The sequence below is a fragment of the Erigeron canadensis genome, chromosome 3 (genome assembly GCF_010389155.1).
Source record: "Erigeron canadensis isolate Cc75 chromosome 3, C_canadensis_v1, whole genome shotgun sequence".
Taxonomy (NCBI): Eukaryota; Viridiplantae; Streptophyta; class Magnoliopsida; order Asterales; family Asteraceae; genus Erigeron; species Erigeron canadensis.
The window spans coordinates 32,192,129-32,259,844 of record NC_057763.1 but is presented as its reverse complement, the minus strand read 5'-3'; the positions used below and the strand labels follow the sequence as shown (position 1 = coordinate 32,259,844).

Below are 67,716 nucleotides of genomic sequence, written 5' to 3'. Positions count from 1 at the left end.
GTCATTGTATGAGCAGAATTTTGTTGGTGCATTATATCTTGCAAAAGGCCTGGACAGCTGGACTACCATCTGTGACTCTATGAGAGACAAGTTCAAGATTTGGCATTTGGTGTTGCTCAGTTCATACAGAAGGGCAAATTGTACTTCACTTTTACATGAATTGTTTGTTCATGGTGGACAAATAACTTTTCCAGATACAAGTTAATGCTACAAAACATACAATTCAATTTTTTTTCAACTATTGATTGTGGTGTTCTCAATGATAAAGCTACTAATCATGGGTTGGAACGTCAATATACTTATTTGAACATGTACAATTCAATCTTTTTTCAACTATTCAATGTTTGAGTTTGTAATGTTTTGTGCTACGTCTTATTAATAATTGGGGATTTCTGCACTTTTGTTAGTTTATGACATCTTTATATATAAAGTTGAATATATTTCGTGTACTTTTTAAGTGTATATATATTGTTTTTAACCCGGTCAACGACCGGGTATAGATCTAGTAAGTAGAGGCTGTGAATTGCACGCAAAGAAATAAATATATTTGTAACATGATCTTAGCCATTGAAATTAATAAACAAATAAATCTCAACCATCTAAACTAAAAGTCAAATTTGCCTATTCTATATATGGTAACCTTTTAATGTCAAGACTTCTTGATAATTACTTCGTTTTATTTAACCAAACTTTCAAAACGCGTTTTAGATTTCAACCCATCACTCCAAAGTCCAAACTACGTTTACCACTACCAAGAACTATTGAACATTAATGTAATATTTCTTATGTGAGTTTCTATTAATTTTACATGTTAAAAGTATACTATCAAGCTTAAGCATCGAAGAGAAACATGGATACAATATACAAACCATGCTTTACATTAACTGATAATGATATATATATATATATATATATATATTGTTGTATTGTTGGTAGAACTAAGAGAAAAAAATAAATATAACTTTTAATCAAAACCATTGAAAATAAAACACAACTTAATCTTAACCATTGAAATAAAAAGTCAACTTTGACTATTTTAATATGGTAACATTTTTAATTTTATTAAATGTATTATTTTTGTAATCATGTTACACAATCTGTATTGGATATCCATGAATAAATATGCATAATACATACTCTATGGAAAAAAAAATTTTGTTCCAAGTGAGGTCCACGTTAATTGTGGGTAAAGTGGAAAAGACGCCTCTTTTTTTTCCCATCTAACTTGTATATTTAATTCAATTTTTAATTTAACTTCCTCAATTACTATTTGTGTTATGTTTAATTAGAAAAGCTTTTCACGGTTATATTCTTGTATATTTGTCTATTAAGTTTACAATTGAAAGTCTTTAATATGTATTTTGTATCAAGCTTATTGTTAATTGATAAATATATATATATATATAAATTTAAAGTGTATTTTAATCCATATAGATTTAAATTTTAAATTATAGCTATAATATAATTATATCAGATTTGGGTGAACAAGTTGACGGGTTAAAAATACTTAACCCGAAGTTAACCTAATATCAAAATAGACTTGAAAATCTCAACCAAAATTTATCAGCCTAAACTGAACCACCTATCTATAAAAAATCGGGTTGGTGGGTTAAATTGTTTGGTGGGTATTTCGAGTCATATGGTTGGTGCAAATGACAGATTGATTTCAAGTAAATTGGGTCATGGGTTGTAAGATCAAATGAGTTGGTGGGTTGACTAATTTAAAATATTTAAAATTTAAAATGTTTTTGGATTGGCCGGTGCCTTATTAACCCAAAAAGTCAACCCGACACCGACATTGCCATCGACACCTACCCCCACCCATCAATATAATATAATTATACCAAGTTCGGGTAAATGGGTTGACGGGTTAAAAATACTTAACCCGAACCCGACCTAATAGCAAAATCGGCTTGAAAATGTAAACCAAAACCTGCCATCTCAAACCGAACCACCAATCAAAAAAAAATAGGTTGATGGTTAAGTGGTTTGATGAGTTGATTTCAGGTCATATGGTTGGTGGGTTGACATATTAATTTCCAACAAAATGGGTTGTAGGCTGTCAGATCAAATGAGTTAGTAGGTCGACTTATTTAAAATATTTATATAAATTTAAAATATTTTTGGGTTGACGGGTTGACTTATTAACCCAAGAGGTCAACCCGACACTGACACCGACTTCTACCCCTACCCAAAAAAACTAAGTTGACAGATTATCGGGTCAAGATTTTATAACCCTAACCCATTTTTCCCGGGTGGGTTTCAAGTGGAATTTGGGTAAGGTCAACTATTAAAAACATTGATATATATCAAATCGTCTCTCTCTCTATATATATATATATATATATATATAAGTTAACTTGGTAACCCGGTCACCGACCGGGTATTAATCTAGTTAAAAGGGTGAGTAGAAGATAAAACCAAATATCAAGAAAAAATGAGTGTAAGAATTGTAAGGTTATAAAGTTTGAAAGTAAAAAAGAAAGCCGAACAAACGAATAAAGAGTTCTCAAGAATAAAACGGTAAATGAGTGAAATTTTTGTCCTAAAATATAGCTATCTATGTAGGTTATACGCCAAAAGCGCTTAATAATATCATAATCTGATAAATCGGCCCAAACCGCCTTACCAATAGGATGCCCCAATGCGTGCTAGGCTTCTTTTTTCAAAGGTGAAACATGCTTAACACTTTTGATATCTTTACGTTTTTATTTTTAGGAATTTACAAAGATCGTATCATTTCTATACTGTAGACTGTAGTTGTCCCTTTTAAATTACCTCTAAATTATTTTTATTAGAACTCTGGCTTTTGGATTTACGTGTTTTCATTTACGTTGGTTGGTGGTAATTAAGCTACTTATTATTGCATTAAAAACAAGGACACCACTTGTAGTAATCTATTATAATTTGAAAAAAGTATATATATATTTTGTGCATTTAAAGAGACCTAAAATTGATTTCCCTAGAAGCACGATCTTGATTACTCTATTATTTTATTTTCTCGATAAGATAGGCAGCAACTAGTACAATGGGATGACAAATAATTGACAACCCCTCAATCTTAATAACAAATCCAAACACAAAATTATAAGTGTGATATATATATATATATAGCTACAACGTAACCACTTGTAGCCGTGGGCAAAAGATCGGAACCGGTTCCAGTCAACGTGATGAAAAACCGAATCTTCAAGAGCTGAAACCGGTTCGGAACCGGTTCTTGGTCAAAGTTTGTCTGTTTTTTTTCCGGTTTTTTCTCAGTTTTTTTCTCAAGAACCGGTTTGGAACCGATATTTGGATCTGAAAGTGATACCAGTTTCTATCTACCAGTTCTTAAAAAACCGGTTTCAATCGGTTCCAGTTCATAGATAATCCAAATTGGTTTTTTCAAAGATATTTTGCCCACGTCTAACCACTCGTATCAATAGGATGATAAATCGACAATTCGACACTGTACATGTGAAAACAAACTTAATTTTCTTTTAAGCTGATATATCTATATGGCGTGTCAATTTCAATCACATGACACCATAGAAGTACATACATGTCTATACCACATACATACGTACATAATATTTGTCATATTCATTCAAGAACTTCTTTTAATATAGAAATTGTAAACTTTTTTATAAAAAAACTGTATCAAAAATCTTCTTTTTATACAAAAACTATTCCAATTTATAAATTATGAGTTAGAAAATATGTAATTAAGTATATTCACATGTAAAAAATCGTAAACCTCAAATGTCAACAACAACCAACGTTTTCAAACCATAAAACTATTTTATTATTCACATATAGATAATATCTTTAACATTTTTTTTTTCTTTTATAGCATATGAATCAACCACGTGAAATAACATTTAATTTAAAAGTACCTCCTAATAATTTTTTGAAAAATACATAGGGAGAGAATTCGCTCAAGTTACCTTGCTTAGTCATGTTAGGGTAATCTTGACCGTTGATTGAAAATCAAAGGCTAAGATTCAAATATTATTTTTGAATCTTTTCCTTTAATCAAATGTCAAGATTTTCTCAACTTGACTCGAGTTGGGAAAATAACTTGAGAAAATCCTCTCCCAAATATATATTGTCAACCAACCTTACACTGGGAAATGATTAATCCTCATAATTCATTAGCCTAAAAATCCTCTTAATTCATAGGATAGTGACATGTGAAAATTTAAAGGCAAAATTTGTCACCATCTTATAAATTAATAAATTAAGAGGATTTTTCGCTAATGAATAATATATATTATATTATATTATATTATATTATATTATATATATATATATATATAATTAAGTACGTTGGAGTTAGGTAGAAGAGATATTTGACTGCCCCACTCTTGACAGGATGCAATACATAGGCAAGTTGTCGTTCTCACCTATATTCATAGAGTAAATTAATTACAGCATGGAGAGGAAAATTCAGAGAGTGGGCATACTTGGGGAAAGCAGCAATGAACAAAAGGCATGTGAAAAGGAAATAATGTATTCTTTATGGGGAGTGGACTTTGTGGAGTATGAACAAGAAAAAGCACATTGGAAAATCTTTGATTAGGTTTTTGTACACCAATACTAGTGTTACATTTGTCATTGTCTTAATTATTTTCTATGAAAATCTTGATATTTTTTTGAATGTAAGCTTTTACTTAAAACAGAATGTCTTTTGTGAAAGTTACGTGTTCTATATTATAAAGTCACGACAATTATGAAACAGTTAAGAGTTAATTGTAAGATAATTTGGAAATTGACAATAACACCTAAAGGACTTAAAAGGCAAAGGTGCAATCGAAAAATTCTTTCGGTTCTTTTCATCGGTAAAAATTGACAAGTCGGTTCCATTGCACACCCTCCTCCAGCTTAAATCGGCAAGTAGCATCAATTATATATATCGACTTTCTTTGACCGATCCTTGTGAATGTCGGGAACGTGCTATGTGACCATTTTTTTCTTTGTTGTAGTGCCAATTATTATCATTCACTAAAACCTAATTTTATAATTTGGGGTTTTCGATTTTGAGACAAATATTATATTTTTCTTGGCTTGTATTGCTGCAACTGATGTCGAAACCGACAAGTCGATGCTTATAAGATACTAACATATTTTGGAGTTACATTTCATCGCTGGCCTTGGTTGTTGACTTTTTCGACGACTATTTCTTAGGGGTTTTCTGGTTTACTGCTGCTACTGTTTACTTTTTCAGTGGCTCCTTTTTGAGGTTTCTGGTTTACAGCTGTTGCGTGTTTTTCCACTGACCCTTCTTTGGGATTTCTAGTTTGATTGTTGTTGCTACTTATTCCGGTAGGGTTTCTGGTTTGACAGCTGCTCCTTATGCTTATGATTATGCTTAATGTTTATATATATTTAGTATTGCCCGTAATTGCATGATTTTGATTAGCTCGTAGTGTTAATTCAGCAGTAGCGTTGCCAAGTTTGTTGTTCCGTTGTAGTGTTGTTGTATTTGTTTCATTAAAGCAATATGCAACCGGAAAAGTAGTATTATGTCGGTGATGATATCATTGAACAATTAGGTTCCCGGCTTTACGCTAAATGAGTGATGATGATAAAAAATATTCGTAAAAATGAGACTCGGATGATCTGAGACATATCTTGGTCATGGGGTAAAAGTAGCAATGCGTCTTTAACTTCTGAATTCCCGACTCCCAGTTCCTGACCCCAAATTAGTTTACTTTAATATAAATCAATTTTACAAAATCCAACAACCATTTATTTTTCTAGTCATCGACAAATTGGCATGTTTTGGCTACTAAAACCTTACTTTTGGCAAGAAACACAAAAGGCCACATGATTAGTTCTTATTTGCTAGTCGATTTACCAAAACTTGTTAATTTTATCAATTTTTGAAAATGAACCCTTGCCCTTATGGTTTGTACCTACACTTTTTTATACTACACTCGCTACTACTCTTAAAGGATTCTTTGGAGTTTGGAGTTACTGTGAGAAACACCTAAAAATAAATAAATAAATAAGAAACCAAGATTTCACTAAAGGATCAAACATTACCTCCACTCCTCCACCATCCTATTTGAAAACATGGGACAATTATGAAACAATTTTGGCAATGTACGCCCCAAAACAACACATAAAACATTACTTCCTAAATGAGCATTGTAATATCCCGAATTTTTTAGTTTATTTTGCTGACTTGAACATTAGTCAAAGTTAACCTGCCGTTAATTAAGTAGTTTTATAATTGGTGGAGATAATAATTGTGATAATAATTATTGTGTTTTATGTATGTAAGTTTGATTGTGATTTGTGCGTAGTAATTAAGTAAAATAATGTGTGTCATTTTGTGGATAAATTCTAGTATGTAAAGTGATATATTCACAAGAAAAACTTGTCATCTACAACAAGTACAAGCATTTACTGCACAATGTACAACTTTCTGAAGCAGACAATTGTTGTAGATGGTAAATTTGAGTTGTGAATATATCACTTTCCATTTTCATTTAGTGTCATGTCGATAAATGCTTAATGTTAATATGCTTGTTAAAATGATATGCATTCCTCATAGTCAGGGGCGGAGGGAGAGGGGGGGGCTAGGGAGTGCTTGGTCCCCGTCAACCAGTTATATTTTTGTTTACATGGTTCGTTTATAGTTGAATCAAAGCTATGTATATTTGTGTTGGAGATTGGTTTTTGGATCTGAAATTCTGAATAATGAGTTGCAGGTTCTTGTTTCAAGAAGAAGAGTAGATCCTAAACATTTTTATTTAAATCCTTCATCTATGTTAAAGGTTTCAACTTCACCCCCTAAACTTTTAGTATTATTGTTTATTTTATTGGGAATATAAAGTAGATGAAAGAAAATTACATCCTTCTGAACTTTAAATTTTTATATCTTTGCTTTTCTTTTCTATGTATGTAGTTTAACACAATATATAATTTACAGTTTAGGATATATAAATTTAGAACAAGTCGATTGCATCTTCAGTTACTTATAAATTTAAATCCCAATTATGATTACTAGCACGGTACCCGCGCTATGCGGCGGTATTCTGGCGGCGACGGTGTTAGTAGGCAACGACTGTGGAGGTAGAGGCGACGTCGAGTGATATAGATAATTGATGTAAACGTCTTTAATGTGAAGAGTTAATTGAGATATTTTAAAAGATTAAGGACTAATGGTATAATATATCATTAAGAGTATTTTAGATATTTTCCCCCATGTAACTTTCAACATGGGGCTATTCTTTTTATAATATAGTATAGATAAATTAATGAAATCAATATATTTTTATTAGTTACATTATATAGAAAGAAAATCTACATTTTGTAACCACAAGCCACCAATTTTGTTAAAAACGTCATGACAACGCATTTTATCGTTCGCCCCCCCAAAACCGGATATCCTGGCTCCGCCTTTGCTCATAGTGTTCCTCTAATATTAGATATTCTAAATTATTTGAAGTCCCTATTTGGTTAATAAAGTTAGAAGGGTGGTAAAGGTCAATTTGACGAAACTCAATCGGTTATGATTAGAGATTAACAAATCTTAAGTATATATTAAGAAAAACCTAATTCTAAAATAGTTTCTAGTAGCCGTCGATCAGAAGTATATTGAACTTTAACATGTTCATCATCATAGTCATTGCGTTTGGTTTTCGGTTACGCCATAAGGTATATTGAACTTTAACATGTTCCTAGTTTTAACTTACTAGCGTAAGCTAGTTTATGTATGATTGTATATCGTTGCATATTACTTGAAGCCGAGATGTCGGAGTAGTGTTAAGACGTTTTGTTTACTGATTTCACATCGTTGAATATAGAGTCGATTTTTGATCTCTCATGGCAAGTTCATAGATATCAGGTTGAATCGATTTTCCTTGAATAAAAACCTCAGTTGTAATTTTTTAGTAAATAAACTTGTGATCATCTTGGTTTAAATATACGTTCAAAAGCACGAAACTAAAGTTCCTGTCAAACCTCCTTAAGGCAAGTGAAGAACATTGGTGATGAAGTGTTATATTATTGTAATATGACTATTTAATAATAAAAAAAAACCCTCCAAGATTTTATACTATTTAGTAATAGCGAAATCATTGGCTGCCATTTTATTCGATGTCTTGTTTAAGAGTTTGTGGTTATGCATACTGGTAGGAATTATATAACATTTGGCTAAGTTGTTTCATGCATGTATACATCATGGTGAATTTTTATGGATCATTTTGACAGTAGGGGTTCTAGATACTTTACTCGGTGGATAGTAGGAGTTCTAGATACTTTACTCGGTGGATATTGCTCGTCAGATGATTGCATAAGATTTGAGGTAAGATAATTACCTTTTGACACAAGGAACACAACAAAAACTTAATTTTCATAATTAACGATGGTTAAAGCTCTTTTCATACGCTTGTTAAGTTATGGAAACTTCGGGAGGGCTTATGGTTGATTTTATACATGCTATGCTAACTTTAGTTATTATTGCAATGCATGATTTAGCTTGTGATGATTGATATGTTTAACTTGGTTGCTCACGGTTGATATATTGTTATGGTCGACATGGTTGATTTAGATTGTGATTGTATGCTTGATGTTAGATTGTCCTATACATGTAGTACACTAAACTCATGTAGGATTGCCATGATTCACGATTGCACGATAGGGGCCCTAAAATAATGAGATTGAAATGATTGATAAAACATACGATTGAAACGGTTGATAAACTCGAGTATAAACTTACGGTTGAAAAGTGTTAAGCTTAACACGTGCTAGTCCCGGGAGGGGCTAGTGTGCTACGGTTGGTCGGACGGGGTAGTCATGATGCCCCTTATGACATGGTCACGATTGCTTGAGTTTGCCGGGTGGTTAGGAACGATCACCATGCTTTGCTAAACGGCTTTCTCCTGGATTTGGTTATGCCTATCTGTAATGACGCCGATGGACCCCGAAAGGATTACCTATCATGTTGGGTTCAAGGTTCATTGAAAGGTCGAATGACCGTCTATGCACAACCCGCGATTGATTTACTAATTATGTGACGTTAGTCACAACTTAACGATTGAAAATGACATAACCTATGATTGATGATTGTGATTGAAATTAAGGTTGATAATGATGATTGATGAGATGATTGAGGTTGCTAGGCACATGTGGGAATATATTCATCCTATTGTGTTATTCGATTGATATATGATGATGATTGATATATGCTTGACATGTGATGATTGCTATATGCTTGACATGAGTATGATATTTATAAAATTGATTTAATTGACAAACTTTTTATACAACCTGTGGTTATCTTACTCGGCTTTTTAAGCTGATACTTGTTTTATTGAAAATGTTGTGTGTCCTCAAGTTGATCATTGAAGCTTGCTTAGAGTGAGACATGGGTAGATGGTTGCTATGACGGAGACTTATTGTTGCCATAGTTTTGACTCATTTACTTAGACATTTACTTTTTATATCGATTGAAACTTTATTGTCATTTGGTTGTTTATAGATTTCTTGAATTGTCGTTGTGATGCAATAAGTAACACCAAAACTATGTTTGACATTTCCATTAGGAAATGATTATGTTTTAAAAGTGACCTTTCCGCATTCAATGATAGTTTTATTTAAAATTTTTTGAAATCCATATTTTATAAAGTTAGGTGTTACAGCCATTAAACACTAATAGGTCTTAGACTATGTAGAGTGACCGACACGGCTCTTTTCCGCCTAACATCTGCTCAGAACATTGCCCGAAGGGGCGGAAAAGGCGAAAAAAAAAAAAAATTCACCCTGAATATACTTCCGCCTTCATTTGTGTGATTTCCAACCGAGCACCGAGTCGGACGAGAAAATAAACATTGACTTGAATGTTACAATTGAAGAAGAAGAAGCTCTCCGGTATATCCATTCGACCAGTCGAGATAAGGCTAAAAAGCTGAACATGTGACATCGTTTTCATCCGAATCGGTTCCGTATTCGGATGACTTTGAAAAAGTTGGTGATCGAATCGATGGATTCTTAAACATCGAGAAGCAACATGTGGAGCTGGATAAAGAGAAGTTGCAGTTGAAGAAAGAAAAGGAGCAACGGGAAAATGAAAGTAATAAACGAGAAAAAGACAAGGAAATGTGGGATGATTTGTAAATTCTACAAATTGACTACAGTCATCTAGATTAGATCCAACAACAATAAGCCGAGCAACTCAAACAACGATTCTCGGACAAATATGATTTTATTAGTTAGTTTTATTTCGTTTAATAATTAGTATTGTTAGTTGTATTTTAGTATATTTGTAATGGATTATCGTAATTTTGATTTTTTAGCTTTATTTTAATGAACTAATGTAATTTTATTTTTTTTAGCTTTATTACAATAGATTAATGTATTTTTCTTATATATTAGGTATATATATTTTTATAAAATTTGTAATAATCACAAAAAAGAAAATGGTAAACAAAATTATCAAAGTTGTTTCAAGGGAGCCCCAAAGAAATGTCTCATTCTAATAAAAAAAGAAGCATTCCGTTAGAGGAGGCAACCCCACATGGCGGAAGACACCCCATGTGGGATGCCTCAAAGCTCCCTCACTCATAGTTTTAAAAAAGCCTAAGTATGATGCAAAATATACGTGATTGGCAAATGCTAAACACACATGTTGAAAAAACACTTTATGAGACTAATATATATCCTAAAATAGCAAACGTTGAAAAACTCAATATTTAAACAGTAATAATAATAATAATATTCGACTAAAATATGAAAATATTGTACTATTATAGTAATAAAATGATAAATTATCTTAAAAAATAACTTAAAAATCATTTTAAAACTATAAGAAGGTGACATGTTTTATCCACTCATTCTCTTTTCTAACTTTAACCCCTGATTTTTCATATGCCATCATTTCATAATTAGGAGAATCTTTAGGCCATTTAGTAAAAAAGATTAATGATTTCCCAATTCCTATTGTAATAATATCATAGTTATGAAAAAAATGAAAAAAAAAATAAATAAATAAAGGAAAATGCTAAATGCAGCCCTAAGGGGTGTATTTAACGTGCATAAAAAACTTGCATCTTGCATATTAAAAGCACACCCTGAATTTTATAGTAAATGTACAAATAATTTATGCACCTTAAATATTTAGCGGACCCCATAAATAAAACCTCCCAAAAGTATGTCACGTATTAGCATATTTAAGAGTATTTGACATTGCATTTATAAAATAGATTAGTGTTAAAAAACTGCATTTTGAAGAGCATGTTTCAATCTATTTTTTCAAAACTGGATTTTTTCACTGCGAAGATGTAGATAATCACCTATTATACCAACACATTACTTCATTATTTACGTAGATAAACACAATCATTTTATAATCAGCTATCTGAAAATTCGTGTTGATATATTGATTTTTTAAGTAGTCCGATGCCCACATGGCCACATGTTTTTTTTTTTTTTTTAACATTCGTGTCACGAGACGGCTAACCGTTACTTCTAATTGGGCAGACAGTCACTAGCGATCAATTCACGAGTCAGGAAACCACATGGGAAGGAAAATCACACTGATTTAACCGTTACAGAAAGTACGACGCTAAATTAGAGGAAAACCTTTGATTGCTCGGATTCGAATCCTGGTCTCCAGGCCCAAACCTTCATTGCAACACAGAGATGCCACTGAGCTATTAAGGCAGTTACACATGGCCACATGCTACTTGGCAAATCCTTCCCTTTCCATAAATCCAGTTGGCTTCATTACTAGATCTGCGTATACAAAATTGTTTAAACGCACATGCGATAGATAAACCCGTGATGCTTGCTGATAATGGCCGACATAGTTTGTAATTCGATAGTCATATAAACAATTAAGGTTACAAGTTACAACTTTAATACTTTTAATTAGGCCTCATGTTGGAAATCATATAATTTTATATTATTTTTAATGGATTATAAATGCATTTCGACTATTTTCGTTAAATTGTAAAAAGTTTTGGAGAACTTTTATAAAAAAAATTAAAAAAAGTTTAACAAATTAGAAATTTTTCCACACCGGGATGACTAAAATACCGGTTTTTAAAACATTGGGTTAAAACGAAATTCAGCTTTCAAAATAAAAAATTAAAAACTAAATAAAAAAACATTAATAACTAAACATTGAGTATGAAACCAGAATTATCGTGCAAACGTAGGTACCATTTAAGTAATTGAGAAATGCGATATTACATTTTTACCCCTCACGTGCAAGTCACGTGAGGGGATTTTTAAAGGCCATCAAACGACGTTGGTTCCAGTATGGTCCTAATGGAGTTTTGGAAACGTTAACTATGATCTGGGTAATTTTGAACGAAAAGGTATCAAAGTAGCAATACCGGGGAATGTTAGGTATCATTTAAGTAATTAACTCTATAATTAACTATTTAAGATATGTAGTATTACCGATAAGTTTTTCTTATATATTTACACTAGTTTTCAGACCCGTTCATTGAATGGATAGTGTCAAAATATATAAATCAAAGTTTTAAAAAATTTGAAGTATGTTAAATAAAAACTAAATAAAATTCAGATAGATAAAGTACAAATTAGAGAACGAAATATATGAAGATTAACTCCATATCAATATGAATTCTAGTTAACCCCTTTTTTCAACTTATTTTTTATTGACAAATTCGTTACTTTTGTTTATTAATTTGTAATAATTAGTTAAATAAAAAATTTACAGTTTGAAGAAAGAAAGAGACAAAGATGTCAGACAATGAGAGAGGTGAAGAAAAGCAGTTGGATCTTCGATCTCTTGAAGTTGTAACCAAATACAAATTCTTACCCATTTTTCTTAGGTTATATATTTATATGTGTGACCAAAGAAAGAAAAGAAGCCCAAAAACAAATATGCAACATGTTTAGAAAAAAAACCCAAAAACAAAATATGCAGATTTAGTAGAAACTTTTTAAAAATTATAAAAATACATATCAATTCATCAACAAAGATCATCTTGAATATTTTGATTTTTTTTCAGGTTTTTCTAATCCGAAACAGTCCATACATGCATGGATTACACAGAGTCGTAGATGATGGTTAACATGTGTATCTTCAAGATGAACTAACGTTGTCTTATTTTTTATAGTTGAAGATGAAGCTATAATAAACCTATAATGGACAATAAACTAAATTAAAAGGAGATGAATAATAATAACAACATAAGGACTAAATGTCAAATAATAACGATTAAACATGTGTAACATTTCAACCCAAATGAAAGCTTAATTATTAGAAACTAAAACTTTAGACTTTATACTTAGAAAAATACGGACATTTTTCGCGAAAAATCAAAATATTGCAATTCAAGAAAAGACACTTGTAGTGTTCTTAAAATGATGTGAATGGACTACTATATAAGTTTCAGGACCCAAAAAGGTCAAAAGAAGGCTCGGGAAAAAAAACAAGGTTCGAGGACAGTGGAGCACGGCCTTTGCACAGGGCAATAGCCGTGCTCTGTGACACAGAGGCCGTGCTTTCTGCTGTACACCAAAAACCCTATTTTTGACATTTTTCAACATTTTGACTCACAATCAAACTTTTCCTTATCATTCCCTGATACAAATAAATCATAAACACATCAAATGTACCAAAACCAAGTTTACCAAAGTGACAAGTTACCGAAAGGACTTGTATCAAGAGCCATTAAGTACAAAAGAGATATTCTACCCAAGTTACCCATGTGCCAACCTTTGAGATGGCAAGAATACCTTTAATAACAACTTTCACTTCAAATCTATCACTTGATCAAATCTTTTCCCTTGTTACTATCAATTCCTATAAAAGAGTGAAACAACTAAAATGTAAGCAACGCTTAGTGAATGCATACACATATAATCATAACCAAGCTATGTAAACATTGTGCATCAAGCACCACATAAAGCCTAGCAAGCTAGCCTTATCATTCATAACAAACATCACACATACATTTTCAACATGGCCATGGACAATTTGGCTAGTAGGAATTTACCCACCTACTAGCTCTTACATACAACATGACTAGTAGGAATTTACTCACCTACTAGTTCTTGCATACAACATGACTAGTAGGAATTTACCCACCTACTAGTTCTTTCAAACAATCAAACTATGGGTCATAGGAATTTACCCACCTATGACCTCTAATAACAAGAATATGATTATATGCATATACACTCACCTCAAACTTGGCTACTTGGTACTACAAGGCAAATAGGTTCAACAAATTATTCTTCACCACCTATACATAAATCAACATACAAAGTATAAGCTTATATTTACCACTTGACTAGTTCAACCTAGTCATACCCAATCACTAGCCTTCCTACACCCAAAACCCAACCCATTTGTCATTGAGTCCCATTTTCTTTAACAATAACACTAGGTAGTTCAACCTACCATTTTCATCAACAATTCCATATCTAGTCAAAACTCATATTTTCTCAAGAGCTAAAATTATCACATGAACTTATCATTTTCATAGTCAAAGTTAACACATAACTCAATGACAAACTAGGTTATCTAAGGAATTGTGGAGAAATCACCATGATATAATTTTCTATCAAAAATCCCGAAATTGGTTCACTCTATGAACCCTAATTCCAAAAAGAAATATAAAGTTAGGTTAGGGGAAATCAATACCTCACAACAAAAGCAAATGCAAGACTTAATTGGAAAATTCTTTCTCTTCCCTTTTCCCTCTTGAAATTCGGCCACCACCACACACCTCTCAAACCCTAACTTTCAATTCTTGAATAAAGACTTTTTGATGGTGATGATTATTGTGGATGATTTCCCTTTTTGAATTAGAGAGAATTAGACTTTGATTTTGTAATGAAATTGAGAAGATTGCATGAAGAAAATGATGGGGGAAGAAAAGAGTAATAGTGGATTATGACTCAATTCAAAGAGAGTTGGCTGGCACCTTCATGGATTGCCACGACCCATCTCTTAACTTGTGGGTATTTTACCCGCTATCCGTTAAAGTTCCAACTAAATTAACCCCATAACCAAAAAAAAAAATATTAGGAAATTAATTTAATGTCAAAACTATGAAAAGGGTTAATATTATATTACCTTAAATTAATTTACCCGCATCTAACTTTACCCTTATAACAATGCTGACATGCATATATATATATACACCATCTCCACTCTACCATTCAATTCATTTAGGTTGTTGCAAGAGAAGCCTACAAGTAAAAGCTACATCACTACCTATCAAAAAAGTATAAAAAAAATCCCTCAAAAATGAGGAGTGGTGCTCGTGGGTTGGCAGTCGCCAAAAGGAAAATAAACTAGAGTAAATTACATTTTTCGTTTCTGAAGTTGACACGTCTTTCTCTTTTAATCCCTTAAGTGAAAAAAATATTAATTTTTACCTTAAAGTTGGTAAAACTTTGAAATTTAAGTCCTTTTGCCAAACGGTGTTAAGTTTTGGCCATTAATGTCTGCACGTGCAAAACACGTGAGAGCATTAATTTACTTCCCCCTTTACACTTGAGGGGACTGAAAGTACAAAATATGACATGTTCAGAGACGAAACTTGCAATTTATTTCATTTGTTATCATTATCTTCTTCTCAACTAATTCAACCGACGACTATTATTCTGGTCATTTTCTCCGGTTACTTTTCTAGTCACAAATAAAACGTACAAACTACAGTATAAAATACACAAACTATAATCACTTATCCAACTACACAGATAAAACAATACAAAATAAAACTATACATAATATACACTAAGTATACATTCAATACTACACAGATAAAACAATACAAAATAAAACTATACATAATATACACTAAGTATACATTCAATATTACACAATGGATTAAAAACCTTGCAATTAGGGTAGTGGTGGAGGTAGTGATGGATGTGGTGGTTGGCTGCGACGAAGGTGTTGTTGATGGTGACAACTGGCCGCGACTCCTGTAGTGGTGGCAATGATGTGTGTGCGTCTGTATTTGAAAGGTGAGCGTCATTATATATATATATAAAGACAGAAAAAAGCTTACAAGAGAAGGCAAATGGGTTTGTTACGGTGGCTGACAGCGACAGAACTAAACAACGGAGCGGTTTTTCGGGGTGGATATTTCCGGTCCGAGATTTTTAGACAATATTGTAAAGAGGAAAGAAAGATAAGAGGAAAAGAAGATTAAAGGGGTAGAAGAACATAGAAGGGGAATGAAAGGGTTTACCGGCGGTAGGCAATAGTTGACATTTTTCCGGCAACGACCTTCAAATTGTTTCGATAGAAATGGTGGGGGTTCTGAATTTTTGGAGTAACAATGTAAGGATATATAAAAATATTAATTGTTACCTTAAAGGTGGCAAACTTTTCTTGCCAGAGATGTGTTGAAAAATTAGCCGAAGAAGATGACCGGAATAAAAGTTGTCGGTTGCACTTTGAGTCCCTCGAGTGTAAAGAGGAAAAGACATTAATGCCTTCACGTGTTTTGCACGTGCGGACGTTAACGGTTGAAACTTAACACCGTTTGGCAAAAGGACTTCAATTCCAAATTTTTGCCAAGTTTAAGGTAAAAAGTGATATTTTTTCCTTTAAGAGATTAAAACTTAAAAACGTGTCAATTTCAGGGACGAAAAAAGTAATTTACTAAAAAAACTTTGTGGCCTTTTCTTCTTCCTTTTGTTGATGAACGCAGAGGTCTTTTTAGCAAAAAACAAAACATTTTCTGGTGTTGTTCATTTGGGTGATTGATTCATCTTTTCTTTTGGATTTCCATAAAACAAAAACGAATTTTAAAATATTGAAAGAAGGAAGATGGTGTTAGCACAAGTAATACACGATTCATTTCTGAAAGAAATATATGGTTCGTTAATAATACGATTTAGGGATTTAGAAATCATGATATTTATTAAATCTTGATCTCGTGAGTGGTGACCGAAGCTATTTCATCATTTTTGACGAGACGTTCTCGTAAAGAAAATATTTAACATCCCGAACTTTTTGATTAACGGTTGACTCGAGTCGTTAGGTCAACACCACATGTCCGTTAAGTCTCCAGGAGATTTAATGCTTAGATGTGTTTAATGTGCTATATGTGTGAGGCTTCAATGCCTTAATGATTGATGTGCTAATGTGTTTAAGGTATATCTATATGCCTTTAGAGGTGCTTGAAGTGTTTAATGTGTTGTAAGTATTCCGTATAGTTGTTTTGATCTAAATATGAGTCGTTTAGAAGCTTAGGGACTAGTTTTGACATTGGGTTGAACTCAAAAACGGGTTAAGGCTCTAATAACCTGTCATTAGACTCATAATACAGAGAAAATACATTTCCTTTGAAGCCCTAGCCGTCCCTTTGGTTCCATAGCATTCTATTGTTCGATTTCATCATCGTTTGGTTGATACGAGTGTGGTTTGATCAAGTTTTTGCATCCTCTTTGTAATTTTCAGGTATTTAAGGTATAATGGCATTGATTTTGTATCACTTAAATCATATAGCCGTCCCTTTGGTTCCATAGCATTCTATTGTTCGATTTCATCATCGTTTGGTTGATTCGAGTGTGGTTTGATCAAGTTTTTGCACCCTCTTTGTAATCTTCAGGTATTTAAGGTATAATGGCATTGATTTTGTATCACTTAAATCATATAGCCGTCCCCTTGGTTCCATAGCATTCTATTGTTCGATTTCATCATCGTTTGGTTGATTCGAGTGTGGTTTGATCATGTTTTTGCACCCTCTTTGTAATCTTCAGGTATTTAAGGTATAATGCCATTGATTTTGTATCACTTAAATCATATAATCAGATCCATAACTGATTTAGGTCATTAGATGATCTATTGATGTCTTAGACGTTGATTCGTTGACCTAAAACGTTTAATTATGTGATACAAATCAAGTAAGGATTAATTAATAATGATTTCATTGCATCATTATGGTCTTAAAATGGTAAATTTTGAGGTACAAAAGTCGTTCATAAGGTTTGGGGTGTGTTTGGTTAAGTTTTAGAGGTTAAACAACGAGTTTTGTGCAGAATCGGGCCAGTTGCGACGCAACTACTAAGTTGCGGCGCAACCAGAAAACAGTGACATTTAGTTGCGATGCAATTTGGTAGTTGCGACACAATAGCGACAAAATTTTCAAATGGCCGTAACTTTTGATCAGTAAATCCGTTTTTGACAAATAAGCTATCCACGGAATCGTAAGAGAGTCTACTTTCTAATGGTAATATTTTTGAAAGATGACTGTGATGTCAAGTTTCCAGAAAAGTTAATTTAGTGTGAGTATACCGAGTTTCGTCGAATTATGTAAGCTTTAAAGTATTAATCGAATGTCCAAGCCTTGTCATGGGTTATGTTTATAGATATTTAGGCTTAATTCATGACCATAAATAAGCGGGTTTTTGGTTAGCTCATTTATTGGCCGTTTAATGATTATAGGTAGTCGGGAATACTTGCAAAGCTCTTGGTAACTTGCGTTATCATTTGTTGTGCACTTCTACCAGGTAAAATACACTACTTTGACACGCTGAGGGTTCAAAAAAATATAGTTTTCATATAATAACTTCCCTAAAAGGTATCTTGTTTGCTTATGGGTATTCGGGATTATATGGGAGGTGATATGGACTATGTAGATGTATATCGATGTCTGAAATGCTACCCCAATGATATGAGATGATATGTTCTTAGATGAGAGGCTATGAACTATTGTGAAATGCTTGAAATGTTATGAAATATGATATGTGATGAACCGTGTTATGCAATGAAAGATGATATGTAATTATATATGAAATGCAATAACATATAATGTGTAACGATATGAGATATATGATAATCTAGTGATGTGACCATGCATGATATGTAATGATGCTTAATATGTATATGTGCATGTGCAAATGTGAGATATGATGATTACATGGCTTGTACATCTAATTCACTAGACTTTGTAAGTTGCCATGACACGTGCACGTTTAAGGGCCCAAACGTTAATGAGAGGTGATGTGATGTGATATGTGATTAATGTTTAGGTAATGTGAACACCTAAATTTTATGTGATGCAAATGCTCGAGCTATTTACAGAAATGAAAGTGTTAAGCTTAACCCGTACATGCCTTTGCCAGGGTAGTACGTTTGATGTGGTTGCTTGGGTGGCTCCTTGCAACGAGGTACAACGTGAAGAGTAATATGGGAGGTCTTACCAACCCCACTTGTGTTGAACATACGGATTACTCCGGGATTGACTTGCCAGTCCTTAACGACATTGATGTACATCCGTAAGGTTGTCCATCTAGTCGGGTGTGACTTATGTCACACTTATAAAGATGTTTATGATATATGTGATGAGTGACTTATGTCACGCTATACGATGATGCTTATATGTTATATGTGAAGTAAAAGATGACTAGGCACATCTAGGGTGATTCAACCTCTTTTGATGATGTTTGATGCGATGATATGTTATGGATGATGTGATGCTTTGATGTGATATGTGCCTTAACAATTTAATATGACTTTCATATAATGTTTTAAATAGACAAAAGCTTTATAAATTAAGTGTTATCTTACTTAGCTAATTCGTTAGCTAACACTTGTTACTTGAAATGTGTTGCTCCCTCAGGTTTAGCAAGCTTGAGCTAGATGATGATTAAAGTGAGAGACATGGTTAGATTGCATTTGAGGATGACTATAGTTTACCCATAATGCCTGCTCATTCTAGACATTTGTTTTATGTTAAGATGTTTATGTCTTGAATTGATATTGGGATCGGTTGTTTAATGTGGGGCAACTGATGGGTTTCCAATCGAACATATTTTGATGATATTGCTACTAACACCATTTAATAAATGAACCAAACGGATTTTGTTAGTTTGAACTTTTAAAGTTGTTTCCGCTATCTCTTAACGCCGTTAGGCGAAGTTTTTGGAAATCCATATTTTTAAACGATAGATGTTACAAAAAAAAGAAAGAAAGAATGAAAAAACCGATGGTTGTTTGCAGAGGTAGGCGACGGCAATTGTAAATGGAATGACAAGATGTAATATGTGGGAAGCCATATTACACCAAGATATGTATAAATAGTATGTATATGCAAAGAATGTGGATCCCCTTTTTAAGTTTTGGTTTTCCTAGCTAAATTTTTTTTTGTTGTTGTTAAAGATGATGATTTGTTAACTTGGAAGTGAAAGGAAAGAAAATGGTTGATCCAGAAAAGAATGAAAAGAAAAAAAAGAAGAATAGGGTTATTAAGAGTTAAAAGGCGAAAATGTCGTCATGTGCATTGCAAATGAAGGACTTAACGTAAGACTACAAATGGCTGTTAGAGTGAGGGTTTCCAATAAATAAAAAATGACCACAATGTGATGTAACAATAAAAAAAAGGATTAATTAATCACTGGATGACCAACGTATTTTTTCTCTTGTACATGGTTGATAGTTAAATCGGAATATTGATGTGTACACCAACAAACTTTTCAAATTTATACATGATTGACCAAATGTTCAAGTTACATTCAAATCTGCTTCTCTGACATACTCATCTCTTCAAATCTACTTCTCTCTCATCTTGAACATTTAGTCAACCATGTACAAATTTGTAAAGTTTGTTAGTGATACCCATCAATATTTCGGTTTAATGGGCAACCATGTACAAGAGGAAAAATATATTGGTCATCCAGTGAGTAATCTGTATTTTAAAATGTCCTGAATTTTTTTTCAAAAGAGCCGCATATGGCTAGGAAGTAATAATTGTTATAAATATTAGTCACATACATCTCAAAATTTTATTACACAATAAAAGGAGACGTGTGATATCCTTCTAGTGCTTTCTCTTGAATTCTTAAGCAAAGTGATTGTCGATCACCATTCTATTGTCAAATCTTCACACCACCAAGATATGTGTCTTCGACTATGGCTTTATTTTCATAGATACCCTCTTCGATGATGAAAAGAGAGACATAACAGGTACCACCAAGGTCAAAAACATATCCATAAAACACAATAAATTAATAGCGAGAAACTAACATCTTAAATCTCAAGAGGCATTCATATTAACTTACTTCTCTATTTTTACTCCTTATTAAAGCAACATCTTTCCCCTCCTATCAAATAATGAATCATGATGCCTATTATACCCCTGTCTTCTATATTATATTTTTGTGATTACTCACTAGATAATTAATGTACTTTGATTGATCAAACACTTATTGCCGGTAGAAAATCGCCTACAAACAACTCCAAACCCCACACATCCCATCGGTTATCTTATAGTGTGATTATTTGATTAAATACTATGTGTATATCAATATATCATATGTTATCTTTGGCGATGTAAAGATTACATAGTGATAGATAGAAAATACTTAGAAGTATTAAAATACACAATATTTTTATGTGAAAAACTTGTACCTAACACGACTAATAAGATGCAATGGTGGGTAAGTTCAAGTTTTCAAATATATTTTGGATCATTTAACCACCTTTTAATAAAGGGTAAGTTTTGTTTTTATTTGATCCGATCCCATACCTACCTCCTTAATATATAGAGATGTACATGTTAGTAGTATTTTTTAATTCATTAAGAAATAGTAGTTAAATTGTTAATTGTGCACATGTTCCTTTGAGGGATCCTATTAGCAGTATACCAACAAATCCTTATAAATAGGATCAAAAAGTTTACGTCCTAATCACACTTAATTAACTTTACATCATCTATCATATCATGTCTTCTTCGCTACTTCCATTGACCTCTTCATTTACTACATGTCGTTCCAAACCAAACACTTTCAAGGCCCGAACCAACCAAACGCATGGGTTCAGAGTCTCATGCAACGTAAAACCAATAAATGATGATAACAATGAAACCCAAAAACTCATCCTGCCTAACAATAATGTAGACCGAAGGAACCTCCTTGTGGGTCTTGGCGGTCTCTGCACCGCCGCCAACTTATCAAACTTGTCATCAGCATTAGCTGAGCCCATTAAGGCCCCTGATATCACGTCCATATGCAGGGACGCGAACAAAGGGTTTGATGCTACACATGCTTTAAGGACAGCTAAATGTTGTCCTCCAAGCCTTGGAAAAACGATTAAACCTTTCAAGTTTCCAAGAGGGGAAAAGGTGAGAATGAGGTGGCCCGCACATAAAGGGACTAAAGAGCAAGTCGACAAGTACAAACGAGCCATCGACGCCATGCGGAAACTACCAGATGAACACCCGCACAGCTTCAAAAGCCAAGCTTCAATTCATTGTGCTTATTGTAACAGCGGTTACACCCAAGTGGCTAGCGGGCATCCTGAACTCGATATCCAGATTCATAACTCGTGGCTCTTCTTTCCGTTCCACCGTTGGTACTTGTATTTTTACGAAAGAATCCTGGGTTGTTTGATCGACGATCCCACTTTCGCCTTACCTTACTGGAGCTGGGACGATCCAGCTGGAATGCAGATTCCGGAAATCTTTCTAGGTGACGAAAGCAATCCATTGTATGACGTCTACCGTGACCCGAATCATCAACCCCCACTATTAGTCGACTTAGCATTCGACGGGAAAGACAAGGATCCCGATATCGATCAAAAAGAGTGCAATCTTTTCGCGGTGTACCGTGATTTGGTTAGGAATGGAGGTGATGCCATAAGTTTCTTTGGAGGTGAGTATGCAGTTGGTAGTGACACACCCAATTCCAAATCCGCCGGATCCATGGAACGCCATTGTCACACTGCGGTCCACAGATGGGTTGGTGACTCGGTCAATAATAGAAATGGTGAGGACATGGGTAACTTCTACTCCGCGGGTTATGACCCCGTGTTTTATTGCCATCATGCTAATGTTGACCGAATGTGGAAGCTATGGAAGGATTTAGGCATTCCAGGACACGAGGAACCAACCCACGAGGATTGGTTAAATGCTTCGTACGTGTTCTATGACGAGAATCAAGACCTTGTACGAGTTAGTAACAAAGACTCGGTTGATACAAGGAAGCTCAAGTTCGATTATGCAAAATCTGATCTTAGCGATCTCCTATGGATCAAGAGCCGACCCCCTAAACGTAACATCAACTCTCAAGCTGCTACCATCCCATTAGGAGACGTGAAATCCTTGGACCAGGTGAAATTCCCCGTTAAGCTAGACAAGATCATCAAGTTCCGTGTGAAGAGGCCAGCTGTCAACAGGACTGACGCCGACAAGGCGAAATCCAAAGAGACTTTGTTGATCAATGGGATAAAATTCAACCCTAATAACTTTCTTAAGTTTGACGTGTTTGTGAATGACAAGGTTAACGTTGGTACGGACGAATTTCCCACGCCATGCGATCCTGAATACGCAGGTGGGTTCGCACAGCTTCCACATGGGGTCGGGGAGCATAAAATGTTGATGTCTAGTGCAGCAAGGTTTGGGTTGGACGAGCTCTTGGAGGACACAAATACTGAAGGCGACGAGTATGTTGTGGTCGCGTTGGTGCCAAGGACCGGAACCGAAGATCTCACCATCGGGGAAATCAAGATCGAGTTGGTTCCCGTTGTCTGAAACTAAATCATGATTGATTGTTCGCAGTAATAAATTGGCCGGGCATTTTGGCTAATACAGGTACGCACGTAGCATTATTGATGTACCATGTATGTTGTGTAGCCAAAATATGCCGCATTGTGTTGTGTTTCAAGGTTTTTGTCTTTCCGTTGATGTTTCGTTGATCTAATAAAATTTGCTTTTCGATCTTTTTAAACGTAGCTTGTTAATTAGTATGACGATATGATAACACAAATTAAACAATGCTATCTAGTAACTATATATAACGGATAAAACTGTAACATAAAAAAAATTTAGTATCATTAATTATCATAGTATCATCACGTTGAACCTCCAAATTAGTCGTTGCCGACCTCTTGGTTTCATTCATTTCAAAATACTAACCCGAGGATATCATTAATTATCAGAACATTATTAGTAGTTTGCGCCCAAAAAAATTGAAAGAGAAGACATCGTCTGATTTTTAGTAGTAAAGGGATCGATGCTATGAATCAATATGTTGTCTCCTTAATCAATTACTTATCATTAGTGATAGAATTTATATAGATTGTAAATGAATAAGCTATTGGGTCGTGCCTTAAATATGTTGGGTTAATGAACCAAAGAATAAAACAATCTTTAATGAATTGAATATGTCTTTGACTCTCTTATTCTTTACCCCATGAATAAGCTATTGGCGGATTGTGCCCTAAATATGTTACTTGTTTGTGTTTGTCCATGCTTAAAATGTGTTTTTGTAGATGTTTGTAAAATTTATAGATAATAATAGGCGATAGACGTAAATATATGTAAGGAGACCTAAAAATATATTCATAATTTATTAAAGTTTTAAAAGAATTTGAAATTTTGTAAAAATTTTCATAATATCTTCTAGCAACTACTCCGGAGTATTAGTTTGGTGTTAATTAGATCAAGTAGCCACTTAGAGCCCTTTTTGTGGGTTTGGCAGACGGGACCGAATTTTAACTCTCCATGGTTTCGGGCATTTAATTGTTTGGACTCGTGCGGATCGTGTTATTGCACACTTGGTCTCCAAGGGTATTTTCGGGTTTCAATCGCTAGCATACTGTCCATTTGATATAACTGTTAAGGTTCGAATCACTAACCAACTAATACGACGTTGTTCTAAAATGAAAAAAGAAGTTAGAACTGGATCGATTTGGGTCGCTGCCAGTCAATTTTTGTTCATTTTCAAAATAAGAACGTGATGTGAATACCATTATTATTTTCTAACACTCCAACCTATATGGGAGTTATTTTATTCGAACAAGAGGGTCTACCAGACTTCTTTATAAGAAAGATGCTGCCTGAATTTTGTTGGTAAAGGAGAGTGTGAACTTGTTGTTGTCATACCATGAATTAACACGTTTCCTCCTAAAAAAACTATTTATCATTAGTGATGAATTAACTTTTAGATTATAATAATAGACGAATAAGCTGCTAGGTCGTACCCTAATTAAAGATGCATGAATGCATATGTTGGGCTAATGAACCAAATATTAATAAACGAAAAAGTAAAAACTAATAAATTGATGAGAAGTGTTTTAATTAATACGAGTAATACATTTTGTTGTTCGAACAAAATTAAAGATTAATGATAAAATAAATCGTACAGGCCGGCCTCTAGCTAAACCTTGCGGCTTGCGCATCATCTTCCAGATTAACTGATGATCGATAATTAATATGCACACCAATAAATCATCCTTTATATATAGAACCATCAACTTACAAGCCTACCCACATCAAGATCAATTTTTAGAAGAGTATATACATAATAATACGAAATACTTAATTAGTATAAGCTTTCAAATACACAATAAATTTATGTGGAAAAACATGTACCTATAACACTACAACTAAGAAACAATGTTCGAGAAGTTCAAATTTCCAAATATTTTTCGAATAATAACTTCACAACCTTCTAGTAAAGTAGTACCGTAAAAATTTTGTTTGTATTTGATTCCATATATAACTACCTCCTTCGTACCAGAGCATACTAGAGTTCGATGTGTTATTTTCTCATTGATAATTTTTTAAGTTGTTAATTGTGCACATGTTCCTCGAGGGATACTATTAAAACACAAATTCTTATAAATAGGAACCAAATATGTGCGCCTAATCACATTTAACTTTCTTTGGTACAAGTAATCATGTCTTCTTCACTACTTCATCCACTTACCTCTCCATTTACTACTTCTCCTTCCAAACCAAACACTTTCAAGGCTCGAACCAATGGGTTCAGAGTCTCATGCAACGTAAAACCAACAAATGATGATAACAATGAAACCCAAAAACTCATCCTGCCGGCCTACAATATTGTAGACCGAAGGAACCTCCTTGTTGGTCTCGGCGGTCTCTGTACCGCCGCCAACTTATCTAACTTGTCATCGGCATTAGCTGATCCCATTACAGCTCCAGATATCACATCCATATGCAAGGATGCGACGTCAAATATCAAACTTGAAGGGGCGATTAGGACAGAAAAATGTTGTCCTCCTAGCCTTGGAAAGACGATTAAACCTTTCGTCTTTCCAAAAGGAGGAGAAAAGGTGAGAATGAGATGGCCTGCTCATAAAGGAACTAAAGAGCAAGTCGAGAAATACAAACAAGCCATTGCAGCCATGCGGGCTCTTCCAGACGAACACCCGCACAGCTTTAAACAACAAGCTTCTATCCACTGTGCTTATTGTAACGGCGGTTACACTCAAGTCGATAGTGGGTTTCCCGATATAGATATCCAGATTCATAACTCGTGGCTTTTCTTTCCTTTCCATCGTTGGTACTTGTACTTTTACGAAAGAATTTTGGGTACTTTGATTAACGATCCCACTTTCGCTTTGCCGTACTGGAACTGGGACGATCCAGCTGGAATGGAGCTTCCGGAAATATTTCTTGGTGACGAAAGCAACCCTCTGTATGACGTGTACCGTGACCCTAAACATCAACCCCCACTATTAGTCGACTTAGCATTCAATGGGAGCGACAAGGATCCGGATATTGATCAAAAAGAGTGCAATCTGTTCGCAGTGTACCGTGACTTGGTTAGGAATGCGAGTGATACCAAGAGTTTCTTTGGAGGTGAGTATGTAGCTGGTGATGAGCCCATCAAGAGTGGGGATAAATCAATTGGATCTGTAGAAGCCGGTACTCACACTGCGGTCCACAGATGGGTTGGTGACTCGAACCGGCCTAATGGAGAGGACATGGGTAATTTTTATTCCGCGGGTTATGACCCCGTGTTTTATTGCCATCATGCTAATGTCGACCGAATGTGGAAGCTATGGAAGGATTTCGGCACTCCAGGACACGTGGAACCAACCAAGGACGATTGGTTAAATGCTTCGTACGTGTTCTACGACGAGAATCAAGACCTTGTTCGAGTTTATAACAAAGACTCGGTCGATACAAGGAAGCTCAAGTTCGATTATGCAAGATCTGATCTTGGTGAGCTCAAATGGAGCAAGAGTCGGCCCCCCAAACGTAACGTAAAGTCACAAGCCGCTACTATCCCACTAGGCGATGTGAAATCGTTGGACCAGGTGAAGTTCCCGGTTAAGCTAGACAAAATCATCAAGTTCCGTGTGAAGAGGCCAGCTGTGAACAGGACTGATGACCAAAAGGCGAAATCCAAAGAGCTTTTGTTGATCAACGGGATCAAATTCAGCGCTGATAAATTTGTAAAGTTTGATGTGTTTGTGAATGACAAGGTTAACGTTGGTACGGACAAATTTCCCACGCCTTGTGACCCTGAATACGCGGGTGGGTTTGCTCAGGTTCCACATAGCGAGAGGAGTAAAATGAAGATGACTAGTGCTGCGAGGTTCGGGCTGGACGAGCTGTTGGATGACACAAACACTGAAGGTGACGAGTACGCGGTGGTTGCATTGGTGCCAAGGACCGGGACCCAAGATCTCACCATTGAGGAAATTAAGATCGAGTTGGTTCCCGTTGTGTGAAACTAAATCATGCATGATAGTTCGCAGTAATAATAAGTTGTGCATTTTGGCTATACACATATGTACCGTGTATGTTGTGCAGCCTAATTATGCCGCATTGTGTTCCTATGTTATCGTTGATGTTGGGTTGATCTAATAAAGTTGGTTTTCTTTTCAAATCTTGTTAATTAAGATACTCCGTAGTACGTACTTAAAAAATTTATCTAATTAGTTTTCTTTTAATTAGTCGGATTCTGATATACTAATGTCATACAATACTTTATCATGGTGAAACCACGCCAATTCCGTTTCACACGGCGCTCATCAAGGGTATGTTCTTGAGTTTTGTTTTAAAAGGAAATGAAAAGATTGTAAAGGATTTTAAAAATATTTAGGTTCTTGAGTTTTATTTGAGAGAAGAAGAGAAAAGAAAGGAAAAGATTTGGAAGGAGAATTCTATAAAATTTGTTAAAGATATTTTCCTCCCACTTTTGGGATGATTTGGAAGGAAGGAAACTCCACTATTTCTCTTCCATTCATCCATCTTCTCTTTTTTCCCCTTCCTTTACATATAAACTCGAAAACACAGGCCAAGAGATGGATAAGTGATCAGGGAAATAAATCCCATAGACTTATTATTCCAAAAAGTCGAACGACCCATGTGAATAAACATTAGTGATGCATCAATTAGTTGGATTGAAATGACCTGCTTATATATATATATATATATATATATAGGGAAATGAGTATAAGGTTGTCCCCCATCTAAGCTTAGATGGGAACCCTTCACATTTGGTTTTTATAATCAAAAAAATCATGAGGGTCATATATATATATATATATATGGGGGTCATCTAAGCTTAAACGGGGAACAACCCATACTCACTTTTCCCTATAAATATATATATATATATATATATATATATTTATATTAGGACCACCAATTAGATTAGGACAACTAGGACGCGATCTGGACCGTTGATTTTCGAGAACTGATCAAAAACGCAGAAGGGTATTATGGTCATTTAGGACCACTGATATAAATATCCCAACTTCAATTCATTATAACCTAAAAACTGTTCTCCTCCATCACCAAACCACCGCCTCCGTTGTTCACCATCTGCAATCTTTAGTCGCCACCGTCGTTCTTCATCTGCCACCGTCACGTGACTGTTACCGTTGTTAAACCGCCATTATCACTGCCAAATCGCCACCATCAGTTCCACCAGTAAACTTTCGTCAATGTTTTGTAAGTTTACCTAATATTGGTCGATTTGATAATTATTTAATTAAACAATTTTAATTTTTTATAATTTGAATTTTTTTAAATACTTTGATTAATACATTTTGATACTTTAACTGTAATTATATTATTATTTTTTGATATGGTAGGTGTAATTGATTTGTTGATTTTTTTTTTTAGATTTTGATATAAAGTTGACCCTACTTTAATTTAAACAAAATCATGATTCTGATACATTTTTTTTATGGATGTTTGTTTCTTTGATCTAATAACGTTGGTTTTCTTTTCATGCATCATTTTAATCATGATCTAAGGGTCAAGATCTAGTTTATTTGTTTTACTTTAATACATGTTTTACAATACTCAATCCTTATATATATATATATGGGAAAAAGGAATATAAGGCTGTCCGACACCTAAGCTTATGTATGGAACCCCTCACATACTAATATTTTATTATTTATTGTTTAATCAATAAATGTTTGAGCCCCCATGATTTTTATGGTTTAAAAAATTTATATGTAAGTGTTCAACATCTAAGCTTAGGGACCTAACAACCTTGTATTCCTATCCCCCTGTATATATGGGATAAAAATATGAGGTTGTCTCATATACCTAGCTTAATCTTAATATTCAAATTTATAAAAAAAAACATAGGGTCCAAACATTTATTCATTATACAGTGAATATTAAAATATTAATATGTGAGAAGTTATATACCTAAAAACAAGTAAATGACAACCACACGCTCACTTTTTTCTATATATATATAGTATATATTATGTTAGCATAGCAGATTTGTAACCAACACATCTAAGAAGATTGGACGCTCGTTTGTCTTAGGGTAATTATCATCTAAGGTATCAAGTTCGAGTCTTGACAATATAGTTTTCTTTTCCGAGTGTCTAAAGGGGGGATTAATTCGCGATCAACTCGCAATTTGTAGCTTTGGTATATCATTTTTAACAATTGATACATAAAATTGTCACTAATCACCTTAGTTATTTAGTCACCATAAAAAATGTTAACTTAATTTAGTTATCAGACAGAATTAGTGACAAAAGATAATCTTTAGTCACTAATTATTTTGCGATAGATCTATAATGACAAAATGTGACCATTTGAATATCGATTTCTAACACTAACAGTGACCAAATTATCTTGTTAATGACATGAACTTGGTCACAACACAAAGTTAGTGACCAAATATCATATACTACTAAACCAACAATTTTCTTTTAGTGATTATATGTTGACAAAAACAACCAGATTTTTAGAAAAGGCAAAACAGTATATCCAGTATAATTATTTGAAGTATTTCAATCGATGGACTTGTGGAGGCGTGCAACGGCATGTTAGAACTCCAGTTGGTTCGTTACCGATCAAGTTTTGTGTATTTGAATAGGAACTTGTGTATATCAATATCATCATCTTACTTATTATTAGTCATTAACTCTTAGATTAGAATACAACGAATGATATATGATACTCCAATTTTACAAATCTGATATTACACAGTTAAAAATGATATATCAAAGATTATAATGAACCAAATAATTATAAACAATCTAAGCTAATTAATCAAACCGTACTGTGGGATCTATTAAAAAGTAAATTAAAACAAGAAAATAAATTGAAAATTTTGTTAATGTGCCTATTGTCAAGTGGGTAAAAGGTGTGTATAATTTCTTGGATTCTTGCAAGTAGTACAATGGCGTTGCATTATCAGTGATGTGATTTTAATATACTCAGTGTGTGCAGGGGTCACTTTCCATTCCTGATGGACATATTTCCCCATTTTGTAACATCAATTGGTGATAAGTTTAAATAATACATTTTGTTTTTCGAACAAAATTAATATTAATAATAAAATATATAGCAGTTCAAGAAAAAGAAAAAATAATAATAATAATAAAGAAAAAAACTCGGACAGGCCTCCTAAACTTTGCGCATTATCTTTCAGGTTAACTAGTAAGAGCATATTAGAACCATCTATATTCATTTTCTGCCTCATTATCACATGGAATTATGGGAAAATCATAATTAGACTTAAAGATATGCATAAAAATCAATCTAAAATTTAAAAATTTTGACATGTGTATTCCATTAATTCTTTTTCTTAATCTCTCTTTTAAATTTTTCAAATGTCATCATCTTATTATTAGACATATCTTTAGACACATCAATTAGGTTGATTTTTTATTATTAAAATATTTAGGGTCGAGACACGCCATCAAATTTTAAAGATTAAATACGACTTGATCTTAATCAACTGATCGGATGACAATTCATCTTCATTGAATCAAATCATCTTAAACGATATCTCTTTTTAAACTTTGAAACCAACACCATATTCTTATTTGATGTTATTCCATAAGACAATTTGGTACAAGTACTATGTTGTATATATGTAAACATCACAAACATAATCTAAATTCATGGTACGTTTCATAAAACATAATTATTACTCGTATTATTTGGTAACAAGTGTATATCAATATATCATATGTTATCTTGGATGATGTTTTAAAAGATTATATGATAAACAGAAAGCACATATAAACTTTCAAATACACAGTGGTTATCCTTTTATGTAAAAAGTGTACCTAACACCACTAAGATACAAGTATACAACAATGTTTCCACCTTAAACAGAACTGAAATTTAAAAGTTTCTTCCGGATAATTTCATTACCTTTTCATAAAGTAAAAATTTTGTTTTTATTACATCCCATACCTACCCCCTCTTACTAGAGATATGTTATTTATAATTCTTTAAAAAATTGCCTTTCCAAAAAAAAAATCATTAAAAATTACTAATTTAATAATTGTGCACATGTTCCTTGAGAGAAGACTATTAATACAAAAAATCCCTTATATATAGGAACCAAAAGTAAACGTAGAAATCACACTTGGCTTTCATTGATACATCTATCATGTCTTCTTCCTTGCTCCCACTCACTTCTTCATTTACTACTTCTCATTCCAAATCAAAAACATTCAAGCCTTCAACCAATCAAACACAAGCATTCAGAGTCTCATGCAACGTAAAACCAACAACTGACAACAACAATGAAAACAACCAAAAACTCATTCTCCCCGAAACACAAAATCTCATCTTGCCAGTCAACAATGTAGACCGAAGGAATTTACTAGTTGGTCTCGGCGGTCTCTGTACCGCGGCCAACTTATCTAACTTGTCATCGGCATTAGCTGCTCCCATTACAGCCCCCGATATCACGACAATTTGCAAAGACGCGAAATCGGGTTTTAAAATTGAAGGGGCTGTGAGGACAGAAAAATGCTGTCCTCCAGCCCTTGGAAAGCCGGTTAAAAAATTCGTCTTTCCAAAAGGAGAAAAAGTAAGAATGAGATGGCCAGCTCATAAAGGTACTAAAGAGCAAGTAGAAAAATACAAACAAGCTATTGCAGCTATGCGGGCGCTCCCGGATGACCACCCGCATAGCTTTAAGCAACAAGCTTCAATTCATTGTGCTTATTGTAACGGCGGTTACACTCAAGTCGATAGCGGGTTTCCCGATATCGATATCCAGATTCATAACTCGTGGCTCTTCTTTCCGTTCCATCGTTGGTATTTGTACTTTTACGAAAGAATCTTGGGTAGTTTGATCGACGACCCCACTTTCGCATTGCCTTACTGGAACTGGGACGATCCAGCTGGAATGGAGATTCCGAAAATGTTTTTGGGTGACGAAAGCAATCCTCTGTATGACGTGTACCGTGACCCGAGACATCAACCCCCACTATTAGTCGACTTAGCATTTAACGGGCGAGACAAGGATCCCGATATTGATCAACAAGAGTGCAATCTTTTCACGGTGTATCGTGATTTGGTTAGAAATGCGGGTGATTCGACTAGTTTCTTTGGAGGTGATTATGTAGCTGGGGATGCACCGGTCAAGAGTGGTTCTGATTCTATCGGGTCGGTTGAATCCGGTTCTCACACTGCGGTTCACAGATGGGTTGGTGACTCGAGCCGGCCTAATGGAGAAGATATGGGTAACTTTTACTCCGCGGGTTATGATCCGGTGTTTTATTGTCATCATGCTAATGTTGACCGAATGTGGAAACTATGGAAAGATTTGAAAATTCCAGGACACGTGGAACCGACTAAAGACGATTGGTTAAATGCTTCGTATGTGTTTTATGATGAGAATCAAGACCTTGTTCGAGTTTACAACAAAGACAGTGTTGAGCCAAAGAAGTTGAAATTTGATTATGCAAAATCTGACATTAGTGAGCTGTCATGGAGCAAGAGTCGACCCCCGAAGCGTAACAAAAAGTCGCAAGCTGCTACTATTCCATTAGGCGATGTGAAATCGGTTGAGCAGGTGAAGTTCCCGATTAAGCTAGACAAGATCATCAAGTTCCGTGTGAAGAGGCCAGCTGTGAACAGGACTGATGATGAAAAGGCGAAATCCAAAGAGCTGTTGTTGATCAATGGGATAAAATACAGGGGTGATAGGTTTGTGAAATTTGATGTGTTTGTGAATGACAAGGTTAATGTTGGTACGGACAAATTCCCCACGCCTTGCGACCCTGAATACGCGGGTGGCTTTGCTCAAGTCCCACATAGCGAGAGGAGTAAGATGTTGATGTCTAGTGCTGCGAGGTTCGGGTTGGATGAGCTGTTGGACGACACAAACACGGAGGGTGATGAGTATGCTGTGGTTGCATTGGTGCCGAGGACCGGGACCGAAGATCTCACCATCAAAGATATCAAGATTGAGTTGGTTCCCGTTGTGTGATCGAATTTAAAATCATGAGTGTGTTGTATTAATAAATTGTGCATTTTGGCTATACACACGTCATAGCATGTTGTGTAGCCAAAATTTGCCGCATTGTGTTGCAAGGTTTTAGTTGATGTTGGTTAATCGATTAATCTAATAAAATTGGTTTTCTTTTCAAATCTTGTTCCTTAATTTATTCATTAGTACATGCAATAACATCTTATCGAATTATTTACCTGACAATCTTAAAGGCGACCTTTATTGAACAAATTATTTGTATATAATAAATACAAATTGATCTGTTAAAATAGGTGATCCATTTTGTAACATCTAAACATTGTTAATTTGGTTTTGAAAATTGAAAATTTCAAACCGAACACGTTTTACTCCTAATTCACAAACGTTATTCATGCACGTTTGACTTACAAGGCTAACGAATTATCAAGGGTACTAAAGAAAGGACCTACCATACATTAGTGGCAACAAGAAGCAGTGAATGTGATCAATGTAACATTATCAATTTCAAATTAGGTAGGCTGACGCTCATAATGACATCGTATAATATAATATAAAATACTAGATATAGATCTGGGTAAAGTATCGATAAGCATGCATATAAATTTAATATTATATATATATATGCTAGTTGTATACGACAATGACTTATGGGGACAACTGGATGATTCACTTTATTACAATTTTAATACTCCGTATATAGGTTAGTTGCACTATACGACCATGCTGACTAATTGTATATATGTCTCACTTAATTTTTCAAATCTCCTATGATATTTAAATAGAAACCATAGACTTATATGTAACTATAGCTAGTACTATACATAGCGGAAGCAGTCATTATCTCTCTGTAGAGTTAAAAGGTTAATCCAGTTATCAAGCTTAATATAATAATTACTAGAAGAATAAGTACGTCATTATTAAGTTTGATGTACAAGCGCATGTAATAACTATTAGAAATTTGATTTTGTGAAAACAGAAAATTAGAAAAACAAAATATATGTAAACGAATTGAGGAAGTGATTATCATTATCCTTATTAACCCTCAGTATAAGAGCTATGGTGGATTCAGACTAATTTCCTTCCATGATTCACCAAAAGAGAAAGATTGTTTTTAATCGCTCCCTATAAACATTGTGTTTGTGTTTTTGTTAGAGAAGAAGAAAAGATCAAGAAAAGAAGATAAGAAAAACATGCGCATCCTCATATATGCATTGTTTATATAGTCATGACATTTATAAAATAGTCAAATAAACCAACCCAAAACAGTAATGGATAATCTCCAAAACTGTGAAACGTGTCTTGAAATAAGCCCAAAAACAAAAACCTGGTTGAGCTAGGTCATGAATATACATATGTATATATATCTATATATATAGTTTCCCTCTAGATAAGCTTCAAACTATTTGACTATTACAACCAAACTTAAGACTTATAAACCCACTTAGACTTTTATCTTCTATCAATGTAGGATAATACAAAAACCACAAACTAACTAATAAAGACCATACCTAACAATAACTACCAATGTGGTACTCTGGTGAAGCTATTTAACCGATTATCGATGTAATACTACGTATGACACGTATAGACACAATAATCAGTCGTATGGATTTTTATACAAGTTCAAATAAGGTTAATGAAAAGACCCAAACTCATTTTACGAAAAATAAGATTATTTTTTTTAAAGATGCGCCACATGTTTTTATACATGCGCCGCATTTTTCATCAGACATGAAATATGCGCCGCATGCATAAAAACATGCGCCACATTTTTATCTCAGTAGGCTCCCAGATTTCCGACTTTCAAAAATGCCGCATGGACCAAAATATGTGCCGCATTTTTATACCTGACAGCAAAAACACCAAATTCGACATTTAATACAACTTGCAAACTTTATCCATCATTTCCAAACCTTAAACCAATTTGCCAAACTTGAAAATGAGTTATGATTCAACATTCCAAAAACTTTCATTTGATCAAGTGTACAATTTACAACGAAACGGGTCGTTTCCCATTATGTCATTAACCAAAGTTGACCAAATACATTATGTACAAAAAGACCATGACTCTAACCCGAATTTTGCAGAAATATTCATAACAAAACTTTATCAAAAACATTTCATATGTACCAAGAGCCATTAGGTTTGAGAGAGCCCAACTAGGTTTTACCAAAACTCAACATTTCTCTGCAAAATGGATAACTACCTTCAAAACACACAAATTCACTTCAAGGCACTACTAGTCAATCACTTGTTCCCACTTCCGGAACCTATAAAAAGATGAACAACTAAAATAATAAGCTTTACGTTTAGCGAGTACGTTTATATATAAATATACACATCTTGAAACAACTCACAAGGTTGAGATAACCTATATTAGCACAATGACATCTCTATATACACTTTCATATCAAACACGTAGTAAATGAAACTATAAAATCAACCATCTATATAAAACATGTCATCCAATAATCAATTCACATTGTCATATCCCATATGATCTTACAACATCTCTATTATATATCCAACGTCATACCAAGGATCACAAACCCTACCACTTTACACAATTTCGATATACATATATCTATGCAAAGAAGTAATGTCATTCACCGTTAATTTGCATTGCCATACCCCATATGGTCTTTCAACAATATGCCATATACCATATGGTCTTAGAGCATACGGTATGGAAGATAAAACCCGAACCCGATTGATTACATGGTAGCCGGCGCCGAACATGCTCCCATTTCCCCCATTTCTACGCCGAGCATTTCATCAAGATTCTTGATGTCTTCGCCGATGCCCGGGATGTTTACTTTTGTTTGTTTAATAATTATTTAATCTATAAAAACCAAAGTTAATCTTTTACATTTTGTCATGGCTTGCTTTTGGTCATATCATCTCTTTCCTTCAAACTTTCCAAGTTTATAGCACAAATTAAAGGTTCAAAAGATGATATGCCAATAAAAATAAAAATGACATTTGTTGATTGATAATTAGTTAAATAAGAAAATATTTTCTGAAAGTGCTTCAAAAATTATTCCGGTAGAAATCAACATCTTACGGATGCCAGCCATTTTTTCTAACCACCAACGGCTTCAAAACCATGGAGACATGGAGTTCGAATGACGATTGAAAAGAAATGTTTATGTGATGGTGATGATTATAATGAATAAAAAATGGGTCCAACAATTTATGTGTTTGATTAATTTGGTGTGGTACGTGGTTGAATGTCTGAATGATTTATAAAAGTAGGAAAGGCGGTGATATGATCAGACATCTATTATAAATATTAATTTATAGTTTAAAAGTGTTATGGTAACTTCAATTTGTTTATTAAAATAATATAAAGGGGTTATGAATGGACAACATAAATATGTAGAAATAATACTGGAAGATAATCTGATATATTCTTTTAATTATTCAATGTAGAAATACGAATGGAAGATAATCTGATATACATATATATATGTGATGAAAATTAGTTTGATAAATATTTTGAGTTGCTTATAGAATTAAAAAAAAATAGTGTTCTGCGTTTTGCATAGTTCTGCGTCCATAACAGCTTAAAACTGATGAAATTGTGAAATCTGATGTGACGTCAAGGTGACGTTATGGATGGTTCTGCATCCTTAAACCATATCTGATGCTCTTATTACAATGTGCCATACCGCGTATGATCTTCAACACATCAACTAAATTACACATATAGATTTCACCACCATTATGTAATTGACCCAACAAATATATAATCATACATAATGGTACTCACCTTTTCCGCAAAAGTCAACTATCCAGGTGATCACAATACGAATGAGTATGCTTTCAACCTAGAAATTCATCATAATACGCAATTAAGGCCTTGTTCACATACCAAGATATCTAGCCATAAACACTAATTTCACTAGCATTATTATACCCAAATGCTTCCCATTAAAATGTTGGATTGGTTCTTTACGAAATCTCATTTTATCAACCACAATGTGGTCATTCCATCTTATTACTTGAAATTACCCGATTCTCATTTTGACCCTAAAGATCACCAACAACTTTTATCAAATTCATTCATGAAATACTACAACAAAATAACAATTTACAAATAGAAATTAGGGAAGTTATGACAAAATCACCATCTCACACAAAATCCCCAATTTCAACAAGTTGAAGAACCGTAGCTTGAATTTAATCAAAATGATGTATTTCACTAAAAGCCCCAAATCAATTAAATTGCATGAACCCTAATTGAAATAAATCACCAAAACCCATTTTACTAGAAATCCCCAATTTTAATTACTTTCTATGAACCCTAAATTGAATTAAATCAAAAGTAGCTCATTTTTATATAAAACCCTCCAAATTTTATTAAACTCAAGAACCCTAATTTCAATAGTATAATTAACAATAATAATTCATACCTTTAATAGCTAAATTGGATGGAAGTTACAATTTCCTTTATTCTTCTTTATAAATTTCAACATACACACACCTCCCCATAAATTCCCAACTTTCCTTTATAGAAATAATTGAATGTTACTATGATTGTTATTTAGATGATTTTTTTTATTTAGATGAATTCAAGAATTACACATAAGAGAAGAAATTGGAATGAAGAAAAAAATAGAAAGGAAGTAGTTAGGTGTAGGAATAAGTGGTCAGTCACAAATGAATGGAGAGGTGTCATGTTTCTTCTCATGCCACGCCCTCTACAACTTTCTAGTGGGTATCATACCCGTTATCCACTAAAGTTCTCACTAAGTTAACCCCGTTAATCAGATTTACATACTAGGAAATCATTTTAAAGACAAAACTATAATAAAAATTTTAAATTTATATTTTAAAAATATTTGGGGTAATACAGTTAAAATAGCAAGAACTAGTGGACCATTAGCAAATAAATCACATGTGAACTTGATTAAAGGTTTGATCGGGTATGGTTTCGTGGTTAGTCTAGCTTCGGCGATGTGTGAATGACCCGGGCCCTTGGATGTAGGCCTTTGGCTAACATTGGTATGTCTGTTGACCGTTGTAGTTTTGGTGAGCCGATGTCAAATCTTTCTTTATTCCCCCTTAGAGGCTAATTGGAGGAAAGAAACGGGCCAAAACTCGAACTTGAACCCGAAAATCAACCCAAACTTGAACCCGGTCTAACCTGGGTTTAAACCGGTTAGGGTTTTGGAAAATCGGTCGGTTTGAAACCGCTTTTTGATTTACAGTAGGTCAGAACTATTTCCCACTTTTTTAGATACCCGCCTTTTCAAACGCTATTAATTAATGGCGTTTAAATTCAACCCTTTAATCAAATATATTCATCTATCTAGTACTCTGAATTCTGAAACACTCTATATGTTCGTATCTTGAAAAAAAAAAAAGTCTACGTCATGCAAGTAGAAAGTATTGGTCGAGAAATTGAAAAGGTATATATGAAGACATTAAATTACAAGAAATCATCAAGTTTAAATTAGCAACTAAAAATCTCAATCATTTTTCATCGAACCCACTAAAGTACTTCAAGCCTCAATTATTATGTGATATGAAGATATATATGTGTTATTTTATGTTTTGTGTTGTTATGCTTGTATGTAACCTTTTTATGGTTTATGTAATTTTAGAATATATATATATATAGGAATGTAATGTATTTTAAAAAGTTAAAATATACTTTGATATATTATGAGATATATCTAGAAAGATTAATCGCACCCGGATAGAGATGATAGTGTTTCTCTAATGTTTCCAAGCCAATAATAGCAGTTTGTTCACACCTAGCTATCAATAGATAGCAGGTTCCTGGAGTTAATATATACCTATGTTCCTCACCTGGGGATCGTGCCCGATTGCCATCTTCATTTGGTCCTGGTTCATCATCATTGGGGTGTCTATGTTCTTATCAACTGGTTCGTTAGTGATATACTTAATTAAACTAATCATATATGTTTTGGATGATTTGGAACCACATAAATGAAGCCATTTACAACAAGCTCATAGCAAAACAAGAAAATCTCTTAAATGATACATCTGTTGGTTTAATTTTCATTTAGATGTATCGCTGTTGGAAGTAAAAAATGTTGTCCGTTATGATTTGAAAGGATAGTAAACTCAATAAAGTTATAACTCAATTACCTTGTAACGTAATTTTAGCATATGCTAGTTGATTAACTTTTTATAAAATCATGGATGGGAAATTAACTGATAAATGACTAGCCAATTATATATTAATTGGTTGTAACCAATATTTCCATCCCAACGTTATTCTTTAACCATAACAAAGATACAAACCTACAATTAAAGTTCCTATATATGGAGGTAGGTCACATATATTACATCCTATGCAGACCTTAACGTGATTTTTTTTTTTTTATTTCTTGATTTCAAGTCATCTATCAAAATATCCCTTGACAACAATAATAATGGATCCCCTAATTCTATCAGAGCTCATATAATTGTGTGGAAGATTGTACGAACATAATTCAAAGGGAGGATATATATATTATATCAAGCAAATAAGCCTTATATACCATCGATCTTTTAAGGCCTTTCATTTTGGAAAGCTCTTTATATTTTATATAAACTCCAAGTTAAAAAATGGTGTGAATATAAATAAAGTATTAACCAATACGTACTGTTAGAATAGGAGAAGAAAAAAAAAATACTGCATATAAAAGTGAAGACAAATATTATTGAGTAATGGTAATATGGCGTACCTACCCCAGACAATCGTACATGAAAAATGTTTGTTTGGATGTTGTACGTGCACATGTCTTTTGTAACAATTCGTAATTGAAACCTTATAAATGGATGCTCAAATTATACGTTAAAATCACACCTCTCTTTCTTTTAACACATCTACTACAATATAATTTGATCAGATGTCTTCTTCGCTACTTCCACTTACTTCCACGTTCATATCCTTTCCATCTAAATCAACAAACACTTTCAAGACCCGAACCAACCATACCAACGGCTTCAAAGTCTCATGCAACGTAGTAAAACCAGAAGATGATAAAAATGACAACCAACTCATACTCCCCGAAACACGAAAGCTTATCTTCCCTAACAATGTAGATCGAAGGAACCTCCTTGTGGGGCTCGGTGGCCTATACACTGCGGCCAACTTATCAAACTTGCCATCTGCATTAGCTGATCCCATTACGGCCCCTGATATTACGTCCGTATGCAAGGACGCAACTTCAGGTTACAAGCCTGAAGGGGCCGTAAGGACAGAAAAATGTTGCCCTCCAAGCCTTGGCAAGCCGATTAAGGATTACGTGTTTCCAAAAGAAAATATAGTGAGAATGAGATGGCCAGCACATAAAGGAACTAAAGAGCAAGTCGAAAAGTACAAAAAAGCCATTGCAGCCATGCGGGCTCTCCCAGACGACCACCCGCATAGCTTCAAACAACAAGCTTCAATTCATTGTGCTTATTGTAACGGCGGTTACACTCAAGTCGCTAGCAACCATCCTGAACTTGATATCCAGATTCATAACTCGTGGCTCTTCTTTCCGTTCCATCGTTGGTATTTGTACTTTTACGAAAGAATTTTGGGGAAGTTAATTGACGACCCCACTTTCGCGTTACCTTACTGGAACTGGGACGATCCAGCTGGAATGCAAATTCCGGAAATATTTCTAGGTGACGAAAGCAATCCTTTATATGATGTTTACCGTGACCCGAAACATCAACCTCCACTATTAGTGCATACAACTCGAAAGACCAGGATCCGGATATTGATCAAAAAGAGTGCAATCTTTGTACAGTGTACCGAGATCTGATTTCAAATGCACCCGATACAATTAGCTTCTTCGGAGGTGTTTATGTAGCTGGGGATAAGCCTGTTCCAATTGGGGACGACTCAATAGGATCTGTAGAAGCCGGTACTCACACTGCGGTTCATCGATGGGTTGGTGACTCGAGCCGGCCTAATGGAGAGGACATGGGTAACTTTTATTCCGCGGGTTATGACCCCGTGTTTTATTGCCATCATGCTAATGTCGACCGAATGTAGAAGCTATGGAAGGATTTAGGCATTAAAGGACACGACGACCCAACAGACGACGATTGGAAAAATGCTTCGTACGTGTTCTATGACGAGAATCAAGACCCTGTACGAGTTTATAACAGAGACACGGTTGATCTAAAACCGATGCATTTTGATTATGCAAAATCTGGTATTAATGAGCTCGCATGGATCAAGAGTCGACCCCGTAAACGTAACAAAAAGTCACAACTTGCTACCATCCCGTTAGGAGATGTGAAATCGTTGGACCAAATCAGATTCCCCGTTAAGCTAGACAGGGTCCTCAAGCTTCGTCTGAGGAGGCCGGCTATAAACAGGACTGATGAAGAGAAGAAGAGATCTAAAGAGTTTTTGTTGATCAACGGGATAAATTACAGGGGTGATAGGTTTGTGAAATTCGATGTGTTTGTGAATGACAAGGTTAACACCCCTACGGACAAATTCCCCACGCCTTGCGACCCTGAATACGCGGGTGGGTTTGCTCAGGTTCCACATAGCGGGAATATGAAAAAAATGTTGATGTCTAGTTCTGCGAGGTTCGTGCTAGACGAGCTTTTGGAGGACACAAATACTGAGGGCGATGAGTATGCGGTGGTTGCATTGGTTCCAAGGACAGGGACCGAAGATCTCACCATCGAGCAAATCAAGATCAAAGTGATTAACCTATTGTATTAAGCTAGATCGACTAATTAACTCTGGTTTCTATGATAAATTGTGCGTTTTTCGCCGTGTACCATTAGGGATTTACAGCTAGGCGCATGTTGTTTAGCTAGCCATTAAATCCCTTCTGCATTTCAAGGTCTTTCTCGTGTATCGTTTGTTTCTCTAATAAAATTTGGTCTAGGAAGTGATATTTCTACAACAGAATTTTGCCATTTACAACGAATACATAGATTTTTATGCACAGAATACAACTGCATAATGCAGGTATTGTTAGGGGTGTTCACGGTCCAAGAACCGGACCGATGTCTTCCGTTCGGTTCATGCTCGGTTTGTCGTCGGTTTTCGGGTTTGAAAAGTTGGACCGAGACAGAGTCAAATTGATATAAAAATCAAGATCTAAAAACTGAAAAGGAGCAGCAAATGCTATATATAAAAACTGAAAAGTAGTTAGTATATACTTCGCTGATTTGATGCTTTAACGAGCTCCAAGTGTCCAACCTTCAAGTTGGTATTTATGAGTTATCGGAAAAGTAACAATCTATTAGTTCCTATGAATGTTTGATAGTAGTGATTTAAGATTGATAATATTTACAGATAATGTAATTGTATTTTATGAGTGTGACAAACTAATAATCACACCTCATTAGTCACTATGAACGATATAAGGAATTAGAATAGTCATAAATTTTTTGTTCGATCATTGCGACTCATAATTGGCAACTGTTTAGTTTAACTAACTACTACTTATACAAACTGCTAGCACAAACTACTGAATACAAACTCCTACTTGATATTAGTGTATATTAATTATTACTACTGACTGCACACGTTAGTTTATCTTAACTGATAAGACCTTTACCTACGTATATATTATGAGAGGTGATTTTTACACGGAAGCTTTTGATCCATACACGGAAATTTATTTATAAAAACAATAATACCCTTATTAATATGTTAATATATTATTTATTTTTTGTCTACATTGATTTTAAAACCCTAATAAACTACTTAACAAACCTCACGTCTTTTATTTTGATCGGCTATCACCATTCACCAATATCGTGGAAGCTTTCTACAACATTTGTCTTCCATTTCTGGCCACCTGAACGGTAAGTTAATCTTAAGATATCATGTGTTGCCAATGATTAAACATGATTACAAAGTTTGTATCATAATTTTTATATCTGTTATTTGTGTATAGAACTATAAGTGCACTGGTGAAAAAAAATAACTGTTTCAATTCTGCTTATTCTCATTGGTCATGAGAGTGATGAACGCTTTTAGGATTTCTTAGGGTATATTTGTAGTTTGATTTGATATTGCTATAATTTATCTCACAGATGTCAACTGGTCCAACAATTGCACCTATTCAAAATGAAGAAGTTTATCTCGCTAGTTCCAAGTTTGGATCATATGATGGTTTACTTAACAGCGTGCAGGCATTTAATTATTCCAAAGGATACGGATTATCTATTCGTGATTCCAAAAAGGACAAGTATGTCACTTTGCAATGTGGCCGCGGAGGTTCCTATCGAGATGTATTAGGTATTGGAGATAAACGGAAAAAGAGAACTAATACTCGTTTGATTAATTGTCCCTTCCAAATTGAAGGCAAAAAAGGAAACGATGGTGTTTGGTTTTTTAAGGCAAAAAACTTGGCACATAACCACGAGCCATCTTCAGATATGTCTGGGCATCCATCGTTTCGTCGACTAACAGCGGATAACGTAGAAAGTGTCAAAAACATGACATTGTCTGGAATACCGCCAAGGCAGATTCTTTCTTCTTTACGTCAACAAACTCCAAATCTTCCCGCAAGCTCTAGAGCCATATACAACTTGAAGGCAAAAATGCGCAAGGAGATTTTAGGAAACCAATCAATGATTAGTGCCTTGTTTGAGGAGCTTAAAAAGGGTGGTTTTGTGTACGATATATTACATGATCAACAAGGGCGTATAGCGAGTTTGTTCATTGTTCACCCCTTATCTGCTAAGTTGGCCAAAACATTCTCTAATATATTTTTGATGGATTGCACATATAAAACCAACAAGTATAACATGCCTCTTCTTGATATCATTGGAGTTTCGTGTTTTAATACCTCTTTTTATTCTGGTTTTGCCTTTTTGGAGAAAGAGGATGAAGAAAGTTACGCTTGGGCATTAAGTGCGTTTAAGAAGACTGTTGGATTGGGAAATCAACCGTTTGTGATTATGACAGATAGGGAATTAGCACTTATGAATTCAATTAAAAGTGTATTTCCCTTCGCAGTAAATCTTTTATGTGTTTGGCATATCGAAAAAAATGTGTTGGCGAATTGCAAGAAATATTTTGGGAGTAATGAAGAGTTTGACATATTTATGTTAAGCTGGAGTAACCTAGTCTACTCAACAACAGAATCTATCTTTATTCAGAATTGGGCTGAATTCGAGTTAACTTATAACGAGAAGAAAGATGTAATTGATTACGTGAAGAACACATGGTTGCCTTGGAAAGAAAAATTTGTTAGTGTTTGGACCGAAAAGTACTTACATTTTGGTAATCGTTCGACCGCAAGAGTTGAAGGTGCTCATGCCAAACTCAAAAAGTATTTACAAGTTTCAATAGGTGGTTTCAAGGAAGTGAAAGATAAAATTTGTCTTGCGGTCGAGCATAATTTAACGAGATTAAGGTGCAACTTGCCAGTGAAAGAATTAAAATTCCTCACGACTGCAATATACCTATTTTCAGAGAGCTTATATCCCATGTATCGCAGTTTGCATTGCAGGAAATATTCAAGCAATATGAAAAAACAAAATCTGGTAATATTTATGAATATAATATTTCGATTAGTGTTGTATTAATCCATATAGCTTTTTGGTTATATTTAGGTATAATGACTCCTTGCACAAGTCATTTCATGGCGACTATGGGTCTTCCATGTGTTCATAAGATAAAAAGTTTGCAAGGAGGGATACTTTCGTTAGACCTTGTTCATCCCCATTGGAGGATTAATACATTATCTTTAAGACCGGAAGATGATTCACATGATGAGGATGCAGACAGTTTTTTTAAGTTGATTAATGATTTGTGTTTGAAGTACAAAGGGTGGCCGCTAAGCAAGAAAGAATCTGCTACTTCGATGATTAGTAAACTTGTTAACGAATCTGAAGTGTTCTTTGAGTTGGTTATCCGACGACCAAAAGGAAGACCACCAAAATCGAAAAAGAAAAAAGGAATAACATCAACCACACGGGATCCTTCAAGGTTTGAGCATGTGCAATCCTCGCAAACATAAACTTTGTCAAGTTCTACTCGTGTATTATTCCAAAGGAGCATTGAGGTAGCCGAGGATATGAGCTTTATGCATCATGAAGATAACTTTATTGACTTAAATGTCTATCCTGATTTTTGAAGTGATGTTATGTCACTAATATGGTCCAATTTGTTTCTTAATTTATTTTTCATTATTAGACTTAGACTAAGATTTCCAGTATGTAGTAGCCCTTCAATTCTCATAGTGTAATGTTACTGCGTTTTTTCTTTTATCAGATTACTCAAGTAAGAATTTTAATCAAGTTTACATCTTTGGTGTTACTATTTTGCATATTATGTAAATTATAACTTCTTATATGAAAATGTTGCATCTTTGGTGTTCTCAAGGAAGAGCTTGGAATGTTGCAGGTGGGTCGCTGGACAAAGATGTTCCTGCTAGTGCGGTTGGCGATGTCCCCATGATAGTATATTGTTAGCATACTCAAGAATGTTTGATGGTTTTTCTCAATATTTGTTTGAATTCAACACTGATAATTCTATATATCAAATCTTTGTGACTTGAGAACAGTTTTGGGATTTTTACCCACAAACACTACAGTATTCGGGTTTTGAAATCAATGTAGACAAAAAAATAAAATAATATATTAACATATTAATAAGGGTATTATTGTCTTTATAAATAAATTTCCGTGGATAGATCAAAAGCTTCCGTGTAAAAATCACCTCCCATATATTATATGTATCTATCTTGTTACTTAAATAAATGAATGTAGAATCTCAATTAATAAATAACTACATCTTCTATTCTTCTCGGGTCGGTCCAAATCACAGGTTATCTCGGTTTATACATGGACCGAACCCAGGACCGAAATGTTTGAATATAAAGAACCGTGGACCGAACCGATGTCTTCGGTTCCGGTCCATTTTCGGTTCGGTTTCTCGGTTTTGTCGGTTTGGACCGCATAATGAACACCCCTAGATATTGTTGTAGATGACAAAAATGTGTTATCTACTATCAAATATATTCTTCTTCAATTCAAAATTAATATATTGTTAAATTTAAGTAAAGTTGTTGACAATTAATTTTATTGATCACAAACATCATTGTTGAAAATTATATATCTATACTATATTATAAAGCAGATTTTTTCTAAATTTTCAACATTGAACTTGAAATTTTCAATATTGATTTTAAGTATTTCCTCAAAATGTCTCTCCTATCTATTCTATATTTATCTAAAATAACTATAATGCCCTTTCTTTCTCTTCAAATTTCAATCAATCATCTTTTATCTCTCTCCTCCATAAATCATTTATTCCTCCAATTCATTCAAAATCTTTTATCTCAAAAACCGTACATCGATAAATTATAAAAATTGTATGGGTGTTCTTAAAATTTCATGCTCTTTCGTTAGAGATGTCATTCGATATACTTTCGACAAATTTTTAAATCCGAGGGTGGAGCCCGTACGGCTAAGGCATTTGACTATCATACTCTATGACATATCAACTCGTATAACCTATCATACTCTATGACCTAGGTATCACCCCACCATCTCACCGCCGCAACGCGCGTGTATTTGCTCTCGTATATTATAAAACAAATAGGGTTTCAACTTTCAATTTTAATAATGTACACATGATAATACATAATGCACCATACATCAATGCCTACAACTTTCTCTTTGTTCCATAAATCATATTATTCCTCTAATTATTTCAAAATCTTTTATCTCAAAAACCGTACATCGATAAATTATAAAAACTATATGGGTATTCTTAAAATTTCATGCTCTTTCATTAGAGATCTCATTCGATATACTTTCGATGAATTTTTAAATCCAAGGGCGGAGCCCGTACGGCTAAGACATTTGGCTATGACACTTTATGATGACATATCACCTCCTATGACCTATCATACTCTATGACCTATCACCCTCACTATTTCACTGCCGCAACACGCGAGTACTTGCTCTCGTACTTATTTAAGGTGTCTCCAATTGTTGAAAATTACTTGCTATAAACTTTTCCATTCGTTGAAGTTTAGTTAAATTAATATCTTCATCAAAGCGAACTAAAAGAAGAAAATTAGTAATGTTGTTATTAACTTTCTATCTTTTATTTTCTATAAAAATAAAAAAGTTTACATCTCCAAATATAAATGAGTATTCTAAAAACGCGTATAAAATTAGAATATGTCATTTTCACTAAAAAAAAATATTATAATTATTTATACTTTTAGTTAACGTAAACAAATTATAAAAGTTTGTCATGTTTTTATGTGTGTAAAGTTATATCGAATTTATCCCCACTAACAAATATGGAGTCATAAAATTCCACAATTTTAGATGCCGACTTTTTCATACTTTATTTGTTACACTTTGGGATGTAATCTGGAAGCTTAAAGCTTGACCAAGCCTTTATTATTTTTGAACTCGAATTCGAACTTGATTTACAAATCGACTCGACGCTAAAAAGTATAGAGTTATAAGAGGTTTTAATTTTGTTTTCTTAGGAGTTTTTCAAAATATCTAACTAGATCATTTTTTGGTTTTGCATGTTTTCGTTAAAAAAATATCTAACATATAAAGAGTACCTTTTTCAACTAAACATACAAGGCGTACGCTTTTTCGAATAATCTTTAGTTAACTCATTTTGTGTACACATTTGATTTGTTTCTAGCTTCTTTTTCTAATTATTTTCCTGTTTTCGAACACGTTTTAAAGAAGTGCCTTAATTTTGTACACTTGTACGTGTTTTTATTTTGAAATTAATTGGTCATGCTTTTTTGGTTGTCTGTGTCTTTATGTGTGTACTTTGGTGATATACGCAATCTAAGTTGATAAGTAATGATAGGTGGTAATTCAACGAATCGGATATATCCGTATACATAGACAAACGTTTGTCTGACTTTTCTGTACGGTCTCTAATTAATTTTAATTTATTTTGTTTTTTCATGTAACGGGCCGGTTTGGAGGATAACATATGAGAGGAATTCGCATAGCATAAAAAGATGATGCTGCTTTAGAAATGTTCATTACATAAAAAACAAATGGATTTAGATATATATTTTATATATCTAAACTTTTCGCATAACATGTAACTTTTCGAAAACTCTTTCGATTCTTTACCGATTTAGATATATATTTCTTCATATATATAAATTCGTTAATTACTTGCCTTTCTAAAAAAAAGACAGAACAAATGAAACGTTTTAAGAGCGCCAAAATGTCTTTTTCGCGTGGTTTCTAAATTGTCATGTGATTCTTACCCGATTTAGATATTTTTTTATATAAAATTTTGTTAGTTAGTTTAGAAAGACGAACAAAATATGGCGTTCCAACTTTTAAGAGCGCCAATATGTCTTGTGAATAATTTTTTGGCTCCTTTTCAATGGTTATTTTATTCACATATTTTTATTATTTTTTATATAAAAAGTAGAAAGTAAAAACACAAGAAATTGTGAAGATGACATGACATTTCTTTTTATTGTAACGATCAAAGGATAGAATCATAGAAGATTATCCAAGGACCACTTGTGGGAAAGATTATAGGAAATATTTAGACAACAGAAGAAACATAACTCAAACATTGTTAAATTCTTTCATGAGAAAAGAAAAATCGTATAAGACCATTTAATAAATAATAACTACTTTATTACAAGTTTACAACAAATACTGATGACGTACGACAAATATTTGTATTTTCACGGATCAATTTAACAAATATAAAAACATAACTTAATAGTTTACCTCATCGATCAAATGTTTAAAAAAAAGACTGCAATAAGAAATAGCGAATTGTACGTCAGATATATAATATATATATATATATATTTTTTGTTCATCATTTTACTAATAACTATAATAACTTATACTGTATTTCTTTAGATTTGTAAACTAAATTTTGGTTTTTGAAAGACAACTAATCAAATTTAAATATATTCTATACAGATATATAAAGTGTCCATGATAAGATTTAGAACCTATAAGTTGATGGATGGAGATCTATTTAAGTCGTTTTTAATTTGAAACTATTAAAAAAATAAAATTCAAACTACAATTTTGAATTCTAACACTTGATTTTAATCCCAATTTGATATGTCATACAATACCGCAAAAGCTAAAACCATTAACATGTCACCCAAAACCTTTTAATGGTTGAAGCCTACATTTCAAATTGTCATTTATCAACAATTATATATATATATATATTTTCTAAAGTTTTCATTATATCATTGTATTTTAAAAATATCTATACGTGTGTGTCGGCGTGTGTGTTTGATGCCAGATTGTCAGGATTAGTTACGATGGGGGTTCTACCGTATTAAGTCTTCGACGGACCTCAGGAGGTGATTGATCGACTGTGAATGGCGACGGGATCCGGATGATTTAACTGAATATCAATTGAAATCAAATTTTGGGTAATTCTTGTACATGGGCCTTGTTACATTACATGATGGGCCTGACCCGGGTAAGTGAGTTGAGATTCTCAAGTTGGAAGGTAAAGTTTGACGGATATGACTCCGTATATACTTTGGTAGACATTCGACTTTCAAACAGTTTGAGAAGAAAATAGTGGTCTACGGCCAATAAGCTAGGCAATCATTTATAAAAGAAAATTTTTTTTCTTAAAAAGAAATTGACAACATCTCAACAACACAAATCAATAACCATAAAAAAAAAAAAAAAAAAAAAAAAAAAAAAAAAAAGAGGGGGTAAAGGTATAACATAAGATACTTATAGTTATTTTTCATATAAATTTGTTATGTTTTTAAAACTCACTTAACTCGTTTAAAAGATGCTATATACGTGATTTATGAAATTATATTTAGAAATAATAAAGGAGAGAGATAGAGAGATTCTGTTTAGCCAAAATATAGAATACAATTCAATATAGATACCAAGGTTGGAGTAGTACATATATGTAGTACAAAGTACCCACACGAAGTACATAATTTTCAACTTATAAATAGATCGATCGAGTCTCAATGATATCAGTGGTCACATAAGAAAGAGGTGAATCAAGTTTGAGGTGTTTGTTGAACGACGAAGACGATGCTATATATATATCATGTCCAACTATATATCATCCCGTAATCAATTCCTATTTCTTATTATGTCAATCTTTAATTTGCGTTATATAATTGTTGTCAGCGATACCCATTGAGGGTTACTTTTAATCCATATGTACACGTCTTAATCAGGTATATCTAGTTTTGTACTCCCTTTGTCTCATTTTAATTGTTCTATTTTGACTTAGTCAAGTTTTTTTTCTTCCTACTTTAACCATAAATATCTGTGTTTATGTTAAATATTAGTTGATGAATGTTATATCAATGAAAAGTACATTTAAAGCTCAATCAATTCATATATGTTAGAAAGTGTTATATAACATAAACAAAGATATTTACGGTCAAAGTCGAAAGAAAAAGACTCAAAAAGTCAAAATAAGACACTTAATATGTGACGGAGGGATTAATTCTTAGTTTCTGACCGTTTCTTTTGTCACCCACTCACCCTGACCCTTTTGAGAAAACTATATACCAAATTCCTTTGCCACCTTGGTGGTGATTATTAATTTGTGTTTATATACATATGTTTTACTTTATTTGATTTCATGTTAAACCATCTATCATTCATCAAACATTTTATTGTTAGTTTCATGCGAGCTAAACTAGCTTTTCTAATTTCAAAGTAATATAGATATAGTACTCGTAAAAAATTTGTTGTTAGTCCAAAAAAGCAATAAAAAAAAAACATTTTACGAAGATATATTTTATAACTCTTTTGCTAAAAGACAATTTCATATATTAACATCTATTGTACAACACATTATTATAAAGTTTTATTCTGTGTAATAAATATTATAAAGTATATCATTCTTTTTTTATGCCAAAACCTCGTATGTTTACTTAGACCTTATCTAAACTTAATTATTTTTTCTCGTCGCTTTCTTCGGCCCACATCATTTTTTTCTTATTTCATATTTCAAAAAATAGTATTATCAACCATAATTTTTTTTTTCTCAATCTCTTTCTCAAATAACTTACGAGAAAATGATTCGTACTACGCCGCTTTACCTATCTTATGTGTCTTGTTAAAAAAAGTTATAAATTAAACCTTTAAATTTAATAAACATACATAACCCCTGAATTTTATATAATTTCCCTTGCTTTACCTATCTTATAGCTTTACCTAAGTTTTCCCATAACTTATTACTAAAAAAAAACTCAGTCTTTCTTTTTAATTGGTTCGAATGAATCAGTAAAGTAACAACGGATTGGTGGAATGAGGGATCAAGAGACAGATAGGGGGAGAATGGCAATCATTGGTGGACCTTCCCTTGAAATTTGTACACATGATCCCACCTAACCCCAACCTCCATCTTTCTCGGATTTTCTCACCAGAAAATTGTGATTTTTTTTTTCTTATGAAAATGGCTGAGACAACAGCCTTGCCAATGGGTTTCGAAAATGGGTGAGAAAGAAGGTGAGAAAACAAGCATTGGTATAGACCTTAGATTATAGAGCTGATTTATCTAACAAACTTAAAATTGCAGATTATTAAACAATTTGTAGTTGTTTTGCCCTTTCCATTAACTTTATAGATATATAGCAAATTAAACTAATTAAATATTTTAGGAAAGAATAGTGTATCTTTAAACATTTATAAATTAGCATATATCCATCATTAGTGGATTTGCACATTTGGTGCCATCTTCGTCGTTCACAAACACATCAAACTTCAGGACTTCAAATGAAACTCAAGCCACACCAAGAATTCAATTGTGTAAGTGCTCGGTTTAATAAACTTTTCAATATTCAAAATAGTTCAAATTTTATTTAACTATATGTATGATATAAATAATCCGAAGTTTTGGTTTATATATGTACGTTTCTTTAAAAGTCAGTATGAGGTTGGAATAATATATAGTTCAATTGTTTGTCCACCATACGAATCGTATGTCTGCTGATCGATCATACTAACAGAAGGTTTTGAACTTTTGGAAAGATTAAGAGTTCATATGTATCAACTCTATCTTCCTTACTTATTGGGAGAAGAACACATCCCGAAACAAACCGACCTTCTAGAATGACATACTATTTAGTAACATATTTGTGTATTAGTTTGCACGTGGAAAAAAGATTTTACATACTTGTGCATTAGTTTGATGTGTTTAATTTGCGAACGACAATATATGTTTTAGGCAATATATATATATATATTAAATATATTAATTTCAATTCTCATCCCATGCAAAGGTTGGAAGGCCTTTTCTACCATTTAGGTAGAAACTGGAAGCAGTCTTTCTACTTAGGTAAAGGTAAGGTCTGCTTACATCTTAACCTTCCCAATACATCGTCCAGGTATTGGGGCTCAAAACCCGCAGAAAGCGACACTGAGCAGTTACTTATATATATATATATATATATTAATTTGTAACTTGCAAGACCACATGTGAAACGAGAAAGTTAATCAATTAATCCCGGATTCAAACTCCTATTCCGATAACTAATTCTTCGAATGTTTTGCTTTGGATGATCAATGAGATGCTGTGATGAGAAGGCACAAAGGTCTAAGTTATCGGTCGATTTGGAAACACAGAAACAACTTCTTGGTGTCAAGTTTCTATATCTTTAAGTTATTTCTTTCTTCTTTTGGATCAAATGCGCGCCGTAGCATATATTAAAGTTTAATTTGGCATTTGTGGCACATTAGCTTCACTTACTTAATGTAACATTCTAATTTGTAAACTATCTTCGGTGTTTTAAAGATACAGCTGTTTTTAATACAATTCCCGTTGTTAAAAACAAAACTTGGCATTTTTTATACAGTCCAGACCCCCAGGTCCAAAAGCCCATAAAACCAGGCCCAAACGAACAATGACAAGACAAGCTCCCACCATCTTCTTGATCGAGTTTTTCCCCGCTTAAAATATATAGTTGTTAGCAATTCCTTTGTTTTAGGTCCACTTTCCATGTATTCTCTTTGGGAGGTGATATTTGTACCGTTGTATTTGATGGATGTACGATAAGGTACAAGCTTTATAGTTAACTGTACAAACTAGTATTGTACAGCCGTTCTATTTCATTTTCATACGTTATCTACATTTAGTTAGAATCAATAGCATTTTGTTTTGAATTATTATGTGTGCTAATGATGGAATAAAGGAGAACAGAAAAGGCGAAGCAAAATAATCTTGATTTCCTTGTCTTAATTTCTTTGGAACCTTGATTTCCTTGATTTCCTTGTCATACGTTCTTCATATGCTTATCATATATATTTTCTAATTAAGTATTTATCTCTTGCATAAAATCTAATGTGTATTTAATATATTAACTGGTATAGCATTTTGTGGTTATGTTAAAGTTCCGTTAAAAGGGGGTTTTGTGATACCAATCATCAATAGATGGCCGGATTATATTGGTATATGGTTGACCTTGAGACTGAGAAATTTTAGGTTCCAATCCTGTTATAAGCAAAATGCTCACATGAATGAAGACAAAGGAGCCCAAATTTGCCGTTCACCAGAGTTTTGTGATTTCTTTGAATAATTTGCCTTTTATGAAGATTATGTTTGCGAATAATTGATCTTGGAGCTGGCCTTGTAGTACAGGCTTTTAATTTTTTTTTTAAGTAAGCATTTAGAAGTATTACAAAAATAACAATAAATGTTACACATAGTGATTAAAAGTATGTTAGAACTTAATAAATTAAGCTTGTTAATTATAACTAAGCTACATGATGTTACAGGCAGCATTGGTATTGTCATCGCTAAAGGCAGCACCAGTTTGGTGTCCAATTAATCCAGATGATTGTACCGGGTTATAGCCCTGTTGATTATCGTAACCATGCTTGTAGTAGTTGTATGATGACGCTGAAGCTGGCTGGCGGGTGTAAAACGTCCCAGATGGGCCTGGGACGGAACCACCATTTTGTTGTTGTTGTGGTGCATATTGATTAACATTGTAGTTATGGCTTCGGATTTCTGGATTATAGGGTACGTTCCATATTTCAGCTTGCCGGCTTGTCTTCCTTACCGTCTTCAACACCTTCTTCTGGTCCGCGATTCCTGTGACCGTTACCTTTTGTAACCCCGTGTCTATTTCTACGTTCTCCACTCCTGCATTAATTAATTAATACAATATAATTAAACCAAAATCATATTTTACAACTCTAAGGGCCGGGGTTGTTTGGTTCAGAATTTAATTGCTTAGTTAATATAAATTTTACAACTCTAATTAAGGTAGGAAATTCAAACTTGTTTCCATCAATTGGTCGAATTCTTTGAACGACCCTAATTAAGTAATTACGGGTACATGGTTTTACATGTAGATCGGTAAGCTAGGTTCCATATATTGAGAACATACACTAAATAATAGAAATTAATACAAAATCTACGTTCTTCCTATAATTTGAGGTACAGAATAATTAGTTCATATTGACTCAACTAATTATTAATAGATATTTATGTACCTTTGAGTCTTTGAAGAGCTTTTCGGATCTTGTTCTCACATCCTGGACAATCTATATGTACTCGCATTTCTATGATCTGTATATGTATATATGTTTGTAATTGGAACTTGTTATATATTACAAATTAAGTCGATCAAGTTGACATATAACTCAATGGATATGGTAATTAATTAATTAACTAAAGAAAGCTTACCGCCATGACGGATGTTTATGCAATGGTACGTCGATTAAAGATATCTCGATCTATTAATTCGTGCTTGGATTGATCTTCTTCTTGTATTGTGCATATATAGATCGATTTGTATATATGTAATCTTATGTCTATAGATATATATATGCCTATGCAATGCATGTGTGGGGCACCGACTTGTTGCTTGTCTTTCAAATAGTTTGTGGAAATCGTATAAAACAAATTAAATAGATTGATGCTTGTTTAATTTGTAGGGGATCTTCTTCATCATGTTTGCGACCTACCGAAGCAAGAAACATTCTCAATTAATGCTCATTTTTCAATCTGTATAACCATATATATTGTGGTACTAGTTAGTGAAACAACTAATTATTGGTTCCTTATAATTTTCGTAAGTATTTAATCATAATACGTATGATCTTACAATTTGATTATAAATATATACAAATGTAGACCATATAGTTAGAGTATATTTTCTACTAACAACAAATTAAGAGCATTAGATGTGTTATATCATTCTGAGATAATATACATAATCATCATCTTTTAAGTATATAAATAAATAATCTTATAGTTGACATGTTAGTAGAACTTGATGGATTATATAATATAATATAATTTTTGTTAAAATGATAACAATACAAATAAGATGTACGGACTTCTTACGTTGATATTATAGGAATTTCATAATACAAAGGTATATAATAAGTTACTTAAGAATGGAAACATGATTTGTTATATATTACTCGTATTTAAATATAAAGTTAATTACTGAAATCGTCCTGTCGTGGTACTCAGCTTGCAGGTTTCATCCATAACTTTTAAAAATTACAGTTTTAGTCCAAAAAACTTTGCTCCGTCAACAGTTTTAGTCCTGGCCATAAACGTCCGTTTAAAATCAAGTCACGTGATTCGCACGTAATGGGTAATCTCGTAAATTGGCTTAATATTACCCAGAATTAATTACAGAAATCGTCTCTGTTGTGGGCGGTCACTTGCAACTTTCATCCCTAACTTTCAAAAAATTACATTTTTGGTCCAAAATCCAAAATAAAATTAAACGCAAAATCATTTGGATTTATAATGCATAACATATATCACAGATACAATACCAGATCCAAAATCAAACACAAATTTAATATAACATTTAATGAAACTCCAAATCTCATTACTTTCATATCAATACATAATCTGTATACAAACACAATATATAATTATATATATTAGATTGATGTGCAAAATCGAGCTTTAAATTTATAAAACTATAACTACCTAAAAACTCACTACTACGCACTCACGGGCAGTGGACCCGATCGTTTGTAATATAGTTAAGGGATAAGTCCGAGTTCGTTCTCAGGTATTGGAAATGACTAGATGCTTATGAAATGGTTTGGAAAACGGGTGTTGCTTTGAAAATCCTCTTGACACTAAAAGTAAAAATTGATTTGCAATTCAAATTGCATAAAATTAAAAAGAACTTCAGACAATATAATTAAAAGTCATTCACCTTGACTTCCCTCGACTTCAAATGTGATTGCATTTAATTAAGAACAAAATCTCTAGAGTTTAAAGATAATCGTGACAAGATTAAGGTGCTCACGTGGTACCACCAACCGTGAACAAAATACCGAATCACCTAACTGCTAGTTAAATTACCCAAGCCGGTACCACCAAAACAAAGACATTTCTTCCAACAATCAGTTTTATTGACTATCAAATTATCAATTGAACCTATGTGACAATAACGTGGTACCACCAACTGATATCAATCACGTTGACAAAATTAATCTTTTCTTAAAATGATATTCACTATCATACCATGAACTAGTGATAATTACTCATAGACAAGTAACCGTTTTAAAATCACATACACATTCAACTGGTACCACCAACGAAGAATCATATGCAACCAATATCAAAACTAATTAATAAAAAGAATTAAAATCGTCAAGATCACAGAACAACGATAATTAAATAAACTCTTTTGAATTAAAAATGTTGCAATCACATTATCCGTCTAGTTTCATCAAAGTGGATGATTAAACGTTTAGCCACTCATGATCAATCCACAATAGTAATTAAATGCAAGGACTAAACTCGATAAACCGAAATACTGGAAAAAAAAATTTTTTTTACACCCCCCCGAGCCGCAGTGGGTCGAGCACTCCCCACTGCGCCGCAGTGGAAAGCCTCGGCAAAGAAAGGGACAAAGCCCCACTGCGCCGCAGTGGGAAGAACATCAATTCAGGTCGAGGAAAACCACTGCGCCGCAGTGGGCAGCACATCAGCTACCCTAAAACATTTTTGACACTAAATCGAACTTGTGACCTTCAAATTTCAAAACGAACTTTACCAAACACTTTCCAGAGATTACCCACAACATTACAAACACGTTGTATACATAATTACGATTGAGTCTAGTTTCAAAACCCTTGAACACAAAGAATGGGTCATTTACCCATTTGACGCCATTTTTGTCTAAATACAACTTCACAGTTTGCTGAAACTTACACTTGCCCATTTACACAATTTGACCAAAACAAGACCATCAAAACGAAAAGTTTCAAGAGCCAAAGGGAGAGGGACTTCTAAGCCTCTAAAAGCCAAAACTAGTCATTCATCCATGAATGACCTAATACCTTGAAATCTTGCAAAATACCACTTCAAGCTCTATCAAATCTTTCAATATCAACCACACTAGTTTCTTCTTCCGGAACTACCTATAAAATAGTAAACAACTAAAACATAAGCAAAGGCTTAGTGAATATACTTGCATACATTTATGAATACGAAGGAGGGCATAGTACAAGGACTTTTACATGTAACCTATGGCATCGTCATGTCACATTTACATACTCACCTTGCACACAAACAATACATATATGGATCCATATAAGCTAAACAATCGTAACAATCATATCTATCGGGATTCTTAGGCCCCGGAGGTTCTTAGGCCTCATATCACATCAACTATCGAGATTCTTAGGCCCCGGAGGTTCTTAGGCCTCATAAACAATGCCCCACATGGGCTTCAAGCCAAATCAATTATCATGCTTGGAACATTCACATCTCATGGTAATTGACCCAACGTAAACATAAGGGTATGCAAATATACTCACCTCCTCTGCAAAAAGGGACAATAATGCTAAACAAATAAGCACAAGCAAGCTTCAATCTATAATCATATCATAAAAGTGCATAAGCTTACATTCACAACTTGACTAGCTCAACCTAGTCATACTCAATCACTAGTCTTCCTAAACCCAAAACCCAACCCATTTGTCATTGAGCTACTTTCATCTTTAACAACAACATGGGGTAGTTCAACCTACCATTTTCATCCATATTTCAATAAATAGAAAAAAAATTCATCTTTTCTCATTAACTAAGATTTTCACATGAGCTTGTTAATTTCATAATCAAACACATCACATTGCTCAATGACAATTAGGTTAACTAAGGAATTGAGAAAAATTAACCATAATTCATATTCTTGCAAAAACCCCCAATATGGTTCATCCATGAACCCTAATTTCAAAAGAAAGATAAAAACTAAATTAAGGGAATTCAATACCTCAAGATTCAATGAGCTAAATCAAGACTATAGGCTACAATTTCTTTTTCTCCCCTTTTTCCTCTTGATTTTCAGCCACCACCCAAAATCACCAAAACCCTAGCTTGTAAATTTCTAATATAGATGGAGATGATTAATGATTTTGCTCTTAATGAACTACTCTTTGATTTTGAAAGAATATGAGAAGGAATGCATGAAGGGAAGAAAAAAATAAGAGTGGAAGTATGATTCATACTCAAAAGAAGATGTCTGGCACTTCCTATGGGTGCCACGACCCACTTCTCAATTTGGTGGGTATTTTACCCGCTATCCGCTAAAGTTCCAACTAAATTAACCCCATATCCAAAAATAAAATACTAGGAAATTAATTTAATGTCAAAACTATAAAAAGGGGTCAATTTCTTTTACCTTGAAATATTTGGGGTGTTACATTAAAATAGAAGAGAAACATGATGTACCAAGATGAAAAATAAATTGCAAGACAGTAAGTAGATACAATCTAGATGGGTGCTCGTGAATCTTCAACGAATCCGCCTAAGAAATTATCTTGATTGGAGATTGAAGAACCCTTGTAGAACAGCTCCTAGAAAGATTTTTGATGCCTGAAATTCGACCTAGGGTTTTTGCTTTTATACTCCTTCAAAATCTGATACAGAAAACGATCCAACCCTTTAGCCCCCGTGCACCCACTGCGGCGCAGTGGGTAGTGCATCCCCTCATTGCGCCGCAGTGAGGAGGGTTTGACTTTGACTTTTGGATGGCTGCGGCGCATTGGCAATGGATACTCCCACTGCAGCGCAGTCCTTTTCGTCGGCCTTCTTTCCTTTTGATTCGACTGCGGCGCAGTCGTCCTAGTGTAACCCCCACTGCACCGCAGTGGGGTGTGTTCCACTCTTTTCCGTGGATATGGACTGCAGCGCAGTGGGCATAGCAACCTCCACTGCGCCGCAGTCACAAGCTTGGTGACTAAAATTCGTTTTTCGGTCTTTAAGCTTGCTGAACTCTTCAATCTTCTAAACTTTATCAACTCTCAATCTCATAAATCATTGTCTTGACCAAAAATCATCCGAAAATGTGCCAGATAAACGCGTAACCTGTTTAGAGCCTGTAAACACTAACAAACACCATAAACGCGCCAAATGCACACAAAATAGACTTAAAACACTTAAATAAACGGTCAATAACGATGTGGGAAATGGGTATAAATTAGTCACATCATAGATCTATTCTTTATATACAATTAATTCACAAACAAAAAAATCTTAGAAAAATCTCACTATCTTTATTATTCTTAGCTCTTCCTCTATTTTTATAAATTCTCAAAACAAAAATAAAACTAAGTAAAAAAAATATATCAATTATTTAAAACCCATAAACACTTAAATCCAAGAGAGTCTGAATCTCTAGTTTTCAAAAAGAGAGTAAGGTGTGAGTTAAGATTGTTTGTGAATTTATATCTGACAGAAATAAAAGAAGTTGGATAATTAGGATTTTTTTTGTGTGTAAATGTTTCTTTTCATATAGATTGAGGATAAAAATTTTGAGCCAAAACTGTAATTTTTTGAAAGTTAGGGATGAAAGTTGCAAGTGACCGTCTACAACAGGGACGATTTCTGTAATTAACTCTGGGTATTATTAAGCCAATTTACGAGATTACCTATCACGTGTGAATCACGTGACTTGGTTTTAAACGGACGTTTATGGCCACGACTAAAACTGTTGACGGAGCAAAGTTTTTTAGACTAAAACTATAATTTTTGAAAATTAGGGATGAAATCTGCAAGCTGAGTACCACGACAGGGACGATTTCTGTAATTAACTCTTAAATATACTAAATAAATCCTTAGGATGAATTTTGACTTTAATATGCAAGTAATGTACAAGACAAGAGCGTCGACTGAAAAGTCAATTCAAAGGGATAAAGCATCCGTGATCGATCCCGTGCACGCTAGTTTGTGAGCTTCTAATATACGTCTTCAATAGTAAATTATTTTCAAATAACAAGTCAATTAAAACTTAAGCATCATAATTGACTTATTTATCTTTAAAAAAAACCAGAATAACGTAGCAAAGAAATAAAGATCATTTTAAAGGGATCAAATTATGTCGTGTAAGTTATATGCATTGAGGATCGAGTCACTCGGATATTCAAAACTTTTTCCTAATCGCTCAGATTTTGTGATAAAACATTTCATGTCACTATCGATTCAAGCTCAACCAGACCTCAAGAGAGTAACATGAAGTCATGAAGGGTCTCTCACGTTAGTGCATTTCCAAAGAGGTGACATTGATACAGACAGTTTGAAATGCCTTGATTCATCAGTAAAAATGAATAGATATGACTTGTCATATTATCGTGCACATGAGGCTGATATAAAGGATGTCCAGACATACCACATTGACTTCTCTTTTAACTGTGGCTGGTAAGCACGGTCGAGTAGTCATTAAGTCAATAATTGGCAATTAACGGAGAGTCCACTAATAACCAGTCCAACGAACAACCATCAGAAAAATAGAAGCACGCTATTACTGTGATGAGCACAAGCATATGCATATACGTATAATGTGATGACCAAAAGTACGCGTATATGTGTATGGCCAAAGACAATCACTGACTTCACTTTTCAAACCTGAATCTGAATTCCCTCACTAACAACAAATGATACAAGACACTGAAATCTTATGAGGGAGAAGGGGGAGGGAGCTACATATATCTGTATGGTTTCATGATTTAAAGCTCTACCCACAAACCTAAACTAATCTTTTCTGTTTTACATACTGTATACCAACACAAACACTCCTTAAAACACACAAGCTAAATCCAAGCAACTTCTGGTGTACTAGTCCTAGCTCGAGCCTCTGCCAGCGAAACTGCCATGGCTAGCATCATCTGCTCTTCGAAGCTCTCGGGAACAACTATACTCCCCCCACCATAACCATTCTCCATTTCATCCTGTTGACCGCGTTGTCCCCTGCTTATATCATCTACTGCACTTGAATTATCATACCCATAGACTGGTTCAGTCAATTCATCTGAACCATCATGATCTATTTGCAGATGGCTATCAAGTGATAACCCTGTTGAGCTATGGTCTGGATGCACGTTGTATGTTGACATATTCCCACCGTAGTGGCTGTAATTGGTTGATGATTCTCCTCCCTTTTGCTGCCGTTCAGCCAGAGCGGCTATGGCACATGCAAGACCCCCAGAAGGTGATGATGTTGAGGCTGATGATTCGGCTTGTGGAGCCATAGACGCTAAAACACGAACTTCAGTTGCATATTTTGCTAACTGGGCAGCATCGCCATAGTTGGAATTATGGTGTTGATGCTTGTTATCCTCCTGTATATAATCCCCGGTAACCATAAACAAAATAACGATATTAAAACGAAGAAACATAACAGATTACATAAAGAGGTATATTTTGACGTTTATACAACTTCTGACTTAAGTTTATATTCTGGTTTCTAGGTGTCACGTCATCAGGACAAAAAATTCAGCATTGCAAAAGTCACTGAGACCGAAGCAGCCATGTCATCAATTTGACAAGCGCCGGTTCAGATAACCTTAAAATTTATATTTTTGAAAGAGCATTACATATATTATAAGCTTCGAGTCTTTCCTGAATCATGACATTCTGTGGCCTAATAATTGTTGGTTACAACACGAGTTTAAAAAAGATCTAACAGTCAAAAAAATTGTTGCAGCTGTAAATGAATGTATGGAAAATAATTAGTACCTGATACGACAACCAGATAGCTTCCATGAGCATTATATTTTCAGGATCAAGGTCAAACTCGTCTTCTCTGCATTCACATAAGACAACCCATAAAATATTCGAAACAAAAATGATTCATGTGCATAAAAGTATGCCTAACAACAAACGTATGCCTAACAAGATAAAGAGACACATAACAACAGGAAAGGTGAAGGAAAAGAAGAGAAATGCATAAGACGAGTCAAAATTTGAAAAGATTAGACTATGTAATAGCCACATTTATCATTACTAAATTAAAATTTGTGCTTCATAAGCTCTACTTGTTATAAAGTAGAAGCACCGCTTAGTTTTAATAGGGTTGATTGCACAAAGAATGCCCAATATATTCATCCCTGCCAAAAACCATTCACTTTTCAAATCTTCCAACGTGAAGATAGTTTCAGTCTTATCTGCAAGTAACTGGTTTCTACGCACAGTCTCAAATAAAAGTCAGAACCGTCAATGTTAAAGCCAACTCGGTTATAGGTTACTAACATGTCAGGTGCCACCTACTCATAATGAACTATTAACCTTTACGGATCACCAGGTATTAAAAATTCAGAGCTTTCTATGGACCTTTTAAAATTTTATAGATGGTTAGTTGCAAAGGACTTTTGACTGAAGTTGGTTACCAGAAATCTGGCAGCCAACCCTATCCAATATGCTTGACGTAAGGACTTACCTATGGGCTTTAAGAGCTAGTTTGATAATGCTATGTTTGACAAGATGAAATGACAAAAAAAAAAAAAATGTTTACAATTTAGCATGCTACATAGCTTGTAGCTTAACCGTCATCATTGTTAAACTAATCTGGGTTGGAAGTTTAGGGAATAACCATTATTGAGGTAAACAAGGCAAAGCGGCTCTAACTCATTTACTTAAAAAAAAACTACGACATGATTTAACATTTACATATCTTTTCTAAAGCAAGAAGTGAAGAACAGTACAGGTAGCAAAATGCACGGGTAGGATGGGAACCAGCTAACACGGGTTGGGTGTCCAAAAGTAATCAGCTTTAGAAATAATCAATATTTTAAATATGACTAGAAACTGTATTTTTCAATTAAAACTTGATAATCAAGTACACTTGGGAGAATTTCAACCAGTTTTACATATCCAACTAGTTCCATGTTTAAGATTTCTAGAAGGTACTCGCTTTACCCGTTAAAGACAAAATACAAGTGCATAACCCAAATATACCCATAAAGTGGTTGAAATTGCCACCTCCACTTGCTATGGCACTACCTCCTTTGTGCCACAATTTCTACTAAACTGTCTTCTTATATCTTTTGAAGTCAACCATATCATCTCGCATGCAATAATGCTTTACAAGATAAGCTCAGGGAAATCTAATTATTTGCTATAGGTAATATATATTAGAATAACAAAACAGATATTCGAATTTGGCACTAAAATATTATGGCAAGGATAGAATAAAATAGCTCAGGAGCTTAACATTAGCAGGAATTAAACACACACACACACACCTGTTCTCCCTAGAACGTTGAGGATATCTAATTGTTGCACCAACCGAATGTGGAGCAGAAATGATTTCCTCACCTTCAGAAGAAGTTGTCGCTGCATATAAGTAAAAATAAGTTGATTAAATGGTAAACGAGAAGGAAAAAAACATTTTAAACATACTGTATAATACACCCCTCTGGAAATTCAATAAGAAACTCAATTTGTACAAACAATTAACGTGTGTTTCTAACACATACCTGCTTGGGAGAAATATTCAGCTTCACTTGGTTCATTTATCCTACTTGAGGAACTCATATCTTGCCTTTTTAGCATTCGTTCCTCTTCATCCAGAATTTCTTGTTGTCTCATTCTTATTTTGGCTTCTATCACCCTTTGTTCTTCCTGTAACAGTATAATTCAAGTTATCTACCAAAATAATCGGTTAAGTCTATTCCACTAATTATGTATTTTACTGCTTACAATTTGTTCCTGCCCCTTTTCCTCCTTGCTCTTCATGCCTCTATACTCCACAGCGTAGTTCAATGTTTTACAAAATGGACATCTTTATAATTGTTAAGAATCCCAATTCCCAACCGCAGCATATAACTTTGAAAACTGAGAAGATTACAAATAATACAACTACGTAAATTATACACCAACAAAGGATACTGTGTTGGGCGCGTAGAATTGGGTGTCTTCATTTGCAAGAAACACTCTGATTCAACAAAAAAACTCGTTAATTAACAGAACCATTCTCAGCCTTGGTAGAATAATGACAATTACACGAAAAACTGAATATTTACCGGTACAAATGCCTTTCATGCAACATCTTGATCTATTTAGACTTGGATAATACTGAAAAAAGTTCCAAACAAATCGAAAAATCAATGTATCAAAATCACACAATTCAAAGAATTTTCATTTCTAAATCCACAACAATTCCCAACCTATCAATTCAATACAACCCTTTAGTCAAGTTACCAACTCATTAGTACTAAAATCAATGTCAACGTCAACAATACCCAATCATGCCATGAGCTAGGTGTGGGGAGCTGAAATTTTACATTCCTACCCCCAACAGTCATATCCGCGGGTAGAGAGACTGTTTCCGAATCATTAGTACTAAAATCATTATCACAGATATATCTGAACTTCAATTACACAAAAAATTTAAATTATATATATATATATATATATATGAAAAGGGACAAACCAAGAAACAAATAGGGCATTCTTCAAGATCACAACTACAATCATCATCACCAGGATAACAAGGAGCAAGTTTAGAATCAAGTATAAGCTTTCTAAGCTTCTTATGATCTACATCTTTATGTTGATACAATCCTTGTGGTCTTGTATACTTTTCATCAACTAATTGTCTTCTTCTTCCCAACTTATTCCCCATCAAATCAAAATGTCAACTATTTTTTTCTATATATATAACAAAACCCTAATTTCAAAATCCAATATTTACAACATAAATCCCAAAAATAGAAACACCCCAATTGAAAACAAGATAAAGGGTGTCCATAAAAACCTGCAAAATCAAAAAAAGTTTGAAACTTTATTATCAAATATGGAAATTCAAGAAAAGGCCCAAATGAAAAAAAGGATGAAATGGTAATAAGAAGATACCCAATTGAACAAAATCCTGAATTTATTGATGAATGAAATCTAAAAGTGTTTGTTTAACAGAGGGGTTTTGTTAAGGTATGGAGATCGAGAGATTTGTAGAGGAGGAGAGGGGACATGATCAGAACTTTCTCTGATTATATATAGGCGTGTGTATGTATGTATATATATGTGTGTGAGTGGGGATTGTTTGTACTTTCTGTGTATAGATATAGATATAGATATAGATATGGAGATAAATAGAAATATTAATTGATTAATTATTTTTAGTAATAACTAGATGATACAACAAAGTAGAATAGCGACAATAATGGTAGTTAAAATGAATGATGGTCGTAGGAATTGGTGGTAAAAATATTTGACGAGTAATGTAAGTTATTGATGTAAGATAATGGTGTAATATAGTTATTTTTTGAAATTACGGGCTAAATTTTAATATTAATTGTTTTTTAATAAACCATGTACTTTACTTGTTGTGGATGTGGGGAATTTCGGGTTATAATAATCTTAATTGAAATGGAGAAGAATGTTAACGCTTTATATAGTAGTATATATATAGATATAAGTATTGTTGATATGTAGGGATGAGGTGAAAAACCCAACCCCCGAAGCTTGTCCCGGTACCGTCGTAATCTCGGTACCGAGAAGTGGTACTGAGTCCTAAGTGGGGTGGGTAGTGGGAACCGGTATTGAATTTGATGGTTTTCGAAATTTGGGGTTGGGATCGGACCAGAAAAATTATGTGGCAAACAACGGGATTTCACCAGTGTCGTCCTGATCCCACCTTATATTGGACCGAAACCACATTTTTATGATTTTCGAAACTAATATCGTCAATATCGATACTGGTATCGGTCCCTGCTCATCCCAAATGATATGGTCTATATTGAAGTTATGAGTACAATTTTGTAAACTTCTATTAGTACATGGATTAAATAGTGACAGTAGCAACGGTTGACGCAACGGCTGACTTCGGATAGGAAAGACCTTGATTGTCACCCATACAAGTATATGAAATTATTATTGTAATATTTAAAAATGATAAAAGTTAATAAATGCAATGTCTTCATTAGCAAGGCATGTACTAAAATATTAATGTTTCGAAAATTTAAATTTTAAATTAAGGCTCTTTTTTATATACGAGTAAAAATGAAGATGAAAAGTACTAGACGTTAATATATTTTATTTTTCAACTATAAAATTTTACAACATTAATAGTAGAAACGCACTTTGATAGTACATATATAGAAATATACTTAACTCGGAGCATCGAAGAAAGTTTAACAAAAAATCAAAGAAAAGAATAACAAGAATTATAACCCCTACACAATTTCAATATAGCATTTAAATATTTTTGGTTAAAATATAGTCTTTTATGAAGCTTTGCCAAAACGGATGAACATATTAAAACGTTATGTTATAAACTTAACTAGCTTGTATCCAATAATTATCATATTTTGAGCTAATTTGTATTTGTATAAGTACTAATACACAACGGCTTATTCTAGGAAGCTGAGACCATTCAAGATGATGGCAATGGTCTAGACATGGGGCTAGGCATGCGCATGCTCATGCCTAGCAGTAAACACCGCCGTCAAGGTTTAGGCATGGCCTAGGCATGAAACATTTAGGCATACTGTAACATTTGTGATTTTTGACTCGTATTAACGTATATTAAACGTGGATAATCTTGATTTAATTCCATGACTTTGTGGCTTAATTGATTTTCAACTCGTTGACCCGAACATGCTAAATGATTTATTATGCTAACTGATTTAAATAGTTCATGTATTTATGTATGAGTTAGAAACGTGTATTTATACTAGACGAGGCTATGTGGTCGTATTTATCGGCTTTATGACGTAATGTGACGTTAAAAATTGACTAGAAACGTAATCGGGTGATCCATGGGTCGACCCATGATCCATGAACCACCCATGACCCAACCCTATCCTCCCAATCATCCATCCATTCAATTCTTACACCTTCTCTCTTTCTCATCTCTCACTAAATGCACCAACAACTCATCTCTCTATCTATCTAAATTCTTGAGTTAATTTAATGACATCCCAGCTAGATTTGCAATAAATTCATCATCATTATCATCACCTAATCATCATATCAAAAGACCAAACCTCAAAGTGCAAGAAATCTCCTTTTATAGCTCAAATACGGGTTAGAAGCTTGTGGAAGATTTGGTAAGTTAAAGCTACCTTATATTCATCATTTTATGTTGTTGAACGTGTCTCTAGTTGAATCTAAACGTTTTTGGGTCA

General features: G+C 33.9%; 6 protein-coding genes, 1 long non-coding RNA gene and 1 pseudogene across 8 annotated transcripts; 6 read left to right on the top strand and 2 right to left on the bottom strand.

The window, feature by feature from the left end:
• The first annotated feature begins 21,659 nt into the window (after positions 1–21,659).
• On the top strand, positions 21,660–23,465 carry LOC122594535 (polyphenol oxidase I, chloroplastic-like). Its single transcript, XM_043766979.1, has one exon. The coding sequence runs from the start codon at positions 21,660–21,662 to the stop codon at positions 23,463–23,465; it is 1,806 nt and encodes a 601-aa protein (XP_043622914.1).
• Positions 23,466–25,582: 2,117 nt separating this feature from the next.
• LOC122592478 (polyphenol oxidase I, chloroplastic-like) lies at positions 25,583–27,579 on the top strand. The gene has a single exon (XM_043764717.1). It carries the CDS (start codon positions 25,616–25,618, stop codon positions 27,419–27,421), a length of 1,806 nt encoding a protein of 601 aa, XP_043620652.1. The 5' UTR covers positions 25,583–25,615; the 3' UTR covers positions 27,422–27,579.
• Positions 27,580–31,535: 3,956 nt separating this feature from the next.
• LOC122593590 (polyphenol oxidase I, chloroplastic-like) lies at positions 31,536–33,572 on the top strand. Its single transcript, XM_043766020.1, has one exon. The coding sequence runs from the start codon at positions 31,579–31,581 to the stop codon at positions 33,409–33,411; it is 1,833 nt and encodes a 610-aa protein (XP_043621955.1). The 5' UTR covers positions 31,536–31,578; the 3' UTR covers positions 33,412–33,572.
• Positions 33,573–40,250: 6,678 nt separating this feature from the next.
• LOC122591933 lies at positions 40,251–42,103 on the top strand (annotated as a pseudogene).
• Positions 42,104–43,431: 1,328 nt separating this feature from the next.
• Positions 43,432–45,365, top strand: LOC122591932 (PKS-NRPS hybrid synthetase cheA-like). Its single transcript, XM_043764156.1, has 2 exons — positions 43,432–44,842; positions 44,959–45,365. The coding sequence occupies exons 1-2, from the start codon at positions 43,432–43,434 to the stop codon at positions 45,363–45,365; spliced, it is 1,818 nt and encodes a 605-aa protein (XP_043620091.1).
• Positions 45,366–50,724: 5,359 nt separating this feature from the next.
• Positions 50,725–53,490, top strand: LOC122591184. Of its 2 annotated transcripts, none has more exons than XR_006322684.1 (2): positions 50,725–52,134; positions 52,713–53,490. It is a non-coding gene; the product is annotated as an uncharacterized LOC122591184 (long non-coding RNA). The 2 variants fall into 2 exon arrangements; XR_006322683.1 differs by having other exon boundaries at positions 52,608–53,490.
• Positions 53,491–54,037: 547 nt separating this feature from the next.
• Positions 54,038–55,106, bottom strand: LOC122591183 (heavy metal-associated isoprenylated plant protein 28). The gene is made up of 3 exons (XM_043763404.1): positions 55,016–55,106; positions 54,823–54,898; positions 54,038–54,469 (listed from the first exon to the last, which is right to left on the bottom strand). Exons 1-3 carry the CDS (start codon positions 55,019–55,021, stop codon positions 54,084–54,086), a joined length of 468 nt encoding a protein of 155 aa, XP_043619339.1. The 5' UTR covers positions 55,022–55,106; the 3' UTR covers positions 54,038–54,083.
• Positions 55,107–61,179: 6,073 nt separating this feature from the next.
• On the bottom strand, positions 61,180–65,596 carry LOC122593708 (E3 ubiquitin-protein ligase DA2-like). The gene is made up of 9 exons (XM_043766156.1): positions 65,444–65,596; positions 65,022–65,345; positions 64,612–64,663; positions 64,478–64,523; positions 64,289–64,370; positions 64,066–64,210; positions 63,832–63,922; positions 62,327–62,393; positions 61,180–61,929 (listed from the first exon to the last, which is right to left on the bottom strand). Exons 2-9 carry the CDS (start codon positions 65,211–65,213, stop codon positions 61,402–61,404), a joined length of 1,203 nt encoding a protein of 400 aa, XP_043622091.1. The 5' UTR covers positions 65,214–65,345; positions 65,444–65,596; the 3' UTR covers positions 61,180–61,401.
• Positions 65,597–67,716: the final 2,120 nt, after the last annotated feature.

What these genes read in the sequence shown, in the direction of transcription:
- LOC122593590 (XM_043766020.1), top strand. Translation starts at nt 31,579, where the DNA reads ATGTCTTCTTCCTTGCTCCCACTCACTTCTTCATTTACTACTTCTCAT.
- LOC122594535 (XM_043766979.1), top strand. Translation starts at nt 21,660, where the DNA reads ATGTCTTCTTCGCTACTTCCATTGACCTCTTCATTTACTACATGTCGT.
- LOC122592478 (XM_043764717.1), top strand. Translation starts at nt 25,616, where the DNA reads ATGTCTTCTTCACTACTTCATCCACTTACCTCTCCATTTACTACTTCT.
- LOC122591932 (XM_043764156.1), top strand. Translation starts at nt 43,432, where the DNA reads ATGTCAACTGGTCCAACAATTGCACCTATTCAAAATGAAGAAGTTTAT. An exon ending in CTTATATCCCATGTATCGCA is followed by an intron (nt 44,843 to 44,958) that starts GTTTGCATTGCA and finishes GGTTATATTTAG; the next exon opens with GTATAATGACTCCTTGCACA.
- LOC122593708 (XM_043766156.1), bottom strand. Translation starts at nt 65,213, where the DNA reads ATGGGGAATAAGTTGGGAAGAAGAAGACAATTAGTTGATGAAAAGTAT. An exon ending in AATTCTACGCGCCCAACACA is followed by an intron (nt 64,371 to 64,477) that starts GTATCCTTTGTT and finishes ACAATTATAAAG; the next exon opens with ATGTCCATTTTGTAAAACAT. An exon ending in TGAATATTTCTCCCAAGCAG is followed by an intron (nt 63,923 to 64,065) that starts GTATGTGTTAGA and finishes ACTTATATGCAG; the next exon opens with CGACAACTTCTTCTGAAGGT.
- LOC122591183 (XM_043763404.1), bottom strand. An exon ending in AGCTCTTCAAAGACTCAAAG is followed by an intron (nt 54,470 to 54,822) that starts GTACATAAATAT and finishes TAATTAATGCAG; the next exon opens with GAGTGGAGAACGTAGAAATA.